This window comes from Platalea leucorodia, assembly GCF_965183815.1.
Source record: "Platalea leucorodia genome assembly, contig: HAP1_HAP1_SCAFFOLD_24, whole genome shotgun sequence".
NCBI classification, from domain to species: domain Eukaryota; kingdom Metazoa; phylum Chordata; class Aves; order Pelecaniformes; family Threskiornithidae; genus Platalea; species Platalea leucorodia.
The window spans coordinates 1,062,481-1,132,595 of NW_028121458.1; the positions used below are offsets into that span (position 1 = coordinate 1,062,481).

Genomic DNA, 70,115 nt, shown 5'->3' on the forward strand with positions numbered 1-70,115 from the left:
TGCCCAAACCCCACAGGGCGCCCAGCGCTGCCCCGCACCCTGGCACCCACGTGGCACCGCAGCTGCAGTGGGGCCTCAGCAGCCTCCTCTCTTCACAGGCGCCTCTCCGCAGCTTCGTGAGCCCGGCCTGACACCAGCAGCCGCCCCACGCGCCCAGACAGCTGTCCTGCATGTCCCAGAACCCCTGAGAGCCGGACCCGATGCCAGCAGCCACCACCTGTGCCTGGAAATCCAGCCCACCTGCCACGGAGCACCAAGGATCCAGCCCCTGCCAGCCCCCACCAGTGTGTGTCCTAAAAAAGGCTATTGTTAATAAAAGACAGGTTTGGACCCTGTAAATCAGGCTTGGGACCTTCATAATCAGAACTGGGGACTTAAAAATGATGCCCTGCACCCTGTAAATGCATTCTTGAACCTTAAAAGTATGGCTTGGAAATAGTGCAAATGAGGGTGTGGACCCTGAAAATGAGGGTTTGGACCATCAAAAAGAGCGTTTCAATCCTAGAATCAAAGCTTTGTACTCTAAAAATGAAGCTTTGGGCCCTAAAAATGAGGCTGTGAGCCCTAAAAGAGGGGTTTGGACTCTAAAAATGAGGGTTTGGACACTCCAGATGTGGCTTGGGCCCTCAAAACGACTGGCTGGATCCTCAAAATGCCACCTTGGAGCCTGAAATTGAGGCTCTCGAAAGCCAAAATGAAGCTTTGAAGTCTATAAAGAAGACTACGCAAACTACAATGGAGCCTTTGGACCACTAACACGAAGCTTTGAAGTCAAAATGACGCTCTGGGAGCAAAACTAAGAGTTTAGAAAGTAAAAACGAGCCGTTGGACCCTCTAAATGTAGCTTTGGACCCTGAAAAGAGGCTTGCTGCCCTAAAAGTGAGGGTGTAAACCGTAAAAAGGAAACTGTGGGCCCCCCCAAAAGGCTATGGATAATAAAAGACAGGTTTGGAACAAAAAAAATGAGGATTTTGGCCCTCAGAGGGACTCTTTGGGCAGTAAAAAGAATGGGCCGGATGCTACAAATGACACTCGGGACCCTGCAAACGAGGGGAACACGTTATGTTCCTCTCTGGCCCCAAGAGCTGAAGCTTTGATCCTGAATATAGGGCTTTGGGCACCCCAGTGAAGGCTTTGAGCTGTCAAAGGGGGCTTTGGAGCCTCTAAAGGAGAGTTTGGACCCTCCAAAGGAGGATTTGGGCCTTCAAAAGGGGGCTTGGGAAAGGAAATGGAGGTTTTGAACCCTGAAATGAGGCTTGGTGCCCTAAAATGATGCTTTGGTACCAAAACCTAAGGCTTTTCACCCTAAAAATGGGGTTTTGGAGGCTCAAAATGAGGCTTTGGACATGAAACAAATGAGGCTTTGTAGCGTAAATGAGGAGTTTGGACCCTCAAATGAGGCTTTGGGCCCACCAAATGAGTATTTGGGCTGTCAAAATGAGGCTTTGGTCCATCCAAATTGCAGACTGGATCCTAAAAATGAGGCTATGGTTCCTGAAAGCGAGGCTTCGGTCCCTGAAAAGGAGGCTTTAGAAGCTAAAACTGAGGGTTTGAGCCCCAAAACTGAGCCTTTGGACCCTCTAAATAAGGGTTTGGACTCTAAGAATCAGGCTTTGGACCTTCAAAATCAGAACTGGGGACTTAAAAATGACACTGTGGGCCCTTGAAAGGAGTCCTTGAATCTTAAAAGCGGGGCTTGGAAATTGTAAGTGAGGGTTTAGACCCTGAAAATGAGGGCTTGGACCATCAAAAGGAGGCTTTCAAGCCTAGAATCAAAGCTTTGGACTCTAAAAATGAAGCTTTGACCTGAAGAGAGGGGTTTGAACCCTAAAAACGAGGGTTTGGGCACTCAAGATGTGACTTGGGCCCTCAAAACAGCTGGCGGCATCCTGAAACTGAGCCTTTGGAGCCTGAAATGGAGGCTTTGGAAAGTCAAAATGAGGCTTTGGTATCTAAAAAGGGGACTTTGCAAACTGAAAGGGAGCCTTTGGATCATAAAAATGTGGCTTTGAAACCTAAAAAGAGACTTCAGAGACTAAAATGAGCCTTTGATCCCTAATAGTGAGGCTTTGGGCCATAGAAATGAGGCTTTGGATTCTAAGGTGAAAATTGGAACCTTAAAAATGAGGCTTTGGGGTTTAAAATGAGCATTTGGACCATAAAAGGAGTAGTAGGATCCTGAAAAGGAGGCTTTGGGCCCTGAAAAGGAGACTTTGGGCTCTGTAATCAGTTGTGGACCTTAAAACTGTCCCTGCTCATGAAGTTCAGGGCAGTTTATGGAGTTATTCATCTGAATGATTCGAGACATGTGCCATAGGGAGAACTCCGTCTCTCTCTTCTCCTTCTGCTGTGTTTACGAGATCTCCACTGACGTGGAGATATTGGCCGTTGCCTCATGTTCAGCCCCACGTTGCCTTACAGCATTCAGGGAACCTGCTCACTTTCATGTTCAAATCCAGGCCCACGGAGCTCCATGAGGTGCCAGGGCTACACGAGGTGCCAGGAAACAACGTTCTTTATCCTTTGTGCAGTCCAACAGAAACAACGTTCCCATGAGAACTTGTTGCTGCGCTGTTAGGGGCAGGCAAAGCCAGGCAGGTGGCCTGATGGCCAGTGGAGAGTGGGAGCTGGCTGCAGGCTCCTCGGTGGCAATGAGCTGCTGAGGTTGTCCTGCGGCGCAGGGACCTGTGCAGCACAGCACAGGCGTGAAGACCACACTGTCCATGCAGCCCAGCCCAGCCCAGCAGGAGCTGCTCAGGTTCCCGTGAGAAGGCTGTCCTCCAGCCTGGTGCCCCAGCTGAGGTGCTGCGGCCCATGTGTGCACTGCCAGGAAGAGCTGTAGGCCCATGGCTTGTCACACAACTGCCACCCTTTTTGATTAAATGAGTAGAATAGCATAGCATAAACCAGAGCAGAGCAGGATAGTTTAGTTTTAGGGGACCTACAATGATCATCTAACCTGACTGCCTGACCAATTCAGGCCTGACCAAAAGTTAAAGCAAGTTATTAAGGGCATTGTCCAAATGCCTCTTAAGCACTGACAGGCTTGGGGCATCGACCACCTCTCTAGGAAGCAGGGTTTGACCACCCTCTCGGTAAAGACATGTTTCCTGATATCCAGTTTACACCTCCTCTGGTGCAGCTTTAAGCCATTCCCATTCATCCTATCACTGGATGCCAGGGAGAAGAGATCAGCACCTCCCTCTCCACGTCCCCTCCTCAGGCAGCTGGAGAGAGCCATGAGGTCGCCCCTCAGCCTCCTTCTCTCCAAACTAGACAAGCCCAAAGCCCTTAGCTGCTCCTCAGAGGACATGCCTTCCCGCCCTGTCACCAGCTTTGGTGCCCTCCTCTGGATGCATTCCAGGACCTGAACACCCTTCTCCAATGGCGGGGCCCAGCACCGCACACAGTATTCCAGATGAGGCCGCACTAACGCTGAATACAGCGGGATAATCCCCTCTCCTGACCGGCTGGTTTTGCTGTGTTTGATGCACCCCAGAACACGGTTTGCCCTCCTGGCTGCCAGGGCACACTGCTGACTGCTGTTGAGCCTGCTGTCCACCAGCACCCCCAGATCCCTTTCTGCAGGGCTGCTCTCCAGCCACTCCTCTCCCAATTTATACTCGTGCCCGCTGTTACTCCATCCTGGGTGCAGAATCTGGCATTTTGACTTGTCGAATTTCATCCCATTAATCATAGCCCAATGCTCCAATCTATCTAGATCCCTCTGCAAGGCCTCTTGTCCCTTGAGAGAGTCGACAGTACCTCCCAGTTTGGTATCATCAGCAAACTTGCTAATGGTGCATTCGACTCCTGCATGCAGATCATCGATAAGCATATTGAACAGAACTGGCACTAAGATTGAGCCCTGAGGAACACCGCTGGGGACCGGTCGCCAGCCAGATGCAGCCCCATTCACTGCGACCCTTTGAGCTCTGCCCTTCAGCCAGTTCTTCACCCAGCGCCCTGTGAACCCGCTCATCCCCCAGTGGACAACTTGTCCAGAAGAATGCTGTGAGGGACAGTACCAAAAGCCTTACTAAAATGCAGGAAAACTACACCCACCACCTTCCCTTCATCCACTGGGATGGTGACCTTATCCCAGAAGAATATCAAATTAGTTAAACAGGACTTTTATTTAACATGGGTTCACAAAGGGGAAGGGAAAGTCCAGAGGTCCCTTCCAACCTCAGCATTTCTGTGATTCTGTGAGTAGAAAGGAGAAAGGAGAAAACTCCTGTGCGTTTGTGGCAGGCATGGGAGGGAGCTGAGGTCCCTTCCAGCCCCAGGACTACAAACCCAGCATGAGATGCCTCCACTGACTCAGCTGATTGCCTTCCCTCAGCATGGCTAAAGGAGATGCCTCCCTGGCAGTGTCCGGGTGTCCTGTCTCATGATGGGCCAAGGAAGGGGGATTCTCAGACCTAACTGTGTCTCGGAGAGGAGAAAGGCCACTGCTGCAAAGAAACGTCTCTGCAGAGGTGAGACAGGCAACAGCGGTGATTCCTTCAGTCTCTTCCCAAGCAGGTTCCTGGAGAGCCCCAGGGACCCCTGGAGGGAGCGCCGAGTGGGGTGGGGGCAGAGACAGTGACGTCTTGGGCAGGTCCCCTCCTCCGGGGCTGAGACAGGCTCCTGGGGTGGAGGGAGCTCCTGGTAAGCAGGCAGCAGTGCAGAGACAGCTCTGCCGAGGAGCAACTCCTCTGCCAAGCGCAGCAGGGCTCTGGGCAAGGGAGTAGGGCAGAGCGCGATTAAAGGCAGGCTGGAGTGGGAGGAGAGAGGGGAGCTGCAAGGGAAGAAACCTTTGCAGCCCTTGCCACGGTAAGTCTCTTGGTGCAGGGCAATGCAGCTGCCGTTGCGGGAAGGGTCTCCGAAAGCGTTCATAGGCTCCAGCCTGCAGGGTCTGTCAGGAGGCCTCCCAGCCCAGGGGCTCATGTTAGACCAGGGGGAAGGGGTGAAGGCAGGGGGTGCAGCCAGAGCTGCCCAGGGCATTTCAGAGGGGACTTTTGCAGAGGAAGAGCAAGGCAGGGGATACCTTACAGCTAAAGAGCTTTCCTGAGGCTGTGCTTTCAGTTTCCTGCTGTTTCAGGACAAAGGGGAAAAGGCGCTGCTGCGTTTGGCGAGGGAGCCTGAGAGTCCTGAGCTGCCACCCTGAGAGATCAGGAGGTCTGGTAGGAGGCAAGGCAACTGCTTGCATCCACTCCTCTCCCTCCAGAGAGCACCAGCATCACCTTTGCTGGCCTCAGCAGGGTTTCTCTGACCTGCTCCTTCCTGCCTGCAAGCGGGGAGTACCTCTAGAGAGTGCCTGGAGCTGGGAGGTTTCTTGAGGTCAGAGCTGAGCAGACAGGAGTGGGTGATGGGGTCTGTGATCCCTGACAGGGAAAAACTGGAGGGCAGAGCAACAGTTCCCGGCAGGGGTAGCTCCAGGCAGCAGAGACATGGGCAGAGAGCTCTAGGAACCTCCAACCCCAAATGGCATGGGAGGGAGAAGTTGGGAAGCTCCCTGTCATCCCTCCAATGCAGACACCTGCCTCTGCACAAGACCCCTGCTCTCGTCTCCCACCCAGCACAGCCTCTGCCCTCAAGGCTGTGTGGTCCCGGGCAGGAGTTGCCTCCTGTGCAGCCAGAGCTCTGGCACAGCAGAGGGGCATCTCTCCTGACACGTGGCCGCTTCCCTCTGCAGGGCAAAGGGGCTGCGAGCGACTGCCCGGGGCTTTTGCTAACTGGCAGGTGCTGTGCTCTGCTGGGTAAGGAGAAGGCTTTCCTGAGTGCCCAGCTGCCTCTCCTCTCCTTGCTTCCCTTAGGAGGAGAGTCACAGAGTTCTGCTTTGGTCCTCCACCTGCTTGTGCTGCTCTTCTTCCTGCTCGTGGGGTCCCTGGCAGGAACGGTGGTGGTGTGGGGCAAGGGGTGGGGGTGTGGAGTGCCTGCTCTGGGCCTGGCCTGGAGGGTGCTGCCCTGGAGGTGTTTCCATGGGACCAAGGTGCCCAAGCCCTCTCTTCATTTGCCAGGCTCGAGACACTGCACTCAGTGCTTGGGCAATGAGACACTGCTTCCCCTAGCAGACAGCACCTTAAGACACCGGATTCTGCTGGACAGGGAGTCCTGCGGGGCTGTCAGCATCCCTCCAGAAGGGCACAGCTCTCCTGCAGGACCCTGGAGATGTCTGAGAGCCCCTGATCTGCCCATGCCAATCAGCATCCTTGCCCTGTCCTCTTCCTCATACTCTGCAGAGCTGTGCTGGAAAGGAGAGGTGTTTTGAACTCTGCACCTGGCACAGCACCCCTCTGCTCCCAGGACAGGCCAGTTTCTTTTGCAGAGCAACCTCTGGGTGCAGCCCTCCTGCAGCTGAGAGCAGTGCAAGGCCAGAGCAGCTGGGCACCAGGCTGATGGACAGAGCAGCCCTCCTGCGTGGGAGCACTGCCGGAGGTTTGCACTGAGAGCAATGGGGCAACAGGAGAATGTGACCCCTCCTAAGAACATTTCCCAAGTGGGATGGGGGGTGTCTGAACACTAAAACACAGTGTAACGGGACACATTTGCTGCACCTCATCTCCCACCTTCCTCTGGGGAAGAAAGCGTCCTTCTGGGCTTTTTGCCCTCCGCTCTAGTGCAGCACAGGGAACTCCTCCCCAGGAAGCCTCCCTCCAAACACCCTGGGCTGTTGCTGCCTCCATGGGTCATTGCTGGAAAGCAGGGCTGACCCTTCAGGAGCCCCTGGGGAGAGGGCACGGCTCTGCACAGCACACTCAGCCAGCACAAACCACAGCTGAAGCCTTTGAGCTGTGTTAGAGTCTCCCAGGAAGGAAAAGCACCCTTAGGTATTTCACAATGAATGAATGAAATTTGGCTCAGAGAAGCTTCTCTGAATTTTTCTCTTTTCTCTCCCTTGGCAGTTTCCATGCCCAGAAGCAGCAAATGTCCAATGGCAGCTCCACAAACGGGTTCCTCCTCCTGGCATTCGCAGACACACGGGAGCTGCAGCTCTTGCACTTCTGGCTCTTCCTGGCCATCTACCTGGCTGCCCTCCTGGGCAACGGCCTCATCATCACCGCCATAGCCTGTGACCACCACCTCCACACCCCCATGTACTTCTTCCTCCTCAACCTCTCCCTCCTTGACCTGGGCTCCATCTCCACCACTCTCCCCAAAGCCATGGCCAATTCCCTGTGGGACACCAGGGCCATCTCCTACTCGGGATGTGCTGCACAGGTCTTTTTCTTTCTCTTCTTCATTGGAGGAGAATATTGTCTTCTCACTGTCATGGCCTACGACCGCTATGTGGCCATCTGCAAACCCCTGCACTACGGGACCCTGCTGGGCAGCAGAGCTTGTGTCCACATGGCAGCAGCTGCCTGGGGCAGTGCTTTTCTCAATGCTCTCTTGCACACGGCCAATACATTTTCACTACCCCTCTGCCAAGGCAATGTCCTGGAGCAGTTCTTCTGTGAAATCCCCCAGATCCTCAAGCTCTCCTGCTCAGATGCCTACCTCAAGGAAGTGGGCCTTATTGTAGTTAGTGCCTGTTTATTTTTGGGGTGTTTTGTTTTCCTTGTGGTGTCCTATGTGCAGATCTTCAGGGCTGTGCTGAGGATCCCCTCTGAGCAGGGACGCCACAAAGCCTTTTCCACATGCTTCCCTCACCTGGCCACGGTCTCCCTGTTTGTTAGCACTGTAATGTTTGCCTACTTGAAGCCCCCCTCAGTGTCCTCCGTATTTCTAGATCTCGTGGTTTCTGTTTTGTACTCGGTGGTGCCTGCAGCAGTGAACCCCCTCATCTACAGCATGAGGAACCAGGAGCTCAAGGATGCCGTATGGAAACGGAGCCAATGGCCACTGTTTCATTGACAATAACCTGCCTTCCCTTCTCTGCACATTTCCCATTTCTCACGTTTTTCTTAGGCTGCATTTCTGCTTTTTTCTCTTGTGGTAATCCTGCTTATAGATAATTTTCTAGGCTTATACTACTTGTCTTAGGCTTGATCCCCTCGTATATGACTCTTGCACAACGCTGTGCCAGATGTGGCATGGCCAATAGCAGCTCTTCAATAAAACAGAATCTCCCAGGTCCAGTGCCTGAAGGATGGGCTCTTCCTCCAAAGCTGCTGCAAAGAAAATGTCCAAGGAATTGGTGTTTTAAAGAGTCTGTTCTCCTTTTGTTCTCAGTATTTTGGGAGTTAAGTTCAGGGTGGCACTGAGTTCCACTGGACCAAATGCTCTGGTTTTAAAGGCTCTCTCCTTAATATCCAGTGGCAGGGCAGATGGTCTCCATGAGCTCCCATTCTCTCCTCAGGTTTCTTCATGTATGACAGGAGTGATGGCATATACCAGACTGCCTGGAAATGAATTTGGAGGGGTGAGGAGAGGAGAGGATGGGGACTCACCACATGCCCTGGGGTTGGAATGAATGGAGGCTCAGAAGGTGAAACACCCTCAAAGATGAAAGCCCCCAAAAGTACAGCACTAAATTCAGATATGCACAAACAAGGACTGTGCAATGGGAGTCAGTGGGAACCTAGGAGGCAGAGGGAAGGGAGAGTGGAGAGATGCAGGAGCCGCCTGAGAAGCCCCAGGACTCTCATGCTGTCCTGGGCAGTGGGGCTGCTGGGAGCACAGGGGGGAAAATTCAGTCAGGATTGGGCATCACCTACAATATAAATTCAGGAGAGCCAGAGAGTGCCTGGCCTCTGTTTCCTCATGCCCTTGGGGCCAGCACCAGCCCTGGGGCTGATGCAGAGCCTGAACCTTGCCCCTCTCTGCCGCCAGGAGCTGCTGTGCCCTTCAGAGGGGCACAAACAAAGACTGTGCAATGGGAGTCAGTGGGGACCCAGCAGGCAGAGGGAAGCGAGACTGGAGAGATTCGGGAGCTGCCTGAGGAGGCCCAGGGCCACGACTGTCATGTTGTCCTGGGGAGTGGGGCTGGTGGGAGCAGAGGAGGGGGCAAATTCAGTCAGGATTGGGCATCACCCACAATATGGATTCAGGAGAGCCAGAGAGTGCCTGGCCTCTGTTTCCTCATGCCCTTGGGGCCAGCACCAGCCTTGGGGCTGATGCAGAGCCTGAACCCCCCTCTCTGCCCCCCAGGAGCTGCTGTGCCCTTCAGAGGGGCTGGGGCTGTGGGGTGAGTGCCCAGAGCTCTGCAGCACCCTGCGGTGGGCACTGCCGTGGGGCCAGCCCAGGCTGGGCTGCTCTGCTGGGCTGGGCTGGGGAGAGGGCAGGGGAGGTGCAGAGAGATGGCGAGGCCATCTCATCTCTCAGCATTTCCTCCTATGACAGATGCTGCAGTCCCTTAAAACAGCTTTATGGCCCTTTGCTGGACTTGCCTTCGTAGGTCAACAACTTTATTGTAGTGAGGAGCCCAGCACCGGACACAGCACTCCAGATGGGGCCTCGCCAGTGCTGAGTGGAGGGGAAGGGTCACCTCCCTCCATCTGCCAGCAAGGCTTTTCCTAATGCAGCCCAGGACGCTGTTGGCCTTTGCCGTGGGGATGCATTGCTGGCTCATCCTCAGCTGCTTCTCCCTTGGGATGCCAAGATCCTTCTCTGCAGAGCTGCTATCATCTGGCCAGTCAGCCCCCAACATGATGTCCACAGTGTGGCTGGATCACAGGCTGTCCTCCCCCAGGGACTTTCTCAGCAGCACCTTGTCCTTCTTGCAGATCAGCTCCACCTCTGGCACAGGCCCCACGGTGCTGCAGAGTCACCTGGCACAGCAAAGCCCTCTCCTGCCAGGGCTGCACGGCCCAGGCCTCTTGCTCTCTGCCCTTGGGGACTGCAGCTTTTGCTCTCCGTGGGGGAACCTCATCCATCATTATGGCACCACCTGCCACCCACTCCAGCATGCCTCTGCTGGGAAGCCAAGCCTTGCCACACACGGGCTCCCACCTCTGGGGACCAGGTTTCCATGTGACAAGTCTGCCCTTGGCCCTGGTGCCACATCTGAGGTGCTGCAGCCCAAATGGGCACCAAAGCCCACAGCCTGGGGCACAGAGAGCAGGAGCCCCGTGTGCCATCACGGAGCTGTGACATCAGTGGAATAAGAGCTGAGGTGGGGAACGACAGCTCCCATGGCTTTTGTGGTTGCTGGAGATACAGTGTCTTGAGGAGAGACTGAGAGGGGAGATGAGAAGTGGGGGATGCCTTGTGTGATGTGAGGGCAGCTCAGATATATGGAGGGTCTCTATGGGACATGTTACAGGTTAGATGGTGCCTTGTGTGTGGGTCAGCTTCTGAATGGGCCACCCACTCTTCTGCTCACCTGGGTCTAGTACTCCCAAAAGCGGAAGGGCTCGTCAAGGGTGTGAAGACCTGAAGGCTGCAGTGGCCATGAAATTGTGGTCTCCAGATCCCCAAGGACATGGGGAAGGAGAGGAGCAGAGAGCAGACCCTGCGCATCAGGGAATGAGAATTTGGCCTCCTGTGGGCACTGGCAGGTGGGATCCCATGGGGGCGTTGTCAGGGCCCTGAGAGCATCCATAGACCTTCACAGCCCTGACCAGCATTACCTGCGGCTTCCACCCCCACCTCTATCCATGGGCCCTGGACACCATTTATGCCCACTTTCACCCAGCTGGATCTATGCTGGAGGTGTATGGGTCTCCAGACACAGCGACAGACACAGCCTTGCCTGTCCATGGACCTTGTTGAGTCAGACTTGCAGACTCACTTCCCAGCTTGATTCTTTATGGGGCGTACAAGGGAATGACACCATGGCCCTCCAAGTGCCAGACCCCAGCTGATTCACAGAGGCCTACACTCTTTTTGCTGCCTTTCCTCCCATCCCTTGGTCAGGCTTTGGGAGGAGAGGAAGGCAAAGCAGGTGAGGTTTCTGGGTGCCAGTGACTGAAATGGGGGAGCAGATCCCTCACATGTGAAATGATCTAAAGGCTATGCTAGTTGAAAACTGTTATCTTCAGCTCCTTTCTTGGAGGCTTGAAATCTTCTACAGGAACCTGGAAGCTCTGAGATCCCTCCATCTCCCTCTCTTTTAGCAATGAAGTTGATGATAGTAGCCAAGTCTCCTGTTTTCAGCTGGATTAGAGTTAATTTTCTTCATAGTAGCTGGCAGAGTGCTGTGTTTTGGATTTACGATGAGAATAATGCTGAGAACACACTGACGTTTTAGCTGTGGCTAAGTAGTCCTTACGTTAGTCAAGGAGTTTTCAGCTTCCCATGCTCTGCCAGGTGCACAAGAAGCTGGGAGGGAGCACAGCCAGGACAGCTGAGCCAACCTGGCCAAAAGCCTGTTCCATACCATATGACGTCATGCTCAGTAAAGAAACTGGAGGGAGTCTGCTGGGGGGCAAAGATCGTTGCTGAGGGATGGGCTGGGCATCAGTCAGCGGGTGGTGAGCAATTGCATTGTGCATCACTTGTTTTGTATATTCTTTTATTTCTGTATTATTATTATCATCATCATCTTCATTATTATATTTTTATCTTCCTCTGCTGTCCTATTAAACTGTCTTTGTCTCAACCCACGGTTTTGGTATTTTTTTTTCCAATTCTCTCCCCTATCCCACTGCGGGGAGGGGAGTGAGCAAACAGCTGCGTGGTGTTTAGCTGCCTGCCCAGTTAAACCACAACAGCCCTTCTTCTCAACTGCTTTAGATATGTACTTCTGGATTGGGCATCATGCCCTATATTGCAAATACTGATTTAATTGACATTGCCCAAAGTGGCTACCATGGATGCAGACTGCTCCACTGCAGGTATTGCTATTCAGGCAGATCAGTGCTTTTGCTGTTGTTACTGTTGTTGTTGTTGCAGATACTGGTATTGTTGGGGAAATCACACAAACACTTGAAGGGTAATGGAAGGATTGCCATCTTAGTGGCCCTCCAGTGAAGTGGCTCCTCTTTGCCCATGTCTCACTGTCATTGCACAGGCTCTAAACCTGGGCAAGGATTCTGGATGCGGTGTAAAAAGTGCCGAGCAGAGGGGGAGAATCACTTCTTCTGGCTGTGGCCCTGCTCACACAGCCCAGGATCCTCTGCTGGCTCATGTTTTGCCTAAGGAAACTCAAGGACCACCAGAGCCTTCTCCACAGAGCTGCTGCCCAGCCACGCAGCCCCTGGCCTCTGTCGCTGCAGCCTGTAACTCCCCTGCTCAGCCCTTGGGCCTTTTTAGAAGATGTATGCAAGATTTGCCTTTGGCTTTCTCCAGTCATGATGACCTTCCAAAATGTAGCAGAGCAGCCCTGCTGTGACATCGGCCTGGTGTCTCAGCAGCCTTGGATTCATCCCATCTGGTCCAAGGGACTATGAAGGGCTGACCTTGCCTAAGTAACCCCTGACTTGATCTCCATCCACTGCTGCATTTCACCTGGGGTTCTGCCTCTTAGGCACACGGAACTGGGAGACCTTGCTGGTGAAGACAAAGGCCAAGAGTGCCTCACACCTATCTACGCCTACCTAACTCAATTCAGCAGTGGCCAGACGTTATCTTCATTTCTTCTTTAACTGTTCCTGAAGTGGTAACATTGTGCCCTTGAACTCCCTTGCAAGTGTCAACTCTACAGGAGCTCTGGCTTTCCTAAAACCAACCATATTTCTGAATTCCTCCTTTGTTTCAATCCTTGCATCCACCTCTCGTATGCTGCCTTTTTCCTATGCAGCTTCCCCCATGAGTCTGCTGGTTCCCCACGCTTCTGTCTTGAGATCTCTGCTTGTTCTTCTGACTCTTGGTCTGCACACTCTCGGAACTGAAAGACACTGTCCTTGCAGACCAGCTGTACTGAGCTCTGCTGCTCTTCTGAGCCGCTCCTAGGGGATCCCGCACTGAAAGTCACAAGACCAGGCCAAAGTCTGCTGCTCTGAGGGCTAGCATCTGCACTCTTCTGTTCTCCTTCCCCCTGGGAGGTGACACCCCACTCTTGCATGGTCACGACAGCCAAGGCTGACACTGGTTTTCACATCCATGGCCAGCTCTGCCTTCTTTGAGAGTAACAGATGCAGGTGAGTATCAGCATTTTTGGCCAATCTGGCAGTTGCGCTATGAAGACCTGTGTCCCAAGCTGTGTCCCAAGCCCCTCCAGAAACCTCCGGGACTGTTTGCATGCTGTTGTGGTCTCCTTCCAGTGAATGCCAGGGTAATGAAAGTCCACAGGGGAACTTCCATGGGTTCTTTGTCTCCCACCACATTGTCAGCCTTATCAGCCTCTCCTCTGACCCACACCCACAAGGGCTCACCCAGTTTGTTCATCCCATAGAGGAGCTTCACACATCTAAGCAGCTCCTTCACACTGGGGACACCTCCCTCCTCATCCTTCTGGCCTGTCTCTCCTGATGATCCTCTACCCACCCATCACAGCACCCCAATCATGTCAGCTGTCCCAACACACCTCAGCTGTTATTCCCTCCAAGTGGGATGAAGAGATTGCATGCAGAGCTCCAGCTCCTCCTGCCTGTGCCCCAGGCTGAGGGCATGGGTGCATGGCTAGCCGGGCTGCAGCACCTCAGCTGTGGCACCTTTGGGCTGAGAGCAGACTTGCAAGAGGGAAACCTGCTACCAAGTGCCCAAGACCTCAAGTGTGCAAAGGCTTTGCTTCAGAGCAGAGACATGCTGGAGTGGAGAGTAGATGGCAATGTGAAGAAGAAATGAGGGGCCCACAAAGGCGGCAAACCCTGCTCACTGCAAGGCCAAAGAGAAACAGAGCTGGGCTGTGCAGTCCGAGCAGGAGAGGAGTTTGCTGTCTGTGGTGTCTCTGCAGCCTCTGTGGTGGAGGTGAATCACAGGAAGGAAGAGATGATGTTGAGAGTGCCCTTGGCTGTGGACATGCTGTGATAGAGGCAGAATGAAAATCACCAGCCTGATGCATGTCTGTGACATCAAGGGCATGGTTAAACGATGGGGGAGAGAAGGGACAGCAGAGCTTGAGAGGGAATGCACACGAGTGGGGCCCCTGGTGTGATGTCCTTGGTATTCATGCACTGCCCAGCATCTGCTGGAGAGAGAAGGGACAGACCTCACGTCAGTGCAGTGGTGGGATTCAGACATTGGCCCAAAGGCACCGAATCTGTCTGAGATGCCCTGGGTGGTGCCTGTCGCACAATGAGTCTGAATGGGGAGGGGGTTCCTGTACAGGCCCTGTGCTGTCCATGTCAGCTGCATGCAGTTGGGCTGGAGCATCCTGGCATCTCACAGAGCTCTACAGGCCTGTATTTGGCTATTAAATTAAGATTCAGCTGGCCTGAATTAGGTCAGAAAATTAGAGTGCAAGGGATGCACTTGACAAAACTGCCCCTATACTTGAAGGACATGTAGAAAATACAGCTGATGGAGAAGAGAAAGAGAGAGACTTAGCTCTCCCTATGGCACATGGCTGCATTTGGTCAGCTGAAGACCTCTATAGGCTGCCCAGGACGTAAGGAATATCTACAGGTTCAGTTGTCCTACATGTGGGCATCTGCTGTCATTTCATGTGGCCAATGGAATTTCCCGTCAGCATCCAAGGTGATGCCCCCAGATGCTCCATTAGAGCTCACAGTGACCAGCATGCATCTTGGTCACCTCTGGCACCTCATATGTCACCAGGTGTTTGTGTCTGAGCAGCTCACTCATGGCCTTCATCTTCACTAATTAGCATGGGAGCTGAGACAAGAAACTCACATGCAGGTGCCTGTTTTGTGCACACCTGAACTATGCAAGAGGAATCCCAGTTCCTGGGGGTTGTGGTCTGCATGGGAGGGAGCTGAGACCCCTTCTAGCCCCAGGACCACAGACCCAGGATGAGATGCCTCAGTTGACTCTGCTGAATCCCTTAGAATCATAGAATCATAGAATCATAGAATCGTCAAGGTTGGAAAAGACCCTTAAGATCATCGAGTCCAACCATTAACCTAGCACTGCCAAGTCCATCTATACCATGTCCTTGAGCACCACATCTATCTGTTCTTTAAATACGTCCAGGTATGGAGACTCAACCACTTCCCTGGGCAGCCTGTTCCAATGCTTGACCAGCCTCTCGGTGAAGAAAGTTTTCCTAATGTCTAACCTAAGCTTCCCCTGGTGCAGCTTGAGGCCATTTCCTCTCGTCCTATCACTTGTTACTAGGGAGAAGAGGCCGACCCCCACCTCGCTACAACCTCCTTTCAGGTAGCTGTAGACAGCAATAAGGTCTCCCCTCGGCCTCCTCTTCTCCAAAGTAAACAACCCCAGCTCCCTCAGCCGCTCCTCATAAGACTTGTGCTCCAGACCCTTCACCATCTTCGTTGCCCTTCTTTGGACACGCTCCAGCACCTCGATGTCCTTCTTGTAGTGAGGGGCCCAAAACCGTACACAGTACTCGAGGTGCGGCCTCACCAATGCCGAGTACAGGGGTACTGTCACCTCCCTGGTCCTGCTGGCCACACTATTCCTGATACAGGCCAGGATGCCATTGGCCCTCTTGGCCACCTGAGCACACTGCTGGCTCATGTTCAGGTGGCTGTCAACCAAGACCCCCAGGTCCTTTTCTGCCAGAGGGCTCTTCAGCCACTCCTCCCCCAGCCTGTAGCATTGCCTGGGGTTGTTGTGACCGAAGTGCAGGACTTGGCACTTAGCCTTGTTGAACCTCATGCAGTTGGCCCCGGCCCAATGATCCAGCCTGCCCACGTCCCTCTGCAGGGCCTTCCTACCCTCCAGCAGATCGACACTTCCACCCAGCTTGGTGTCATCTGCAAACTTACTGAAGGTGCACTCGATCCCCTCGTCCAGATCATCAATGAAGATATTGAACAGGACTGGTCCCAACGCTGAGCCCTGGGGAACACCACTCGTGACCGGCCGCCAACTGGATTTGACTCCATTCACCACCCCTCTCTGGGCTCGGCCGTCCAGCCAGTTTTTAACCCAGCGCAGAGTGCACCCATCCAAGCCGTGAGCAGCCAGCTTCTCCAGGAGAATGCTGTGGGAGACTGTGTCAAAGGTCTTACTTAAGTCCAAGTAGACAACATCCACAGCCTTCCCCTCATCCACTAAGCAGGTCGCCTTCTCATAGAAGGAGACCAGGTTAGTGAAACAGGATCTCCCTTTCATAAACCCATGCTGGCTGGGCCTGATCCCTCGGTTGTCCCGCACTTGCTGCATAATGGCACTCAAGATGACCTGCTCCATGACCTTCCCCGGCACCAAGGTCAGGCTAACAGGCCTGTAGTTCCCGGGATCCTCCTTCCGACCCTTCTTGTAGAGGGGTGTCACGTTTGCTAGCTTCCAGTCATCTGGGACCTCACCGGTTGACCAGGACTGCTGATAAATAATGGAGAGTGGCTTGGCCAGCTCCACTGCCAGCTCCCTCAGTATCCTTGGGTGGATCCCATCTGGCCCCATGGACTTGTGCACATCCAGGTGGAGGAGCAGGTCAGTGACTGCCACCTCTTCAACAACTGGGACTTCACTTTGTGTCCTATCTCCGTCTCCCAGCTCAGGGGCCTGAAAAACCCGAGGATGACTAGCTTGACTCTTAAAGACTGAGGCAAAGAAGGCATTAAGTACGTCTGCCTTCTCCTCATCCTTTGTGGCAAGGTTACCTTCTGTATCCAACAAAGGAGGGAGATTCTCCCTGGCCCTCCTTTTGTCGCTAACATATTTATAAGAACTGGTTTTTTTGTCTTTAACGGCGGTGGCCAGTTTAAGTTCCAGCTGGGCCTTCGCCTTTCTGATCTTCTCCCTGCATATCCTCACAACACCCTTGTAGTCCCCCTGAGTCGCCTGCCCCTTCTTCCAAAGGCGGTAGGCTCTCCTTTTTTTTCTAAGTTCTAGCCAAAGCTCTCTGTCCAGCCAGGCCGGTCTTCTCCCCCACCTGCTCGACTTGCGGCACATGGGGACGGCCTGCTCCTGCATCTTTAAGATTTCCTCTTTGAGTAATGTCCAGCCTTCCTGGACTCCTTTGCCCTTCAGGACTGCTTCCCAAGGGACTCTGTTAACCAGACTCCCGAACAGCCCAAAGTCCGCCCTTCTAAAGTTCAGGGTAGCGGTCTTGCTGACCCCCTTCCTTACCTCTCCTAGAACTGAAAACACTATCATTTCATGGTCGCTGAGCCCAAGACAGCCTCCGACCACCACATCACCCACCAGGCCCTCTCTGTTCATAAACAGCAGGTCCAGCGGGGCACCTCCTCTGGTTGGCTCACTTACCAGCTGCGTCAGGAAGTTATCTATCTCCCACACACTCCAGGAACCTCCTAGACTGCTTCTTCTCTGCTGTGCTGTATTTCCAGCAGGTATCTGGTAAGTTGAAGTCTCCCATGAGAACAATGGCTAGCGATTGCGAGACTTCAGCCAACCGCTTGTAGAATACTTCATCTGTTTCCTCGTCCTGGTTGGGTGGTCTGTAACAGACTCCCACCACGATATCTGCCTTGTTAGCCTTCCCCCTGATCTTTACCCATAAGCACTCAACCTTATCATTACTGTCGGTAAGCTCTAGACAGTCAAAACACTCCCTAACATACAGGGCTACCCCTCCCCCTCTCTTTCCTAGCCTGTCCCTTCTAAAGAGCTTGTAACCATCCTTTGCAGCACTCCAGTTGTGTGAGTCATCCCACCACGTTTCCGTGATGGCGACCACATCATAGTTTTCCTGCTGCACAGTGGCTTCCAGCTCCTCCTGTTTATTGCCCATGATGCGTGCATTGGTGTACATGAACTTCAGTTGGGCTATAGATCTCCTCACCAACACAGGCATGCTACCCCTAGGATCATCCCAAGCAAGACTGGCTTTATCCCCTTCCCCCTTCGCATCTAGTTTAAAGCTCTCTCAACTAGGCCAGCTAACTCCTGAGCCAGGATCCTTTTCCCCCTTTGCGACAGGTGAACCCCGTCTGTCTCCAGCAGACCTGGTGCCATGTAAACTGCCCCATGGTCGAAAAACCCAAAATTCCGTCGCTGGCACCAGCCCCCAAGCCACGTGTTGATGAGGTGGGTCTTCCTGTTCCTTTCCATATGCCTCCCGGCTACTGATGGGAGGGAGGAAAACACCACCTGTGCTCCTGATCCTTCAAGCAATCGCCCTAGCTCTCTAAAGTCCCTTTTGATTGTCTTGATGCCACTATCAGCTACCTCATCACTGCCGACTTGAACAACCACTAGTGGATAATAATCGGAAGCTATCACCAGCCTGGGGAGCTTCCTGGTAACGTTTCTTATCCTTGCCCCAGGGAGGCAGCAGACTTCCCTATGGGATGGGTCCGGTCGGCAGATCGGGCCCTCTGTTCCCCTCAGAAGGGAGTCACCTACGACAATTACCCTTCTTTTTTTCTTGCCGATGGCCGTTGTAATGCGCGGGGCTGACTGCTTCCCCCCAGTCAACCCTTTGGATGGATCCCTGTCTGTATCTTCATCCTCCTGGCCCTCAGGTTCCAGAGCCTCATACCTGTTGTGTAAGGGCACCTGGAGGGGTGAGGTGGGCCGGGAGAGGATTTGCCTGCTGCGCCGAGCTGGGATCCGCATCCATCCTTCTCCTTCTCTTGGGTCCCCTCCCTCTGCCTGACTGTACAAGGCAGGGGCAGGGGAGCCTCTCCCTCACTTGATGCTTCCGACTGGCATGGTCGTCTCAGGGATGGTAGGGACTGGCTCCACCAGTCTATCTCCCTCTCGCACTCCCTGAAACTTCTCAGTCTTGCAACTTCTTCTTTCAGCTCTGCCACCATGCTGAGCTGGTCCTCCGCCTGCTCGCACCTCACGCAGGTGTTTTCTCGGCAGTGCCCTGTCACCAGAGCAAGGCTCTGGCACTCCCTGCAGCCAGAGACCTGGGTGGCTGCATGTTTGAGTGGGAGCTCCGTCTGCGTCGCGACATCCCTTCTGGCGATGGCTCTTGTCCGAGCGGAAGCCTTAGCTAGGTCTCTTCCGGGAGGGCGTAGACCACAAGGAGAGCTCGCCAGCTGCCTGCTCGCTCTGCCTGCACGAACTGCCGTGCAAACTGCCGCGCCACGCCCTTTCTGACGCGCCACGCCCTGTTCGCCCGTCCTGTTCGTCATGCTCCCGGTCGCTCGCACTCCCTAGGGCCTGTTTAAATCTCCCGCTGTTACCCCAGCAATGCCCAAGCCCTGCCTGCCTCGCTCGCGAGAGCAGCCAGTTCCCTTTGGGGCGAGGGCCCCACCAGGCTCTTTATCGGGTTCCCCAGCAGAGGAAACCCCCTTTTCCACCCCAATCTAGCGCCCAGTCGCAGGACTTACCGTTGCTGCTGCCGCATGCCTCGCCGACTGAATGAAAAGGCTCTAAAGAGGAGCCAGGCATCTAAGCCACGGTTAGAGAATCAGCGACAAGGCATTTGACCAGCTCCCTGGAGACCGGTATTGGGAACACCTCACCTTTTGGTCCTCTGCTGGTTTTGGTTGGGATAGAGTTGATTTCAATCATAGTAGCTCGTATGGTTGTATGTTTTGGATCTGTGACGAAAACAGCCATGATAACACAACGATGTATTAGCGATTGCTGAACTGTGCTGACACAGGGTCAAGGCCTTTTCTGTTTCCCAGGCTGCCCTGCCAGTGAGTAGGCTGGGAGTGGGCAAGAAGTTGGGAGGGGACACAGCCAAGACAGCTGGGGGAATCTCCACTTAATTGCTGAAAGGAAGGTTCTCTGCTGCAGATTTCAGGCTTCAGAGATAGGATCTGAAGAGAAGAGCTTTGAACTAGCAAAACTTTTCCATCATTTTGCGTGTGTTGCCTCACTTCCCCGCTTTCACTCATTGGCACCCAGAAGCATCACCATCTTCAATTTGCTCTCCTCTGAAATACAGCCAAGTGATGGGAAGAAAGGAAGAAGAAGGAGAGAGGAGGTCACTACCGCTTTTTCAGTCCGTATACAGCTGATTTTCACAGGTATAATTCAGGTTAATTTTGCTACAAACCTTGAGAGTTTGAAAGCGTTCAAGGGACTCCCCTCCAGCCGCCCACCTTTGGCCCTGGCCTGGTGAGCACCTCCAGGGCCTGGTTCTACAAGCGCTGCAGTGCCATGGCTGTGCTGGGCCTTTGTGTATCGGCCGGAGCCTGGCACTTGGAGGGACAGGGTGTTGTGCCATTGGGCATCCATAACAGCTCAAGCTGGGAAGTGAGTCTGCGAGTCAGACCCAACGAGGTCCATGGCCAGCCATGGCTGTGCCCATGGCTGTGGCTGGCGAGCAGTATGCCCACAGCGTAGCTCTGGTCAGACTGACACTGGATTTCACATCCCTGATCCACTTTTCCCTGTTTGCAAGTACCAGATCCAGGAGAGCATCACCTCTGTTGGCACATCTGGCAGCTGGGCTAAGAAGCTGGCCCCAGGAACCAGAAGAAACCTGCGGGGCTGTTTGCACCCTGCGGTTTCCCCTTCTCGTGAGCATCAGGGTGATGAGAGTCCCCAGGGGTGATGTGGGGTCAATGGACTTCCTCCCATTGCTTAAATAAGACTGTGTCCTCTTCCTCACCTGATACCAGGTATTTAGCTCCTACCACAATGTCTCCCTAACTGGTCTCTCCTGTGACCCCCCACCCATAAGAGCTCACCCAACCTGCTGCCCATCCCATAGAGGACCTCCATACATCCAGGCAGCTCCCTCCCCCTAAGGGCATCCCCCTCCTGATGTTCCCCACCTCTCTCCTCTGAACATCTTGTATCCATGCATCACAGAACCTTAAGGTTTCTGACCTGTCCCACACACCTCAGCAGGTATTTACATCAATGTCACAGCTCTGTGACAGCACACAGGGCTCCATCCCCTCCTGTCTGTGCCCCAGGCTGAGGCCATTGGTGCCCATTTGGGCTGCAGCCCCTCAGCTTGGTGCCACCAGGGCCAACCTCAGACTTGTCACAGTTCTTGCACCCAAGATCCTGTGCAAGCCAAGGCTTTGCTTCAGAGCAGAGACATGCTGGCGTGGATGGCAGATGGCAATGTGAGGCTGAAATGAGGGGCCCACAAGGTGAGCAAACCCTGTGCTCCCCAAGGCAAGAGACAAAGAGGTTTGGACTGTGCGGCCCTGGCAGGAGAGGGCTTTGCTGTCTGTGGTGTCTCTGCAGTCCCTGAGAGCCTGTGATGGAGGCCAAGCTGATCTCCAGGAAGGCCAAGGTGTTGCTGAGAAAGTCCTTGACTTTGGACATTGTGTGATTCAGGTACACTGTGAAAATCATTCACCTGTGTCTTGATTGTATCATCAAGGAGGTGAATAAAGGATGGGGGTAAGAAGAATCAGCAGCATTTAACAATGTTGGCATATGAGTGTTGTGATGTGCCTCGTATTCATGCACTGCCTGCCTCTCCTGGATAGACATGGGACAGACCTTGTCTCCCTGCAGCGGTGCCATTCAGTCGCGTGCTCATGCACCCCAAATCTATCTGAGATGCCCTGGGGTGTCTGTTACGTACCAGCCTGGGATGGGGACAGCTGTCCTGTGGGTCCTGCACTGCCCAGCCAGCTGGACGCTCCGGTTGTGCTGGGCAGCTTTGGCATCTGAGGTAGGACTACAGGCCTGCATTTGGCCATTAAGCTGAGCGGCTGCCCTGGACTAGCTTAGGCAATGTAGGGAAGTCCATGGGAAACCTTTGGTTACACTTAGTGGAGATGTAGGAATTTCACCTGATGGAGAAGAGTCAGACAGACTGAGCTCCCCTGTGGCATGTGACTCCATTTGGTGAGATGAACACCTCTGTCGGCTGCCCTAAGCATACTGAGGAGGGACAGCTTGGGTTGTCCTAACTGTCATCGTTTTCTACCAGTTCAGTTGGCCAAAGGGATTCCCCACCAGCCGCCAAGGCAATGCCCCCAGATGCTGCCCTGTCTCTCACAATTGCTCCATTAGAGCTTGGAGTTTCCTGCACGTGTCCTGAACCACCTCTGGCAGCTCCAGTGTCACCAGGCGTTTGCATCGGAAAAGCTCACTCCTGGCCTCTATCCCCATCATTAACACAGCAGCTTAGAGAAGGAGCTCCCAGCTCTTTTGTGCAGCCGAGTTGAGGCAAGAGGCATCCCACCTCCTGTGGGTCTGTGGGGTGCGCTGGAGAAGCTGAATGCCCCTCCGGCCTCAGGAATACTGATGAGAGCTGAGATGCTGACATTGACTTGGCTCAATCCCTGCCCTGCCCAGGTGGCAATGATCCCCTGCCTGTCCCTGCCCACATGCCCTGCCTGACCATGGGAGAGGAACGGGGGTTTCCAGAGGGGAACGTTGACACCTCCCGTAGCTCCGCACACCCTGGCAGAGCAATTCCCACTGCAGGAATGAGTCTGTGCAGTGCTTAGGGAGGGAGAGTTGGTGGTGACTTCAGTCTGCTTCAAGTTCTGTTCCCCAGGAGAGACCCTGCTGCCTTTCAGGAGCTGTCAGCCCTGGAGGCCCAGGGACACCTGGAGGGCTCTGGGGGCAGGGGCTGGGGGTAGGAGGCAGAGAAAGTGCTGCCTTGGGCTGGGCCTCTGCTGCTGAGCTGGGCTGGGCTCCTGGGATGGAGGGAGCTCCTGGCAAGTGGGCAGCCCTGCAGAGAGACAGCTCTGCCCAGGAGCAGCTCCTCTGCAAAGCGCAGCAGGGCTGAGGGCACTGCCTGCACGCACCGAGGGGAGCGGAGCGAGGCAGAGAGAGGGTAAAGGCAGCTGGCAGTGGGAGGATGCTGAGAGTTAACAGGGGGAAAAATCTTCACAGCCCTTGACACGGCAAGTCTCTGGCAGCATGGTAAAGAAGCTGCAGTTCCTGGAGAGCTCTCCAAAAGCTGGCACATCCCACAGCCTATGGGATCCTTGAGGAGGACTCTCACAACTTCTCTGGTGTGGAGGAGGAGGACATGCTCCAAAGCAGGGCTCCCCTGCTGCACCGTCAGAGGCACAGGGCATGATGGCTGCCTTCTTCCAGGAACGGCCAAAGGGGTGTGAAGTTGGGCGTGCAGCCAGGGTCCCTGCACCCCAGGGGCTGTGTGCTGGGGCAGGGACTCTGTCACCTGCCAGGGTCAGCACTCAACCTGCCCAGGGAGCTCCCCATGGCGCTGTGGGGAGAAGCTGTGGGTAGAAGGAGCGATCCTCGGCAGGGCAGGGTCCTTCTGCTGTTGAGAGGGTGCTGTGTGGGTCAGGTTTGCTCTCAGCTCCAGCTCACCCCCACGCGTTTCTGAGGGAACTTTTCAAGGTGGAGTTCCTGTAAGGGCAGGTGTCTGTCTTTTGAGGTTTCTCCTCTTGGTTGGCTGGGTGGGCTACACATCGCACCAGCATCACCTTTCCAGTCTCATCAGGATTTGTGGGACCTGCTCTTTAGCCCCTGCACACACGGAGAGGCTGCAGGGCAGAGCTGGGCACAGAGGGGCTGAGATGGGGTCTGTGAGCACTGGCAGGGAAGAGACGTGGGGCCAGAGCAACAGCTCGTGGCAGGGACAGCTGCAGGCAGTAGAGATGGGCAGGAAAGGAAGGACCTGCTAAGGGAAGCCCTGTTGCAGGGGAGATCTGGGCACCTCCCGGCCACCCCTGCAGTGCAGATGCCTTCCCTGAGCAACCCCTTCATCTCTCCTCTCCCACCCAGCACAGCCCTCGGCCCTCATGGGCATGGGGTCTGGGGTGGGAGTCACCTCTCTGTCCAGCAGAGCAGCAGAAGAGGCGAAGGGCATCCCTAGTGCCATGTCCCCTTTTCCCACTGACCAGCAATCAGGCTGAGGGCAGCTGTCCTGCATTATCACTGTCTGGGAGGTGGCGTGCACAGCTGGGTAAGGGTAACACTGTCCTGAGGGTCCGTCTGCCTCCCCCCTTGCCTCTCTCAGCCAGACCCTCACTGTATTTTTCCTCATTTCTCCACCTGCCCATTTTAAAGTCATCTTTTTAGTGCTGTCAGACTCCCGGGGAATGGGAATTTCAGCTGCAGAGTCACACACTGATGTTGTTCATCCATTCATGCAGGCATGTCGATGGGAACAAGTGTGCCAGCTTTCCTCTAATCTGTGGGGCTGTGGGCAAGGCAGCCTGTGGGGCTGGGGAAGGAGTCAATTTTCTCTTCATGAGATGCCAACATTAAGACAATTGGCTATCATCTCCTTAGGGTGTCCTTCCAAGCTGTCAGCTGCCTTCCAGCATGCAAACCTGTCCCATAGCACCTTTGTGTTCTCTGGAAGCCCCACAGAGAAATGCAGAGACTCTGTGGCTGAGGAAATGCTGTTGGGTTGGTGAAAGGAGGCATGAGTGTCCGGGGCTAGAAGTGGGGTGCTGAGACCGTGAGAAAGGCTGACATATTTAGTAGTCTGCACTGGATCCCTCTGCTCTCAGCAGTGTCTGGTTGCGTAACATAAGAGTGTGCTTGCCCTCCATCTCAGGAAGGTGCAAGCCCAAGGCAGCTGGGAACAAGACGGAGGGAGTGACAGGATCCCATCACTGCACTGAGCCACAGGCAATCATCTTGCCTCGCAGAGCTCACTCTGTTCTCCGTGAGAGCAGCAGAAATGCTGAGGGTTTCTGACATGCTAGGACAATCCCTGGAGAGATGAGGGCAACGGCAAGAAACCCCAAACCTCTCAAACTGCCTTCTGCTATGCCAGTTCCTTGGCACTGGCAGTGCAGATGCTGACAGGCCCTTCTGTGTTAGGTGTGGTTTCATCTGACAAAGTTGGACACCTGCACTTGCCCCTGCCCCCACCATTCCCATGACCCCACTGCTGCAGAGCAGGGCTGACTCCTCAGCAACCAGCGGGCAAGGGCCCTGCTCCTCATGGAACATTCTGCCAGCACCAACCAGAGCTCCAGCCACGGACCTGAGGAAAATCTCCTGGAAAATGAAAAGGGGGTGTGTGCAGCATGAGCAGAGTCTATGGGAAATAGCTTTGATTTTGCTCAGAGAAGTCCCTGCCTAACTTACTGTGTTTTCCTCCTTGAACAGGTCCACATGCCTAGAGAGGGAAAATGTCCAACGGCAGCTCCGTCACCCAGTTCCTCCTCCTGCCATTCACAGACATGCGGGAGCTGCAGCTCTTGCACTTCTGCCTCTTCCTGGGCATCTACCTGGCTGCCCTCCTGGGCAACGGCCTCATCATCACTGCCGTAGCCTGCGACCACCGCCTCCACACCCCCATGTACTTCTTCCTCCTCAACCTCTCCCTCCTCGACCTGGCCTCCATCTCCACCACTCTCCCCAAGGCCATGGCCAATTCCCTGTGGGACACCAGGGCCATTTCCTACCAAGGGTGTGCTGCACAGCTCTTTTTCTTTATCCTCTTGGTTACAGCAGAGTATTCTCTTCTCACTGTCATGGCTTATGACCGCTACATGGCCATCTGCAAACCCCTGCACTACAGGACCTTCCTGGGCAGCAGAGCTTGTGTCCACATGGCAGCAGCTGCCTGGGGCACTGGGTTTCTCAATGCTCTCTTGCACACTGCCAATACATTTTCCCTACCCCTCTGCCAAGGCAATGTCCTGGAGCAGTTCTTCTGTGAAATCCCCCAGATCCTCAAGCTCTCCTGCTCACATGCCTACCTCAGAGAGGCATGGCATATTGTGGTTAGTGTCTGTTTATTCTTTGGGTGTTTTGTTTTCATTGTGTTTTCCTACGTGCAGATCTTCAGGGCCGTGCTGAGGATCCCCTCTGAGCAGGGACAGCACAAAGCTTTTTCCACGTGCCTCCCTCACCTGGTCGTGGTCTCCCTTTTCCTCAGCACTGCCATGTTTGCCCACCTGAAGCCCCCCTCCATCTCCTCCCCATCCCTGGACTTAGTGGTGGCAGTGCTGTACACTGTGGTGCCTCCAGCAGTGAACCCCCTCATCTACAGCCTGAGGAACCAGGAGCTCAAGGAAGCCCTATGGAAAGTGGCCAAGTGGACGCTGTTTCACCAACAATAACCTGCCTCCCCTTCTTTGCACATTTCCCAGAGTTCACCTTCGGCCAGGATTCTGCTTTTTTCTCGTGTCATAATCCTGATTGTAGATAATTTTCTGGGCTTATACTACTTGTCTTGAGGCTTGATCTTATTGTGTCTGACTCTTGCACAACACTTGTGTCAGATGTGGCATGCCCAATAGCATCTCTTCAATAAAATGGAATCTCCCAGGTGCAGTGCCTGAAGGCTGGGCTCTTCCTCCAAAGTTGTTTCCAAAAAATTTTCTGAGGAATTGGTGTTTTAAAGAGTCTGTTCTTCTTCTGTTCTCAATGTTTTTGGGTTTAAGCTCATGGTACTATTGGATTCCACGGGACCAAATGTTCTGAATCTGAAAGCTTTTGTCTCGGTTTCCAATAGCGGGGGTGATGGTCCATGTGCTCCCCATTATCTCCTCGGGTTACTTCATTTATGACAGGACTGATGGCAAATACCAGATTCCCTGGAAAAGAATTTAGGGGCAGGAGAGGAGATGGAGAGGAGAGGAGAGGAGAGGAGAGGAGAGGAGAGGAGAGGAGAGGAGAGGAGAGGAGAGGAGAGGAGAGGAGAGGAGAGGAGAGGAGAGGAGAGGAGAGGAGAGGAGAGGAGAGGAGAGGAGAGGAGAGGGGGACTCCCCACGTGCCCTGGGTTTGCAATGAATGGAGGCTCAGAAGGTGAAACACCCTCAGTGGTAGAGTTCCTGAAAAGCAAAGCACTAAATCATCTTATCCATCAACAAGGACTCTGCAGTGTCATGGGAGTCAGTGGGGACCCAGCAGGCAGAGGGAAGCGAGACTGGAGAGATTCGGGAGCTGCCTGAGGAGGCCCAGGGCCACGACTGTCATGTTGTCCTGGGGAGTGGGGCTGGTGGGAGCAGAGGAGGGGGCAAATTCAGTCAGGATTGGGCATCACCCACAATATGGATTCAGGAGAGCCAGAGAGTGCCTGGCCTCTGTTTCCTCATGCCCTTGGGGCCAGCACCAGCCCTGGGGCTGATGCAGAGCCTGAACCCCCCTCTCTGCCCCCCAGGAGCTGCTGTGCCCTTCAGAGGGGCTGGGGCTGTGGGGTGAGTGCCCAGAGCTCTGCAGCACCCTGCGGTGGGCACTGCCCTGGGGCCAGCCCAGGCTGGGCTGCTCTGCTGGGCTGGGGAGGGGACGGGGCAGGGCAGGTGGGGAGAGCTGGGGAGGGGCTGGGCTGGGCTGGGAAGCACCCGGGAGAGGAAAGCCCCAGTGTAGAGCTAAGCTGTGTGAGTGTGCAGGGTGGGGGCCCCCAGCAGGGTGCTGACAGTGCAGAGTCAGGCATCATGGTGAAGGAAGCAAGGCAACGAAGGTGCAGAAGAGAGGGGCCAGGTCTGTGCCATGTTCCCTGGAGATGCTGGGAAAGCTTCCCTGGGAGAACTCTCCCAGATCAGTCCCACACACCGTCCATTTCCACCTCTGGCCGTACACCCCAGCCCTGAGCAGGGACCTTTGCTGCATGATCACCCCCATCCTCCTCCAGGACTCTGTGATAAGACCCTCTGTCAGGGTCATTCTTGTGCTGGGAAGCCCCATGCTGGATGCAGCAGTCCTGATGTGGACCTGTGGTGTGTTAACCTTGGCCAGAAGCCAGACACCCACGCAGCTGCTCACTCACTCCCTCCTCTGACTCAACAGGAGAAAGAGAAAAAATAAGCCAGCAATCTTATGGGTCAAGATAAAGAAAAGATCAGTTACCAAGTAGTGTAACAGGAAAAGACCTGTTCTGTTCGTGAGGTTCAATTCATTTGTTGCCAATTAAAAAAGGTTTGGATTGTGAAAAGCAATAACAAAAATATTAAAGACCATTCCCCTCACACTTTCCCCCAGGCTCAAACTACTCCATTGTTCCCAATTCATCTACCCACCCCAACTCCAAGAGGAGCAGAGGGGATGGTGAAGAGGGGGTTAACAGTCAGTAGAGAACGTCTGCTGCTCCAGCCTCCTCACACTTCTCCCCTGCTCCAGCTTCCGTCCTCTCCATGGGATCCCACTGTATTTGTTGTCAAGGCTATGTGTTGTTCCTTTCTTTCTCTCTTACTTGTCTCCTGCATACTCACAGAATCATGGAAATGTTGAGTTTGGTAGGGACCTCAAGAGATTCTGTAGTTCAACCCCCCAGCTGAGGCAGGGTCAGCTAGAGCAGGTTGCTGAGCACCTTGTCTAGCTGGGTTGGGAACATCTCCATGGATGGAGACTCCACAACCTCTCTGGGAAACCTATTACAGTGTTGGACCACCCTCACAGTCAAAATGTGCTTTCTTGGGTTCAGATTTCGCATTTCATGTGTTTTTAGATGTGTCCATCGCCCCTTGTCTTGTCACTGGGAACTACTGAGAAGAGCTTGGCTCCCTGGTCTTCATGCCCTCCCATCAGGTATTTATATGCATTAACAAGATCCCTCTGAGCCTTTTCTTCTCCAGACTGAACAGTCCCACATCTCTCAGCATTTCCTCCTATGAAAAATGCTGCAGTCCCTTAAACCAGCTTTATGCCCCTTTGCTGGACTTGCTTTTGTAGGTCAAGAACTTTATTGTAGTGAGGAGCCCAGCACTGGACACAGCACTCCAGATGGGGCCTCCCCAGTGCTGAGTGGAAGGGAAGGGTCACCTCCCTCCATCTGCCAGCAAGGCTTTTCCTAATGCAGCCCAGGAGGCTGTTGGCCTTTGCTGCAAGTGTGTATTGCTGGCTTATATTCAGCTGCTTCTCCTCTGGGATGCCAAGGTCCTTCTCTGCAGAGCTGCTATCTGTCCAGTCAGCCCCCAGCATGATGTCCACAGTGTGGCTGGATCACAGGCTGTCCTCCCCCAGGGACTTTCTCAGCAGCACCTTGTCCTTCTTGCAGATCAGCTCCACCTCTGGCACAGGCCCCACGGTGCTGCAGAGTCACCTGGCACAGCAAAGCCCTCTCCTGCCAGGGCTGCACAGCCCAGACCTCTTGCTCTCTGCCCTTGGGGACTGCAGCTTTTGCTCTCCGTGGGGGAACCTCATCCATCATTATGGCACCACCTGCCACCCACTCCAGCATGCCTCTGCTGGGAAGCCAAGCCTTGCCACACACGGGCTCCCATCTCTGGGGACCAGGTTTCCATGTGACAAGTCTGCCCTTGGCCCTGGTGCCACATCTGAGGTGCTGCAGCCCAAATGGGCACCAAAGCCCAGAGCCTGGGGCACAGAGAGCAGGAGCCCTGTGCGGCATGACAGAATTGTGACATCAGTGGAATAAGAGGTGAGGTGGGGAAGGACAGCTCCCATGGCTTTTGTGCTGGATGGAGATTCAGTGTCTTGAGGAGAGACCAACAGGGAAGATGAGAAGTTGGGCATGATCCCAATGGATGTGATCAACAAAATAATGACTATGTCTCCAACAACCAGCAAAAAGGAAACACAAGCTTTCTTGGGTGTTGTGGGTTTTTGGAGAATTCATATTCCAAATTACAGTCTCATCATAAGCCCTCCCTATCAAGTGACCCAGAAGAAGAACAACCTCAAATGGGGTCCTGAGCAACGACAAGCCTTTGAACAAATTAAATGGGAGAGAGTTCATGCAGTCGCCCTTGGGTGAGCCCAGGCAGGACAAGATGTAAAAAATGTGCTCTACATCGCAGCCAGGGAGAACCTGGAGCCTCAGGCAGAAAGCACCGGGGGAGACTCGAGGTTGACCCCTGGGCTTTTGGAGTCGGGGATACAGAGCATCTGAGGCCCACCACACTCCAACTGAAAAAGAGATATTGGCAGCATATGAAGGGGTTCGAGCTGCTTCAGACGTGGTTGGTACTGAAGCACAGTTCCTCCTGGCACCCCGACGGCCAGTGTTGGGCTGGATGTTCAAAGAGAGAGTCCCTTCTAGACATCATGCAACTGATGCTACATGGAGTAAGTGGGTCGCGCTGATCACACAACGGGCTCAAATAGGAAACCCCAGTCGCCCAGGAATCTTGGAAGTGATCATGGACTGGCCAGAAGGCAAAGATTTTGGAATATCACCAGAGAAGGAGGTGATGTGTGCTGAAGAGGCCCCACTGTACAATAAACTGCCAGAAAATGAGAAGCAATATGCCCTGTTCACTGATGGGTCCTGTCGTCTTGTGGGGAAGCATCAGAGGTGGAAAGCTGCTGTATGGAGTCCTATACAAGAAGTCGCAGAAACTGCTGAAAGAGAAGCGGAATCGAGCCAGTTTGCAGAGGTGAAAGCCATCCAGCTGGCTTTAGATATTGCTGACCAAGAAAAGTGACCAATGCTCCATCTCTATACTGACTCATGGATGGTGGCAAATGCCCTGTGTGGGTGGTTGCAGCGATGGAAGCAGAGCAACTGGCAGCACAGAGGCAAACCCATCTGGGCTGCCGCATTGTGGCAAGATATTGCCGCCCGGGTAGAGGACCTGGCTGTAAAAGTACATCACGTAGATGCTCACGTACCCAAGAGTCGGGCCACTGAAGAACCTCAAAACAACCAGCAGGTGGATCAGGCTGCTAAGATTGAAGTGGCTCAGGTGGATCTGGACGGGCAACATAAGGGTGAATTATTTCTAGCTGGGTGGGCCCATGACACCTCAGGCCACCAAGGAAGAGATGCAACACATAGATGTGCTCGCGATCGCGGGGTGGACTTAACCATGGACACCATTGCACTGGTTACCCATGAATGCGAAACATGCGCTGCAATCAAGCGAGCCAAGCGGTTCAAGCCTCTCTGGTTTGGAGGACGATGGCTGAAAGATAAATATGGGGAGGCCTGGCAGATTGATGATATCACACTCCCACAAACCCACCAAGGCACGCGTCATGTGCTTACAACGGTGGAAGGAACCACCAGATGGCTGGAAACATATCCTGTGCCCCATGCCACTGCCCAAACACTATCCTGGGTCTTGAAAAGCAAATCCTATGGCAACATGGCACCCCAGAAAGAGTTGAGACAGACAATGGGGCTCATTTCTGAAAGAACCTCATAGACCCCTGGGCCAAAGGCATGGCACTGAGTGGGTATATCGCATCCCCTATCACGCACCAGCCTCTGAGAAAATCGAACGATACAATGGACTGTTAAAGACTACACTGAGAGCAACGGGTGACGGGACATTCAGACACTGGGATACACATTTAGCAAAGGCCACCTGGTTAGTCAACACTAGGTGATCTGCCAATCGAGCTGGCCCTGCCCAATCAAAACTTTTACGTACTGTAGAAGGGAATAAAGTCCATGTGGTGCACATAAAAAATATGCTGGGGCAGACAGTCTGGGTTACTCCCGCCTCAGGCAAAGGCAAACCCATTGGTGGGATTGCTTTTGCTCAAGGACGTGGGTGCACTTGGTGGGTGATGTGGAAGGATGGGGAATTCTGATGTGTACCTCAGGGGGATTTGATTTGGGGTGAAAATAGCCAATGAACTGAATCGTATGATGTTAATTGCTAAATGATAGTGCATGTCATCACTTCTATGGTGGCTATATGCCATATCAATGGTATTACAGTAAGAATCACCCAGATTAATGAAGAATGAACTTTGATGAAACCAAGCAAAGTGCAGCAGTGATGGAACCAGAACTGACTTCAGCATGCAACAATCCAAGACCACACACCAGCTCTCCTGCCCTGAAAGACTGTTATGACAGATGGAGCCCAAAGTCATGGACTCAAGGAACCCAACGGACATTTTAGAGGCATGACCCGTAGACCAAGGGAATGATATCTGTGTGTATATATTAAAAGACAGGAAAAGTGGTGGCAATTAATTGAAATGTATTGGAAAGTATGGGACCTGGGCACGACGTAGATGGTATAGAATAAGGGGTGGATACTGTCCTGGTTTCAGCTGGGACAGAGTTCATTTTCTTCCTAGTAGCTGGTAGAGTGCTGTGTTTTGGATTTAGCCTGAGAATAACGTGACAGCACACTGGTGTTTTAGTTGTTGCTAAGTAGTGTTGGACTCGATGATCCGTGTGGGTCCCTTCCAAGTCAGGACATTCTATGATTCTGTGATTCTAGTGCTTATATTAAGACAAGGACTTTTCAGCTTCCCATACTCTGCCAGCCAGGAGGTGCACAAGTAGCTGGGAGGGAGCACAGCCAGGACAGCTGACCCCAACTGGCCAAAGGGCTATTCCATACCACATGATGTCATGGTCAGGATATAAACTGGAGGGAGTTGGCCAGAGGGCAGTGATCACTGCTCGGAGACTGGCGGGGCATTGGTCGGTGACTGGTAGGCGGTTGCATCACTTGATTTTCCTGGGTTTTGTTCCCCTCTCTCTCTCTTATTGTTTTCCTTTTCATTACAATTTTTTTTTTTTAATTTAATTTTATTTTATTTCCATGATTAAACCATTCTTATCCCAACTCATGAGTTTTCTTACTTTTGCTCTTCAGATTCTCTCCCTCATCCCACCGGCTGGGGGGAGGCTGAGCGAGCGGCTGTGTGGTGCTTGGTTGCCAGCTGGGGTTAAACCACAACAATGCTGCTGTGTTCCTCTTCCATTAAATGCCAGGGACATTGCAGTCTCCAGTGAGACCCAGGCTTCTACATCCAGGGACTTCATTTGGATGCTTAGAAAAGACTAGGCCAACTGTGGGTTTCTCATCTCCCACCACGGTGTCACCTTTACTGGCCCCTCCTCTGGCCCTCGCTCACAAGGGCTCACCCAACTTGTCACTTGCCCCACAGAGGAGCTCCATACATGCAGTTAATTTCTTCACTCTGAGGGAGCCCCACTCCTGATCCTTCCAGCCTGTCTCTCCTGAAAAGCCTGTACCCATCCATTGCAGCACCCCAAGCCGTGTGACTTGTCCCATCATGCCTTGGCAGTCACTCCACTGATGTCAAAAAGCACAGGCTCCAGCTCATCCTGGCTGTGCCCCTGGCTGAGGGCATGAGTGCACATTTGGGCTGTAGCTCCTCAGCTGTGGCTCCAGGCAAAACTCTGACTTGTCTTACGGAAACCCGGTACCCAGCGTCCGAGAAGCCCTGTTTGCAAAGGCTTTGCTTCAGAGCAGAGACGTTCCAGAGTGGACATCAGATGGAAACATAAAGCTGCAATTGGATGCCACAATAATGAGCAAACCCTGCTGTCCCCAAGGCCAGAGGAAAATGGGGCTGGGAAGTGCAGCCCTGGAAAGAAAGAGGTTTATTTCAGTGGTGTCTCTGCTGCCTCTTAGGGCCTTTGGTGGACGTGAAGGTGATCTCCGTCAATGACAAGGTGCTGCTGTCAGGCCAGTGTGAAAACTGTTGGTCCGTTCCTTGATTGTATCATCAAGGGGGTGAGTAAAGGCTGGTGGAGAGATAAAACAGCAGTCTGAGAACATAGGCACACAAGTGGAGACCCCAGTGTGATGTGCCTTGTGCTCCTGGCCTGCCTTACATCTACTGGGTAGAGAAGGGACGGACCTTGCCACACTGCAGTGGTGGCAAAGAGTTTCTTGCACAAAGGCACCGAACCTGTCTGCAAGGCTGTCTGGGGTGTCCGACACACACTCGTTCTGAATGGGGATGGCTTTCCCGTGCTGTACCTGCCAGCCACATGTAGGTACGGGTGAGAGCCTTGGCATCTCACAGAACACTACAGACATCTATTTGGACATGAAATCGAGTAACAGTCTGGAATTTGATTAGGCAATGTGGGGATGAAAACCATCATTACAGGCAATGGAGATCTAGTCAACCCAGCTGATGGAAAAGACAGAGCAAAGCTTAGTTCTCCCTGTGCTACATGACATCATTTGGTCAGATGGCAGCATAGGCTGCCAAGAAAGTAGTAAACAGGGACAAGAGCAGTTGCCTTGCACGTGCCTTGGACAACCCCTGGCACCTCAGATGTCAGCAGGTATTTCATCTGAACAGCCAAGTCCCGACCTACATCTTCACCAGTGACCACAGGAGCTGAGACAAGGAGCTCACATGCAGGTGCCTATTTAATGCCCACCTGAACTGAAGCAAGAGGAATCCCACCTCCTGTGGGATTGTGGCAGGCATGGGAGGGAGCTGAGTCCCCTTCCAGTGCTTAGCAATAGAAACACAGGATGAGATGCCTCCACTGAGTCTCAGCCTCCAGCTGAATCCCGTCCCTCATCAGGATTAAAGAAGATCCCTGCCTGTCATTGTCTGGGTGTCCTACTTAATGGTAAGACAAAGGGGCGATTTTTAGACCTAAGCCCATCTCTGATAGGAGAAAGGACACTGCTGGAAAGAAATCTCTCTCCCCAGCTGAGGGAGGGAACATGAGTGATTCCTTCAGCCTGTTTCACAGCAGGTTCCCCTGGAGCCCCAGGGACACCTGGAGGGAGCTCAAAAAAGAGAGAAAGTGCTGCCTTGGGCTGGGCCTCTGTTGGTCAGGTGGGCCGGGCTTCTGGGACACAGGGAGCTCCTGGCAAGTGGGCAGCCCTGCAGAGAGACAGCTCTGCCCAGGAGCAGCTCCTCTGCGAAGCGCAGCAGGGCTGTGGGCACTGCCTGCAGGCACTGAGGGGAGAGGAGTGAGGCAGAGAGAGGGTAAAGGCAGTGTGGGGTGGAAGGAGAGAGCTGAGCTTGTTCGGAGAGAAATCTTCACAGCATTTGGCACAGTAAGTCTCTGGCAGCAGTGAGATTCAGATGAGTATCCTGGAGGGCTCTTCCAGAGCTGGCACATCCCATGACTGATAGGACCTATCAGGATGTCTTTCTTGGCTTCTCTAGCATAGAGGAGGAGGATGTGCTCCAGAGCAGGGCTTCCCTGCCGCACCATCTGAAGGAAAGGTCATGATGGCTGCCTTCTCCTGGGGATGGCTGCAAGGGCGTGAAGCCGGGTGTGCAGCCAGGGGTGCCCAGGGCCGTCCTTCAGAGCAGGGTCCCTGCACCCCAGGGCGCTGTGTGCCAGGGCAACAGACGCTGCCGCCTGCCAGGGTCAGCACTCAGCCTGCCCGGGGAGCTGCCCACAACGCTGCAGGGAGAAGCTGTGTGTGCAAGCAGTGACCCTGGCAGGGTAAGACCGGGTCCCTCTGTTGAGAGGGTGCTGCATGGGTCAGGGCTGCCTACAGCTCCAGATTACCCCCAGGGAATTTCCAAGGGGACTTTTCAAGAGGAAGGTCAAGATGAGGATTACCTAAAAGGGAAGGAATCTCTGCTTTCTCTTTGCCACTCTTGGTTGGCTGGGTGGGCAGTGGGAGATGGGAATTTATTTCTCTGCTCTGGAGAAGGCACTGAGACCCTGCTTCTCACTGGGACTTGTCTGAGCTTCTCCTGAGCCCCTGCACATACAGAGATGCCCCTGGGCAGTGCCCTGCTGCCAGGAGATGTCTGCAGGGCAGAGCTGAGCACAGAGCGGGTGGGATGGGGTCTGTGAGCACTGGCAGGGAGCAGACTTGGGGACAGAGAAACAGCTCCTGGCAGGGACAGCTCCAGGCAGCAGAGACATGGGCAGGGAGGGAGAGGGAGCTGCTCCCATGAACACCATGGCAGTGGGGATTCAGGCACCTCCCTGCCATCCCCTGCAGCACAGACACCTTCAGGGAGCACCCTCCTGCTCTCCTCTCCCACCCAGCACAGCCTTTGCCCCCAGGGTCATGGGGTTTCAGGCTGTCTTCTTCTTGGCAGCCCAACCCACAGTGAGGAGAAACGCCTGAGTGCCTGTGGGTCTGTCCCTGTCCTTCCTCCCATGGCCGGAGCATTGGGACATTTCTCTGTGTTTCCCCTCCTGTCCTTGCTGCCTTTGTCCCCACCTTACCTGGGGGCTCCGGGCACTGCAGTGTGTGGGGCTGGCAATGAGCTGACCCTCACCTAAGGACTCCCTGTCTTCAGGACTTTTGACTCTCTCCCTGGGGCTCCTGCTGGGATGCAGGCTGTCCTCCAGATGGGCACAGCTCTCCCATGGGCTCTCTGTGTCCCCTGGAGAAGACAACTCAGTGCTAAGGCCATGGCAATGTGGCTCATCGTCTGTGTGGGCAGCTGCAATGAGCCCTGTGTGTCCATGGCTGGGAGGGGAGAGCTGAGATCCTGCTCACGTACAATGAGATGGTGGGGAGGGGTTTGGAGATCTGCACTTGGGAACTGGATTCCTCTGCTCTCAGAAGTTTCCAGTTTCTTCTCAGGTGAACATCTGGGTGTGATCCTCCTCCAGCTCAAAGAGCCGCAAGGAAAAGGCAGCTGAGACCAGGGCTGATGGACGGAGCAGCTCTCCACACCCTGCACTAAGGGACAGTCCCTTTGCCTGTCAGCACCCACACCATTTCACTTGGAGTACAGCAGAAGTGCCAAGGATTTCTGCTTTACAAGCACTTCTCAGTTGTGCTGTGGCAACTAGAACAAGATAAACAAAACAAAATCCCTTCGGCTCTGCTCTGCAGTTGGGTGAAATGGGAGCAACAATGCTGAAAAGCTCATTGATATCAAAAGTGGATTTAATCTGAGATCACCCCATGTTGCTATTACCTATTGCTGTAGGACAGGGCTGACCCCTCCAGAGCGCACAGCAGAGCTCCCTGCTCCACATGGCACCCTCAGCCAGCACCAACCAGAGCTCATGAAAGTCACCTGCCAAAGGTCTCCCTGAAAGGTGCAAGGCAGTCTGGGGTGTTTCCATGAGAACTGGAATAGGCTTTGCTCAGAGAACTCTACCCTAACTTCTCACTGCCTTTACCTCCTTGGGCAGGTCCCCATGCACAGAGGCAGCAAATGTCCAACAGCAGCTCCATCATCGAGTTCCTTCTCCTGGCATTTGCGGACACGCAGGAGCTGCAGCTCTTGCACTTCTGCCTCTTCCTGGCCATCTACCTGGCTGCCCTCCTGGGCAACGGCCTCATCATCACCGCCGTAGCCTGTGACCACCACCTCCACACCCCCATGTACTTCTTCCTCCTCAACCTCTCCCTCCTTGACCTGACCTCCATCTCCACCACTCTCCCCAAAGCCATGGCCAATTCCCTGTGGGACACCAGGTCTATTTCCTATGCAGGATGTGCTGCCCAGCTCTTTCTATTTGTCTTTTTCATTTCAGCAGAGTATTTTCTTCTTACTGTCATGGCCTATGACCGCTACGTGGCCATCTGCAAACCCCTGCACTACGGGACCCTCCTGGGCAGCAGAGCTTGTGTCCACATGGCAGCAGCTGCCTGGGGCAGTGGTTTCTTCTATGCTCTTCTGCACACAGCCAATACATTTTCCCTACCCCTCTGCCAAGGCAGTGTCCTGGACCAGTTCTTCTGTGAAATCCCCCAGATCCTCAAGCTCTCCTGCTCAGATGCCTACCTCAGGGAATTTAAGCTTCTTATGTTTAGTACTTTTGTCTTTTTGGGGTGTTTTGTTTTCCTTGTGGTGTCCTATGTGCAGATCTTCAGGGCCGTGCTGAGGATCCCCTCTGAGCAGGGACAGCACAAAGCCTTTTCCACGTGCCTCCCTCACCTGGCCGTGGTCTCTCTGTTTCTCAGCACCGCCACATTTGCCTACCTGAAGCCCCCCTCCATCTCCTCCCCATCCCTGAATCAAGTGGTATCTTCTCTGTACTCGGTGGTGCCTCCAGCAGTGAACCCCCTCATCTACAGCATGAGGAACCAGGAGCTCAAGGATGCAGTGTGGAAACTGATGACTGGATGTTCTCCAGGAGCTATAGAATGTCCATCATCTTCAACATATGACTCATAATGTAACTCATAACAGGCCCAGCCTTTCTTGATTAATTTTTGTTGTTATCATTGTTGTTGGGTAAGTTTTTTCTTTTCTTGCTTTTTTAACTTGTGATAATGTTGTCCACAAAGAAATGTGGACACCCCACTTCTACTTCATTCTCTTCCTCACTAGTCTGACCCACCGACTGTGTCAATAAGGAGCTATACTCCTTCTCTAATGAAACAAAAGAAATGTACTTGCATTGACTTGTCTGTCTGTGACCCAAGCAACTAAAACTGAACCAAATATTCTTCCTCATAGGTGGAGAAAGGGCAATGGGGCCATGATGGAGTCCCCCATACCTACGGAATGGGGAACATTCCCAGCCCTTAGGCAAATCTCTTCCCTCTCTCTCATGACCTGCATAGTGTTTGTGCTTGAGAAAACCCTCATCATTATGCACGTGGTGGCAAACCAGCATCCGCACACCCCCATGGGCTTCTTCTTGGGCCATTTGTCTTCCCTGGAGATCTTCCACAGACCCACCACCCTGCCCCAGCTGATGGCCAGCTGCGTGACTGGGGACAGCACCATCTCTGCTCATCACGGTGCTGGTATTGTTTCCTGCACCTTTTGTATGCACTGAGTGTTTACTACCCGTGACCACACCCTACGATCAGTACTGGGCTGTGTGCCACCCCCTGCTCTCTACAAGACTCATGAACCGGCAGGTCGGTCTCCAGAGGGCAGCTGCCCCTTCGCTAGGGGCATTTCTGTCATCTACAGTCATAATTTCAGTTGTGTCCCAGATACAGTTGTGTGGCCCCAGGGGAGCGGACCACTTCTTCTGTGATTTCACCCCATTGCTGGAGCTCTCACGCAGTGACACTGTGACACTCATGCTCTTTGCTCTCATAACCTGCTTTTTAGATCCCATCCTCCCCTTCCTGCTCACATGGTCATCCTGTGTGCATCAGAGATGCCTCCCCGGGGCAGTTCTCCCATCCAGCGTGGGCAGGCAGAAAGCCTTCTCCACCTGCTCCTCTCACCTCACTGGTGCCACTGTTTTCTATGACACCCTCATCCTTGGGGGTGTGATGCCGAGAACATCCCTCCTGAGACAGTTTGACAAAGCCCTTTTTCTCCACCATCCTCACATCCCTCTTCAATCCCTTCATCTAAGCCTGTGGACTAGAAAGGTTGGGGGGCACTGAGAAAAATGCTCAGGGAAGCCGTGAGCTGCGCAGAGAAACCATTGGAGCTGTGGGCCTGCAGGAAGAAATCACTTCTGGCTCTCTTCTGAGCCAGCCCAGAGGACCTGGACTGGCGTGTGCTGTGTCCTGGGCACTCCCCTGCAAGGGTGGGATATGAAGAAGGCTTTTGGTGTGGGAAGGAGCAGAGAGGTGCTGGTGGAGCTGGCTGGTGGAGCTGGCTGGTGTCATCATGAGACCTCTCTCAAACATCTTGGAAGGGGCAGAGAGATCAGGGAGGTTGCAAGGTCCTCAGAAAAGGCAAATATCAAAGCCATCCTCAAGGACAAGAAGGAGGACTGGGAGTGTTACAGGTTGGTCAGCTTCACCTCAGCCCCTGGGAAGGTGGCAGGGCAAATGCTCTTGCAGCTATCTCCATCACTTGAAGGAGAAGAAAAGGATTGCTGAACCCATGGGGGAGGGGAAAGAAGGGCATGCTGTGTACCTGGACTTTTGCAAGTCCTTGCGTGTGGTTTCCCATGGCCTCCCCAGAGCAGATTGTTGACATCTGGACTGAAGAAGTGGATGATGCGGTGGGTGGGAAGTTGGCTGGACGATCAGGAACAAATTCTGTCAGTGGTACAAAGTCCTCCGAGGAGCCAGATACTAGCAGCATCCCTCAGGGATCAGCAAAATTTCTTTAAAAAGTCACGAAAAGCTGGAAATTAAGACTTTTTCAGCTATTACATAGATTTCTTTTTCTGAACTCCTTCCAGTACAGGCTGGGACCAGTCCCAGTACAAACTGGATCCCTTTAACCTCTCTCAGTAGAGTGTGGGCCCTGTCCCAGTACAAACTGGTTCCCTTTAATGCCCTGCAGCAGAGACCGGGCCCTGTCCCATTATAAAATGCATGCCCTGATCCCCTCCCAGTACAGACTGGGCCCCCCCTCCCAGTACAAAGAGGATCCCCTGAACTCCTTCCAGTACAGACTGGGACCAGTCCCAGTACAAACTGGAACCCTTTAACCCCTCTCAGTACAGACTGACCCCCCTCCAAGCAGAAACTGCGTCCATTTAACCACTCCCAGTAAAGACTGGGCCCTGTCACATTATAAACTGGATCCTGTTAACCCCTCATAGTACAGAATGGACCCTGTCTGAGTCCAAACTGGTTCCCTTTAACCCCTCCCAGTACAGACTGGGCCCTGTCACATTATAAACTGCATCCCCTGACCCCCTCCCAGGACAGACTGGGCCCCCTCCCAGTACAAAGTGGATCCTTCAAACACCTCCCAGTAGAGAATGGGGCCTCTCCCAGTGCAAACTGGACACATTTAATACCTGCCAGTACAGACTGGGCCCTGTCCCAGTACAAACTGGTTCCTTTTAACCCCTGCCAGTACACACTGAGCCCCCTTCCAGTACAAGCTGGATCCATTTAACGCCTTCCATCACAGACTTTGCCCTGTCCCAGTAGAAACTGGATCTCTTGGTCCCCTTCCCAGCACAGACTGGGTCTCATCCCAGTACAAACTGGATCCGTTTAACACTGCCCAGGTCAGACTGGGCCCTGTCCCAGTACAAACTGCATCCTTTTATCCTTTTCCATTACAGACTGGGCACGTCCTAGTACAAAATGGATCCCATGATCTCTTCCCAGTACAGGCTCTGTCCCGTCACAGTCCAACCTGGATCCCTTTAACTCCTGCCAGTACAGACTGGGCCCCGTCCCTGTACAAACTGGATCTCTTTAACCTTATAGACTGGGTCTCATCCCTGTACAGACCCCTAACTGCCCCCAGACCCCTAAGGGCCCCCCTGGGCCCCTAAGTGCAACCTTGGCACCCCTAAGTGCGTCCATTGGCCATACCCCTGCCTCCCTTCCCTCCACTATGCCATGCCCCATGTGTCCTCTGGCCCCAGGTGCAGCGCCGCTTCTTGACCTTCACCTTGCTGTGGGCCAGCCCCACCTCCCCCGGCACCTTCAGCCCTTGGCTGAGACTCCCCCTCACCTCATCCAGCCTTCCTTGGAGGGAAGCCTCTGCCCAGGTCTTCACCTGAGCTTGGGTGGGCTCAAGGCTTGTCCTCCTCAGGTGGTGCCAGGTGGCCATTAGATCTTTAGAAGGCCTCAAGCTCAACCTTGGGTGTTGACTGAGAAGACAACCCCTCCAGTGGAGACATCAGAAATCCTGAGATAGCTTCAAGGTCAAATCCAAGAGGAAGAAGAGAGGTTGTAGGTGCTGGAGATCATCTAGTCAAAGCCCACCTTAGAGTGGAGACCACCCCTGGAGACAGATACCCAACGCACGAGTGGTGTCCCTCAGGGGTCCATACTGGGACCAGTACTGTTTAATGTCTTTATCAAGGACATGAATAGTGCGACTGAGTGCAAGTTTTGAGATGCCACCAAGCTGAGTGGTGCAGGTGACACCCCCGAGGGACAGGTTGCCATCCAGAGGGACCTGGACAAGCCTGAGAAGGGGGCCCGTGTGAACCTCATGAGGTTCAACAAGGCCAAGTGCAAGGTCCTGCACCTGGGTGGGGGCAACTCCCAGTATCAATACAGGCTGGGGGATGAAGGGATTGAGAGCAGCCCTGAGGAGAAGGACTTGGGGGGACTGGTAGACGAAAAGCTGGACATGAGCCGGCAATGTGCTCTCGCAGCCCAGAAAGCCAACTGTATCCTGGGCTGCATCAAAAGAAGCGTGGCCAGCAGGTCGAGGGAGGGGATTCTGCCCCTCTACTCTGCTCTGCTGAAACCCTACATGGAGCCCTGTGTCCAGCTCTAGAGTCCTCACAGAGGAAGGACATGGACCTGTTGGAGCGGGTCCAGAAGAGGGCCACACAAATGATCCGAGGGATGGAACACCTCTGCTATGAGGAAAGGCTGAAAGAGCTGGGGGTGTTCAGCCTGGAGAAGAGAAGGCTGCTGTAGGAGGGTAAATTTAGACTGAACACAAGGAAAAAAATTTTCATGATGAGGGGAGTGAAACACTCGAACGGGTTCCCAGAGAGGTGGTAGATGCTCCATGCTTGGAAACATTCAAGGACAGGCTAGATGGGGCTCTGAGCAACCTGATCTGGTTGTAGAAGTCCCTGCCCATTGCAGGGGGGTTTAATTAGATGACCTTTAAAGGTCCCTTCGCACCCAAACCATTCTATGATTCTATGATTCTATGATTCTATGAATGCTATGACCAGGATTAGAGGGGGCCCTGCCTCCAGCCAGGTGGAGGAAAGGGACAACCGGGTTTACGGGACTGTGTGGATTCGATGGCCTGGAATATGAGACCCGCGGGATTATAAGGCTCTAATGGACACGGGTACACAGTGCACCCTATTGCCATCAAGCTATAAAGGGGCAGAACCCATCTGTGTTTTGGGAGTGACAGGGGCATGACCATGGGACTGTAGGAAAGGAGTGCAGGTGCCTATTTGTAACAGACGCCATGACAGAAGCAAGAGGAATCCCACCTCCTGGGGGTTTGTGGCAGGCATGGGAGGCAGCTGAGGTCCCTTCCAGCCCCACCACTACAAATCCAGCATGAGATGCCTCCACTGACTCAGCTCATTGCCTTCCCTCAGCATGGCTAAAGCAGATGCCTCCCTGGCAGTGTCCGGGTGTCCTGTCTCATGATGGGCCAAGGAAGGGGGATTCGCAGACCTAACTGTGTCTCGGAGAGCAGCAAGGCCACTGCTGCAAAGGAACGTCTCTGCAGAGGTGAGAGAGGCAACAGCGGTGATTCCTTGAGTCTCTTCCCAAGCAGGTTCCTGGAGAGCCCCAGGGACACCTGGAGGGAGCGCCGAGTGGGGTGGGGGGCAGAGAAAGTGGCGTCTTGGGCAGGTCCCCTCCTCCGGGGCTGAGACAGGCTCCTGGGGTGGAGGGAGCTCCTGGTAAGCAGGCAGCAGTGCAGAGAGACAGCTCTGCCGAGGAGCAACTCCTCTGCCAAGCGCAGCAGGGCTCTGGGCAAAGGAGTAGGGCAGAGCGCGATTAAAGGCAAGCTGGAGTGGGAGGAGAGAGGGGAGCTGCAAGGGAAGAAACCTTTGCAGCCCTTGCCACGGTAAGTCTCTTGGTGCAGGGCAATGCAGCTGCCATTGTGGGAAGGGTCTCCGAAAGCGTTCATAGGCTCCAGCCTGCAGGGTCTGTCAGGAGGCCTCCCAGCCCAGGGGCTCATGTTAGACCAGGGGGAAGGGGTGAAGGCAGGCTGTGCAGCCAGAGCTGCCCAGGGCATTTCAGAGGGGGCTTTTGCAGAGGAAGAGCAAGGCAGGGGATCCCTTACAGCTAAAGAGCTTTCCTGAGGCTGTGCTTTCAGTTTCCTGCTGTTTCAGGAAAAGGGAAAAGGCGCTGCTGCGTTTGGCGAGGGAGCCTGAGAGTCCTGAGGTGCCACCCTGAGAGATCAGGAGGTCTGGTAGGAGGCAAGGCAACTGCTTGCATCCACTCCTCTACCTCCAGAGAGCACCAGCACCACCTTTGCTGTCCTCAGCAGGGTTTCTCTGACCTGCTCCTTCCTGCCTGCAAGCGGGGAGTACCTCTAGAGAGTGCCTGGAACAGGGAGGTTTCTTGAGGTCAGAGCTGAGCAGACAGGAGTGGGTGATGGGGTCTGTGATCCCTGACAGGGAAAAACTGGAGGGCAGAGCAACAGTTCCCGGCAGGGATAGCTCCAGGCAGCAGAGACATGGGCCGAGAGCTCTCGGAACCTCCAACCCCAAATGCCATGGGAGGGAGAAGTTGGGAAGCTCCCTGTCATCCCCTCCAATGCAGACACCTGCCTCTGCGCAAGACCCCTGCTCCCGTCTCCCACCCAGCACAGCCTCTGCCCTCAAGGCTGTGTGGTCCAGGGCAGGAGCTGCCTCCTGTGCAGCCAGAGCTCTGGCACAGCAGAGGGGCATCTCTCCTGACACGTGGCCGCTTCCCTCTGCAGGGCAAAGGGGCTGCAAGCGACTGCCCGGGGCTTTTGTTAACTGGTAGGTGCTGTGCTCTGCTGGGTAAGGAGAAGGCTTTCCTGAGTGCCCGGCCGCCTCTCCTCTCCTTGCTTCCCTTAGGAGGAGAGTCACAGAGTTCTGCTTTGGTCCTCCACCTGCTTGTGCTGCTCTTCTTCCCGCTCGTGGGGTCCCTGGCAGGAACGGTGGTGGTGTGGGGCAAGGGGTGGGGGTGTGGAGTGCCTGCTCTGGCCCTGACCTGGAGGGCGCTGCCCTGGAGGTGTTTCCAGGGGACCAAGGTGCCCAAGCCCTCTCTTCATTTGCCAGGCTCGAGACACTGCACTCAGTGCTTGGGCAATGAGACACTGCTTCCCTTAGCAGACAGCACCTTAAGACACCGGATTCTGCTGGACAGGGAGTCCTGCGGGGCTGTCATCATCCCTCCAGAAGGGCACAGCTCTCCTGCAGGACCCTGGAGATGTCTGAGAGCACCCGATCTGCCCATGCCAATCAGCATCCTTGTCCTGTCCTCTTCCTCACACTCTGCAGAGCTGTGCTGGAAAGGAGAGGTGTTTTGAACTCTGCACCTGGCACAGGGCACTTATGCTCCCAGGACAGGCCAGTGTCTTTTCCAGAGCAACCTCTGTGACGAGACACATTACCTCACCTCATCTCCCACCTTCCTCTGGGGAAGAAAGCGTCCTTCTGGGCTTTTCACCCTCCGCTCTAGTGCAGCACAGGGAACTCCTCCCCAGGAAGCCTCCCTCCAAACACCCTGGGCTGTTGCTGCCTCCATGGGTCATTGCTGGAAAGCAGGGCTGACCCTTCAGGAGCCCCTGGGGAGAGGGCACGGCTCTGCACAGCACACTCAGCCAGCACAAACCACAGCTGAAGCCTCCCAGCTGCATAACAGTCCTGCACAAGAAGGAAAGGCACCCTTAGGTATTGCACAATGAATGAATGAAATTTGGCTCAGAGAAGCTTCTCTAAATTTTTCTCTTTTCTCTCCTTTGGCAGTTTCCATGCCCAGAAGCAGCAGATGTCCAATGGCAGCTCCACGAATGAGTTTCTTCTCCTGGCATTCGCAGACAAATGGGAGCTGCAGCTCTTGCACTTCTGCCTCTTCCTGGCCATCTACCTGGCTGCCCTCCTGGGCAACGGACTCATCATCACCGCCGTAGCCTGTGACCACCGCCTCCACACCCCCATGTACTTCTTCCTTCTCAACCTCTCCCTCATAGACCTGGGCTCCATCTCCACCATTCTCCCCAAAGCCATGGCCAATTCCCTGTGGGACACCAGGGCCATCTCCTACTTGGGATGTGCTGCACAGGTCTTTTTCTTTCTCTTCTTCATTGGAGGAGAATATTGTCTTCTCACTGTCATGGCCTACGACCGCTATGTGGCCATCTGCAAACCCCTGCACTATGGGACCCTCCTGGGCAGCAGAGCTTGTGTCCACATGGCAGCAGCTGCCTGGGGCAGTGCGTTTCTCAACTCTGTCCTGCACACTGCCAATACATTTTCCCTACCCCTCTGCCAAGGCAATGTCCTGGACCAGTTCTTCTGTGAAATCCCCCAGATCCTCAAGCTCTCGTGCTCAGATGCCTACCTCAGGGAGGTTGGGTTAATTGTGGTTAGTGCCTGTTTAGCATTTGGTTGTTTTGTTTTCCTTGTGGTGTCCTATGTGCAGATCTTCAGGGCTGTGCTGAGGATCCCCTCTGAGCAGGGACGGCACAAAGCCTTTTCCACGTGCCTCCCTCACCTGGTCGTGGTCTCCCTGTTTATCAGCACCTCATTTTTTGCCTACCTGAAGCCCCCCTCCATCTCCTCCCCATCCCTGGACCTATTGGTGGCAGTGTTATACACTGTGGTGCCTCCATTAGTGAACCCTCTCATCTACAGCATGAGGAACCAGGAGCTCAAGGATGCCCTATCTAAAGTGGCCCAATGGATGCTGTTTCACAGACAATAACCTGCCTCCCATTCTCTGCACATTTCCCAGAGTCCTTCTTAGGCCAGGAGTCTGTTTTCTTCTCTTGCAGTAATCCTGCTTATAGATTATTTCTGGGTTCATACTACTTGTCTTGAGGCTTGATCTTATTGTCTCTGAGTTGCACAACACTGTGTCAGATGTGGCATGCCCAATAGCAGCTCTTCAATAAAACAGAATCTCCCAGGTCCAGTGCCTGAAGGCTGCGCTCTTCCTCCAAAGGTATTTCCAAGAAAATGTCCAAGGAATTGTGTTTTTGAAGAGTCTGATCTTTTGTTCTCAGTGTTTTGGGAGTTCAGATCATGGTACTATTGGGTTCCACTGGACCTAGTATTCTGGATTTAAAAGCTGTCCAGCTTTAAAAGTGACACTTTAAAAGCTTTAAAAAAGACACTTTAAAAGTGTCCAGGCGCAGGGGAGATGGCCCATGAGCTTCCTTTCTCTCCTCAGGTTTCTTCATGTATGACAGGAGTGATGGCATATACCAGACTCTCTGGAAATGAATTTGGAGGGGTGAGGAGAGGAGAGGATGGGGACTTCCCACATGCCCTGGGGTTGCAATGAATGGAGGCTCAGAAGGTGAAAGGCTCTCAGATGTGAACTCCCCCAAAAGCAAAACATGAAGCTATTGAAGCTGTTGAAGTGTCTAGAGGAGAAGTCTTACGAGGAGCAGCTGAGGGAGCTGGGGTGGTTTAGTCTGGAGAAGAGGAGGCTGAGGGGAGACCGTATTGCTCTCTACAACTACCCGAAAGGAGGTTGTAGCGAGGTGGGGGTCGGTCTCTTCTCCCAGGTAACAAGTGATAGGACGAGAGGAAATGGGCTCAAGTTGTGCCAGGGGAGATTTAGATTAGATATTAGGAAAAATTTCTTCCCAGAGAGAGTGGGTAGGCATTGGAACACATTGCCCAGGGAAGTGGTACAACCATGGTCCCTGGAAGTATTCAAAAATCCTGTGGATGTGGTGCTTGGGGACATGGCTTAGAGGTGGACCAGGCAGTTGGGTTAACAGGTTGGACTCGGTGATCTCTGAGGTCCTTTCCCACCTTAATGATTCTATGATTCTATGATTAAATTGAGGTATGCAAAACAAGGACTCTGCCATGGGAGTCAGTAGGAGCGCAGCAGGCAGAAGGAAGGGAGAGTGGAGAGGTGCAGGAGCTGCCTGAGAAGCCCCAGGACTCTCATGCCGTCCTGGGGAGTGGGGCTGGTGGGAGCAGAGGACGGGGAAATTCAGTCAGGACTGAGCATCACCTACAATATGAATTCAGGAGAGCCAGAGAGTGCCTGGCCTCTGTTTCCTCATGCTCTTGGGGCCAGCACCAGCCCTGGGGCTCATGGGGAGCCTGAACCCCCTCCGCTCTGCCCCCCAGGAGCTGCTGTGCCCTTCAGAGGGGCTGGGGCTGTGGGGTGAGTGCCCAGAGCTCTGCAGCACCCTGTGGTGGGCACTGCGATGGGGCCAGCCCAGGCTGGGCTGTTCTGCTGGGCTGGGGAGGGGGCAGGGGAGGTGTGGAGAGCTGGGGAGGGGCTGGGCTGGGAAGTGCCCGGGAGAGGAAAGCCCCAGTGTAGAGCTAAGCTGTGTGAGTGTGCAGAGTGGGGGCACCCATCAGGGTGCTGACAGTGCAGAGTCAGGCATCATGGTGAAGGAAGCACAGCTCCAAAGGTGCAGAAGAGAGCGGCCAGGTCTGTGCCATGTTCCCTGGACATCCTGGGGAAGCTGCCCTGGGAAAACTGTCCCAGATCAGTCCTGCACACCAGCCATTGCCACCTCTGTTCATACACCCCAGCCCTGAGAAGGGACGTTTCCTGCATGGTCACTCCAATCCTCCTCCGGGGCTCAGTGATACCCAACTCCACCACCAGTATTAAGAAAAAGGGAGCCAGTTTCCTACTGACATTTATTGCGCACAAGCCCCATAGCTCTTGCCACAGCTGCTCTCTCAGCCAAGCCGGTTCTTAGACAGCTCCAGTTTGAACAGGTGCTCATGGCCTTGTCTCAACAAAGACTGAATATCAGCATTGATTGAGATCCCACCAACTGGCCTGGGTTCTTGCTCCTGTGTTTTCTTCTGAACGATTTCTAAAGAACCCATCTCTCTCAGCCTCTCCTTGTGCATAATGTGCTCCAGGTCCCAGCCACCCTTCTGGCCTCTGCAGGACTTGCTCCAATCTGTCAGGGTCTTTCTTGTGCTGGGAAGCCCCATGTTGGACGCAGCAGTCCTGATGTGGTGGTTCTGTAGTGGGTTAGCCTTGGCCAGCAGCCAGGCACCCACCCAGCTGCCCACTCACTCCCCTGACTCAACAGCACATAGGGAGAAAATAAGATGGAATAACTCATGGGTCAAGATAAAGTAAAGGAGATCAGTTACCGAATACCATCATGGGCAAAGACCCGTTGACTTGGGGAAGATCAAATTCATTTGTTGCCAATTATAAAAAGATTTGGATTGTGAGAAACAATGAGAAAAATATTAAAGACCATTCCCCTCACACTTTCCCCCAGGCTCAAATTACTCCATTGTTCCCACTTCTTCTACCTACCCCAACACCACGAGGAGCAGGGGGGATGGTGAGGAGGGGGCTAACAGTCACTGCAGAACATCTCTGCTGCTCCTTCCTTCTCACACTTCTCCCATGCTCCAGCGTGGGTCCTCTCCATGGGATCCCACCGTATTTGTGGTCAAGGCTAGGTGTTGTTCCTTTCTTTCTCTCTTACTTTTCTCCTGCATACTCACAGAATCATGGAAATGTTGAGATTGGAAGGGACCTCTGGAGATCATCTAGTTCAACCCCCCAGCCGAGGCAGGGTCAGCTAGGGCAGGTTGCTGAGCACCTTGTCTGGCTGGGTTTGGAATATCTCCATGGATGGAGACTCCACAACCTCTCTTGGCAACCTATTACAGTGTTGGACCACCCTCACAGTCCAAAAGTGCTTTCTTGGGTTCAGATGGCATGTCATGTGTTTTTAGCTGTGTCCATTGCCCCTTGTCTTGTCACTGGGAACTACTGAGAAGAGTTTGGCTCCCTGATCTTCATGCTCTCTCATCAGGTATTTATACACATTAACAAGATCCCTCTGCGCCTTTTCTTCTCCAGACTGAACAGTCCCACATCTCTCAGCATTTCCTCCTATGACAGATGCTGCAGTCTCTTAAAACAGCTTTGTCACCCTTTGCTGGACTTGCTTTTGTAGGTCAACAACTTTATTGTAGTGAGGAGCCCAGCACTGGACACAGCACTCCAGATGGGGCCTCCCCAGTGCTGAGTGAAGGGCAAGGGTCACCTCCCTCCATCTGCCAGCAAGGCTTTTCCTAATGCAGCCCAGGACGCTGTTGGCCTTTGCCGCAAGGGTTCAGTTCAGATCCTGCTCAGCTGCTTCTCCTCCGGGATGCCAAGGTCCTTCTCTGCAGAGCTGCTATCTGTCCAGTCAGCCCCCAACATGATGTCCACAGTGTGGCTGGATCACAGGCTGTCCTCCCCCAGGGACTTTCTCAGCAGCACCTTGTCCTTCCTGCAGATCAGCTCCACCTCTGGCACAGGCCCCACGGTGCTGCAGAGTCACCTGGCACAGCAAAGCCCTCTCCTGCCAGGGCTGCACAGCCCAGGCCTCTTGCTCTCTGCCCTTGGGGACTGCAGCTTTTGCTCTCCGTGGGGGAACCTCATCCATCATTATGGCACCACCTGCCACCCACTCCAGCATGCCTCTGCTGGGAAGCCAAGCCTTGCCACACACGGGCTCCCACCTCTGGGGACCAGGTTTCCATGTGACAAGTCTGCCCTTGGCCCTGGTGCCACATCTGAGGTGCTGCAGCCCAAATGGGCACCAAAGCCCACAGCCTGGGGCACAGAGAGCAGGAGCCCCGTGTGCCATCACGGAGCTGTGACATCAGTGGAATAAGAGCTGAGGTGGGGAAGGACAGCTCCCATGGCTTTTGTGGTTGCTGGCGATACAGCGTCTTGAGGAGAGACTGAGAGGGGAGATGAGAAGTGGGGGATGCCTTGTGTGATGTGAGGGCAGCTCAGATATATGGAGGGTCTCTATGGGACATGTTACAGGTTAGATGGTGCCTTGTGTGTGGGTCAGCTTCTGAATGGGCCACCCAGTCTTCTGCTCACCTGGGTCTGGTACTCCCAAAAGCGGAAGGGCTCGTCAAGGGTGTGAAGACCTGAAGGCTGCAGTGGCCATGAAATTGTGGTCTCCAGATCCCCAGGGACATGGGGAAGGAGAGGAGCAGAGAGCAGACCCTGCGCATCAGGGAATGAGAATTTGGCCTCCTGTGGGCACTGGCAGGTGGGATCCCATGGGGGCATTGTCAGGGCCCTGAGAGCATCCATAGACCTTCACAGCCCTGACCAGCATTACCTGCGGCTTCCACCCCCACCTCTGTCCATGGGCCCTGGACACCATTTATGCCCAGTTTCACCCAGCTGGATCTATGCTGGAGGTGTACGGGTCTCCAGACACAGCCATAGACACAGCCTTGCCTGTCCATGGACCTTGTTGAGTCAGACTTGCAGACTCACTTCCCAGCTTGATTCTTTATGGGGCGTACAAGGGGATGACACCATGGCCCTCCAAGTGCTAGACCCCAGCTGATTCACAGAGGCCTACACTCTTTTTGCTGCCTTTCCTCCCATCCCTTGCTCAGGCTTTGGGAGGAGAGGAAGGCAAAGCAGGTGAGGTTTCTGGGTGCCAGTGACTGAAATGGGGGAGAAGATCCCTCACACGTGAAATGATCTAAAGACTATGCTGGTTTAAAACTGTTATCTTCAGCTCCTTTCTTGGAGGCCTGAAATCTTCTACAGGAACCTGGAAGCTCTGAGATCCCTCCATCTCCCTCTCTTTTAGCAATGAAGTTGATGATAGTAGCCAAGTCTCCTGTTTTCAGCTGGATTAGAGTTAATTTTCTTCCTAGTAGCTGGCAGAGTGCTGTGTTTTGGATTTACGATGAGAATAATGCTGAGAACACACTGAGGGTTTACTTAAGTAGTATTTCTATTAGTCAAGGAGTTTTCAGCTTCCCATGCTCTGCCAGGTGCACAAGAAGCTGGGAGGGAGCACAGCCAGGACAGCTGAGCCAACCTGGCCAAAAGCCTGTTCCATACCATATGACGTCATGCTCAGTATATAAACTGGAGGGAGTCTGCTGGGGGGCAAAGATCGTTGCTGAGGGATGGGATGGGCATCGGTCAGCGGGTGGTGAGCAATTGCATTGTCCATCACTTGTTTTGTATATTCTTTTATTGTTGTTATTGTTGTTGTTATTATTATTATCACCATTATTTTATCTTCCTCTGCTGTCCTATTAAACTGTCTTTGTCTCAACCCACGGTTTTGGTATTTTTTTTCCAAGTTTCTCCTCTGTCCCACTGCAGGGAGGAAAGTGAGCAAACAACTGCATGGTGTTTAGCTGCCTGCCCAGTTAAACCACAACAGCCTTTATTCTCAACTGCTTTAGATATGTACTTTTGGATTGGGCATCATGCCCTATATTGCAAATACTGATTTAACTGACATTGCCCAAAGTGGCTACCATGGATGCAGACTGCTCCACTGCAGGTATTGCTATTCAGGCAGATCAGTGCTTTTGTTGTTGTTATTGTTGTTATTGTTGTTGTTGTTGTTGCACATACTGGTATTGTTGGGGAAATCACACAAACACTTGAAGGGTAATGGAAGGATTGCCATCTTAGTGGCCCTCCAGTGAAGTGGCTCCTCTTTGCCCATGTCTCACTGTCATTGCACAGGCTCTAAACCTGGGCAAGGATTCTGGATGCGGTGTAAAAAGTGCCAAGCGGAGGGGGAGAATCACTTCTCCTGGCTGTAGCCCTGCTCATACAGCCCAGCATCCTCTGCTGGCTCATGTTTTGCCTAAGGAAACTCAAGGACCACCAGCGCCTTCTCCACAGAGCTGCTGCCCAGCCACGCAGCCCCTGGCCTCTGTCACTGCAGCCTGTAACTCCCCTGCTCAGCCCTTGGGCCTTTTTAGAAGATGTATGCAAGATTTGCCTTTGGCTTTCTCCGGTCATGATGACCTTCCAAAATGTAGCAGAGCAGCCCTGCTGTGACATCGGCCTGGTCTCTCAACAGCCACAGCCTTGGATTCATCCCATCTGGTCCAAGGGACTATGAAGGGCTGACCTTCCTAAGTAACCCCTGACTTGATCTCCATCCACTGCTGGATTTTGCCTGTGGTTCTGCCTCTTAGGCACACGGAACTGGGAGACCTTGCTGGTGAAGACAAAGGCCAAGAGTGCCTCACACCTATCTAACCTACCTAACTCAATTCAGCAGTGGCCACATGTTGACTTCATTTCTTCTTTAACTGTTCCTGAAGTGGTAACATTGTGCCCTTGAACTCCCTTGCAAGTGTCAACTCTACGGGAGCTCTGGCTTTCCTAAAACCAACCATATTTCTGAATTCCCCCTTTGTTTCAATCCTTGCATCCACCTCTCGTATGCTGCCTTTTTCCTACGCAGCTTCCCCCATGAGTCTGCTGGTTCCCCACGTTTCTCTCTTGAGATCTCTGCTTGTTTTCCTGACTCTTGGTCTGCACACTCTCAGACTTGAAAGACACTGTCCTTGCAGACCAGCTGTACTGAGCTCTGCTGCTCTTCTGTGCTGCTCATAGGGGATCCCCCACTTAAAGTCACAAGACCAGGCCAAAGTCTGCTGCTCTGAGGGCTAGCATCTGCACTCTTCTGTTCTCCTTCCCCCTGGGAGGTGACACCCCACTCTTGCATGGTCACGACAGCCAAGGCTGACACTGGTTTTCACATCCATGGCCAGCTCTGCCTTCTGTGAGACTAACAGATGCAGGTGAGTGTCACCATTTTTGGCCAATCTGGCAGCTGTGCTACAAAGTCCTGTGTCCCAAGCTGTGTCCCAAGCCCCCCCAGAAACCTCCGGGACTGTTTGCATGCTGTTGTGGTCTCCTTCCAGTGAATGCCAGGGTAATGAAAGTCCACAGGGGAACTTCCATGGGTTCTTTGTCTCCCACCACAATGTCACCCTTACCACTCTCTCCTCTGACCCTCACCCACAAGGGCTCACCCAGTTTGTTCATCCCATAGAGGAGCTTCACACATCTAAGCAGCTCCTTCACACTGGGGACACCTCCCTCCTCATCCTTCTGGCCTGTCTCTCCTGATGATCCTCTACCCACCCATCACAGCACCCCAATCATGTCAGCTGTCCCAACACACCTCAGCTGTTATTCCCTCCAAGTGGGATGAAGAGATTGCATGCAGAGCTCCAGCTCCTCCTGCCTGTGCCCCAGGCTGAGGGCATGGGTGCATGGCTAGCCGGGCTGCAGCACCTCAGCTGTGGCACCTTTGGGCTGAGAGCAGACTTGCAAGAGGGAAACCTGCTACCAAGTGCCCAAGACCTCAAGTGTGCAAAGGCTTTGCTTCAGAGCAGAGACATGCTGGAGTGGAGAGTAGATGGCAATGTGAAGAAGAAATGAGGGGCCCACAAAGGCGGCAAACCCTGCTCACTGCAAGGCCAAAGAGAAACAGAGCTGGGCTGTGCAGTCCGAGCAGGAGAGGAGTTTGCTGTCTGTGGTGTCTCTGCAGCCTCTGTGGTGGAGGTGAATCACAGGAAGGAAGAGATGATGTTGAGAGTGCCCTTGGCTGTGGACATGCTGTGATAGAGGCAGAATGAAAATCACCAGCCTGATGCATGTCTGTGACATCAAGGGCATGGTTAAACGATGGGGGAGAGAAGGGACAGCAGAGCTTGAGAGGGAATGCACACGAGTGGGGCCCCTGGTGTGATGTCCTTGGTATTCATGCACTGCCCAGCATCTGCTGGAGAGAGAAGGGACAGACCTCACGTCAGTGCAGTGGTGGGATTCAGACATTGGCCCAAAGGCACCGAATCTGTCTGAGATGCCCTGGGTGGTGCCTGTCGCACAATGAGTCTGAATGGGGAGGGGGTTCCTGTACAGGCCCTGTGCTGTCCATGTCAGCTGCATGCAGTTGGGCTGGAGCATCCTGGCATCTCACAGAGCTCTACAGGCCTGTATTTGGCTATTAAATTAAGATTCAGCTGGCCTGAATTAGGTCAGAAAATTAGAGTGCAAGGGATGCACTTGACAAAACTGCCCCTATACTTGAAGGACATGTAGAAAATACAGCTGATGGAGAAGAGAAAGAGAGAGACTTAGCTCTCCCTATGGCACATGGCTGCATTTGGTCAGCTGAAGACCTCTATAGGCTGCCCAGGACGTAAGGAATATCTACAGGTTCAGTTGTCCTACATGTGGGCATCTGCTGTCATTTCATCTGGCCAATGGAATTTCCCGTCAGCCTCCAAGGTGCTGCCCCCAGATGCTCCATTAGAGCTCACAGTGACGAGCATGCATCTTGGTCACCTCTGGCACCTCAGATGTCACCAGGTGTGTCTGAGCAGCTCACTCATGGCCTTCATCTTCACTAATTAGCATGGGAGCTGAGAGAGGCAGCTCACAGGCAGGTGCCTGTTTTGTGCACACCTGAACCGAGGCAAGAGGAATCCCCATCCTGGGGGGTTGTGGCAGGGAGCTGAGTCCCCTTCCAGCCCCAGGTCTACAGAGCCAGGATGAGATGCCTCCATTGACTCAGATGAATGCCTTCCCTCAGGAGGGGTAAAGGAGATCCCTCCTGGTCACTGTCTTGGTTTCCTGTCTAATGACGGGACCTGAAAACTCAGTCTCTGTTGGGAGAAATGACACTACTGGAAAGAAGTGTCTCTCCCCAGCTGAGGGAGGGAACATGAGTGATGACTTCAGCCTGTTTCACAGCAGGTTCCCCTGGAGCCCCAGGAGCACCTCAAGGGAGCCCAGAGGGGCAGAGAAAGTGCTGCCTTGAGCTGGTCCTGGTGTGGGAAGGAGTAAAGAGGTGTTGGTGGAGCTGGCCAGTGTCAACACGAGAACACTCTCAAACATCTCAGAAATGCCAGAGCCATCAGGGAGGTTCCGAGGTCCTCAGAAAAGGCAAATATCAAACCCATCTTCAAGAAGGGCAAGAAGGAGGTCTGGGAGAATTACAGGCTGGTCAGCTTCACCTCAGTCCCTTGGAAGGTGATGGGGCAAGTCCTCCTGCAGCCATCTCCAGGTACTTGAAGGCAAAGAAAAACATTGCTGAACCTATATGGGAGGGGAAATTAGGCAATGATGTTGTGTCCCTGGACTTTGAGAAGGCCTTAGACATGGTCTCCCATGATCTCCTTATAGCCAGACTGGTCATACCTGGACTGAAGAAGTAGATGATGATGTGAGTGGGAGTTATGCTGGACGATTAGGCCCCAATGTCATCAGTGGTACGGAGTCCTCCTGGCAGCCCATCACTTTTGGCATTGCTCTGTGACCAGCACTTGGGCCAACACTGCTGAGTTATCTTTGTTATCTCCCTGTATGGTGGGATGGAGCTCACCTTCAGCTCCTTTGTAGATGAGGACAAGCTGAGGGGAGCCTTTGAGATATCTCATCTAGGTCACCCCGTCTTGAGCAGAAGAGTCAGACAAGACAATGTTCAGGTCTCTTCCAACATGAGTTATTCGGTCATTCAACGAGTCTTTCCCTTGAAGAGCCCATTGAAGACAGAATAGGCAGAGGAAGGAGAAAAGACAGAGGGGCAGAATTAGAGAGAGAAAATGTGCCAGTATAAACACAGTAGTTCCTCTGAGCAATGTTTCTCCATTTGAACCATCGGGAAGAACATTTATTTTGATAAGTGGCTGCAGAAAACTATTCACATAGTGAAAGAGAGCATAATCAGCTTGCTAGTACATACCCTTGGTGCTGTTTAAAAAGAAAACCTTTGAAACAAATAATGAAAATTCATTAAAAAACCTAGCAATGCTGGAAAGGAAGACGTTTTCAGCTCTTCCAAAGAGTTCTTTTCTGTGGAGGTTTCAAGTTTGTCCTAAAATCTATGTTCAGCCCTTGCTTCAGTTATCCACACAGAGGTGGTCACTGCCTCCAGGATGCCCTGGTGTAGCTGAAGCACCCGTGTGGGAAATGCGTCCCAGGAGATATGGGAGCCCTTCTGGAGCATGAGCTGGGATGCAGGCAGAGTACCTCGGGGGTGGGGGAGGGCATCACCTGCCGCCAGCACTGCTGGGGTGGCTGAGCAGGGACCTCTCCAGCACAGCAGCACATTGTGTCCCCTTGGCTGCTGGCTCTGAGGGCACTTCGGACTGGCCAGCAGTGGGCAGACAGATACTTGGAGGTCTTGAAAGCCCTTACATTACTGTCCCCATACAAGATGAAAGCTTTGGGGAGGTCAAGGTAGCTGGGACTGGAAGATGGTAGATTTGGGGGAGGGAAGAGGGGCTTGGCCAAAAGAAATGAAAGATTTTGGAGAGCTAAGATCCATCCAGGTAATTTTGATGCCACTGTGACAGTGACCGCGAAAACATTAATGCTAGGCCTTTACCCTATTTCTAACCAGCAACCTTAAGTCCTAAGCCTGCCCCTAAATGCTACCCCTCACCCTGCAAGGAATCCACTACTCTAATCCCTCATTTCAAAGTTTACCTCGAAACCAAAGTCCAAACACAGAACCCCTTACCCGTACTCTTACCCTATTGATCACCCTAATCCCTTGCCCACACCTCTAGCATTAAAATGTTGGCCTTAACCCTAGCCCTCACCCCAGCCCTAAAGAAAACCTAAACAGGGTAGCCCCTACTCAAAACACTAACCAGACACCCTCAGCAGAACACCAAACCTACCCTATAAACCTTTGCCTAATCCCTAACCATGAAAGGCGAGCTGTAGTCCCTAAACCCTAACCTCAACACCTAAGCTCCAAAGCCGTTCTTTCCCATGCTCTAATCCCCTCACCTTCAAGCCTTTCCTAACCCTAACTTAAGCTGTTTGGTCCCTTGGGGCAGGAGGGGGATCGTGAGGTCCCAGAACAGTCGCATGGCACTGGAAGAGGAATGTGAGGTGACCTGTGTCTGATCAGCTCATAGGCCACAAGGAGGAGATGGGTGGGAATGCTATGGTGAGGTCAGCTGTGCCTCAGGATCTCCTCAGACACGAGGAGGCACAAAGCCGTGAAGGTGGCTGTGAGGTCACTTCTGTCTCTGGAGTTGGTAGGGCAGCAGCAGGAACATGGCTGGGAACGGGACTGTGAGGTCACTTCTTTCTGAAGCAGCTGATAGCTCAGCCCTTGACTCGTGGCTGGGATACGTGCTTTGAGGCTCACATCTGCCAGTGTCTCTGCCAGACCAGCAGAAGGCACGTGGTTGGCAAGCTGATTGTGGGAATCCCTAAGTACCTGGTAGGCCCATGCAGGAAGAGGGCTTGGACAGGGTCTGTCATGTCCTTTCCACCTGAGTACCCGATGGGACAGCAGTGCCCACATGATTTGGTTGTGTCTACTGGAGAAGCTGAAAGGCCAGCAGCAGGCACGTGGCTTGGAAGATCCCGGTGAGGTTCCTTCTGTCCAGTCAGCTGGTGCAGCAAGTCTTGCAGACCCCATCTGTAGAAGGGTTATCCCATTTTGCTCCTGTGATCTCTTTCAGTGTTTTCTTATAAAGGAAAAATTCAAGTCATCATTTCTAATGCCCCCAAAAGAGGGGCTTCACATGTGAATTTGTTGTTGCAGTTTCAGATAAAAGGAAGGACAAGCAGTTGGCCTAATCACCGGCACCAGGTGGGAGCTTCCTGCAGACTTCTCATTACAATCAAGTTTATCCTGCAACCCAGCAATATGCTCAGCACAACATGGCCTGAAGGCCAAGCTGTACGTGGAGCACAGCACAGGCCTGGGTCTCCTCAGATTTACCATTACATGGATTGCTAACTCCTTGATGTACAGTGGTCTTCTGGTCAGGATCCCTGAACTGCCTGAGGAAGGCTGGGAAGAGGATGAGGTGTCCTCTAGGCAGCTGGGGGAAGGGACACAATTTTAGGCACTAGTAATCACTGGGGACTTTGAAGACCATGGACCTCTGCTGGAAGGCCTTGCTTAGAAGGAAGGTGGAAGGTGATCCCTGACCCAACATGGGGGGATGCTCTCCTGGACTTGTTTTTCACAAGAAGACGAGGCAGGACTGGTGGAAGATGTGGAGGGCAGCTTTGGCTGCAGTGTGAGTGAGTGGTAGGGTAGAAAACCCTAAAACTCCTAATGCAGCCCAGGATGCCTTTGCTGCAAAGGTGCAAAGCCAGTAGGGGAGGGGAGGGGAGGGGAGGGGAGGGGAGGGGAGGGGAGGGGAGAGGAGAGGAAGCTTTGGGGAGACCTAATAACAGCCTTCCCACATTTTCTTGGGTACCAGCAAGAAAATGGAGCCAGGCTCTTCGCTGTTGTGCATGATGGGAGGATGAGGGCCACTGGGCATCAGCTGAAACAAGGGAGGAAAATCCTTCTCCCCATCAGGACACTCAAGCACTGAAGCAGATTTCCCAGAGAGCTTGTGTCATCTCCATCTTTGGATCTTTTCAAGCCCAAAATGAATAAGTTCCTGAGCAACCTGCTCTGAGCCCATCGCTGACCCTGCTGAGAGCAGGAGGTTGGCCTAGAGATCTCTTGAGGTCCCTTCCAGCAGGAATGATTCTGTGCTTCCATTCACAACAGCTCTTTCCTTTATGATGGGAGGGAAAGCACTCAGGTTCCCAGTGACCACTGAAGTCAGCCAGAAAGAGGCTTGGTCAGATGATCTGTGGCTTTCTTGTCCCACTCCAGGCACTATTGCTCAGATGCAGGGCTGCTTGGCAGGTACCCCTCAAAGACCCTGATTATTTCCTTTACTTCAACTTTTCTTTCCTTTTCCCCTCTTTTCCCACTCACAATTTCTTCCCCTTGACCACCCCAGTACCCTCCCATGCAAGCAGCACATCTCTGTTTTCCCTTTCCTCCCTGGCCCTACTTTGGCTTCCTGTGTACCCTCATTTGGTGATTCTGAGCTTGTCATCATGGGAACTCCTGCCTTGGTCAGCAATTCCATTAAACCAGTACCTCCTTCTATTAGCTGTAGTGTCCTGCAATTCCTCATGCTGTTATCTTGTCAGAGGCACCACTAAGCTGGTGGGCCATCTGTCCGTACACAGTAACAGCTGTGCCAACAGAGCTTCACTCCAGAGGCACCTTGAGAAACTCTGGGATTTGGCAACAGAAACCTCAGGAAGTTTTACAAGGAGAAGTTGCAAGTGCTCTTTTTTGGGGCAGAATAAGCCCCAACATGAGGGCAGGCTGGGACCTGAGCAGCTGTGGAGTGCCCCTGAGAAGAAGGGCCTGGGCACTAAGAGGAATGCCATAGGAGGCAGTGGTACCTGCTCACCATGAAGAAAGCCAGCTGTGTAGAGGGCTGCATTGGTTGGAGCATGGGCACCCAGAGAAGGGAGTTATCATCATCCCCCTTGTCTCAGCACTGGTGTGGCCACATCTGGAGTAGTGTGTCTGGGTGTGGGGCTCCCTGGTCTGGAGGAATGGGGAGGACCTGGAGGGGTTCTAGAGGAGATCTGGCAGGATGGGGTTTGGGGCCTGTGTGGAGAGGCTGAGGGACCTGGGCTTCTTTCGCCTGGTGAAGTGGAGGCTCAGGGCACTACAGTAGTAGCCTGTAACTGCTTGAGGGGTGTTTTCAGAGATGATGGAGCTTTTGCTTGGTAGTGGCAAGAGAAGGAAACCTCCACAAAGAGCAGCTTGGAAGGTTCAGACTGGATGTGAGGAAAAAGAAATGTCACTCAAAGTGTAGCCTTGTGGTACAAGAGGATACCCAGAGGGAGTCTGGATCAGCCCATGGCTTTGTGTTTCAAGGAAATGCCAGGGATAGGTGGAGAGGTATCAGCAAAGGTATAGAAATGCCAGGGTGAGAGGTAGGTGGGAAAGCAAGAAGGATGTCAAGGGCCTGAAGGGAAAGAGGTGCAGGCATGGGACAGTGTAGGACAGCCTGCAGCAGAGATGGCCAAGGGCTCTAGCTGAAAGGCCCAACAGGACTGAGGTCTTTGTCGTCTTGCCTATAGCAGTTGCCTCTGCCAGCAAGGCTGGTGAGATGGAACTTTAATTGGAGGGTCTCGGGATCTGTCTTCCCAGGGCCTGGGGGTCAGGGTTTGCCCTTTCTGCTTCATAAAACAAACCAAAGGGTTTGCTCAGCGTTACAGGCACCTGCACAGTGCCTTTGCCTACCTGCACTCATGGCCTCCAATTACCTGCTCTAACGAGTCCATGGGGAGGCTTTGTCAGTAATGGTCCTCAGTGGGGCCCATTAATACTTCAAGGTACTTTGGGTTTAGCTTCTGACTTTGACTTCTTGAGCAGTTTGTTCAGTCTTCTCCCAGTATCTGAGGTTCATGGAATGAGCCCCAAATGCCCTAACGAGCTCTTTATCTTTCTGTAATTTTCTTCAAGTCTTCAAGACTTGTATCACTAATTGGAGCTGTTTCATAGTGTAGTTAAGGAGGAAGATTTCAAATTGCACCTAATAAGAATTATTTTTTCTTTTAAAGGGAATACTTTATTACCTTTTAATTTAGAGAAGAGGTTATAGCAGCATTCTCCAGGAGATAATGATCCAGAGTGTCTCCTCAGGAGGTTTGGACAGGTAGGAGAATCAGTTCCTTGAGGTCTGACACCGTATGGACAACCTTGCTCCTTCCCTCCCAAAGCTCCCCATTTCTGACATTGGCCCCCTGGGACTTGCATCACTGTTCCTTACATCAGACTTCTGCCCTGAAGTCTGCAGCTGGATGCTACAGGTCCTTTGCACCATCTCCCACCTGCTCTCCTTCGAGAACTGGCTGCACACCGGCACAGAAGAATTTTTCCTATTTGCAATTAAAGAAAAGCAAAGCATGATAACGTTTCATAAGATGATTTTTAGAAATGGCCATTGTATCAGGACAGGTGCAAATATATGAAAGATTAGAGAAACTGAACAGACTGTGTCACAGGCAAAATGGCGGTAATGAAGTTGCAGGGGAAGATCGATATTTCTTTTGAATCTCCCTTTTGACTTGGGATGGGCAGAGGTCTCTTGTGAGTGAGCACAAGGCAATGTTGCACCCATCTTTGAAAGGGGCCCAAGGTGCGACCCTGGGAACCCCAGGCTGTACACGCTCACTGTGGTGAGGAGTCTGCCATCAATTAGAGTCCTCTTGGGTGACTTCTCTGGGCACCTAAAAGAGATGAGGGTGCCCAAAAGCAGTCAGCATGGACTTACCAAGGGTAAATCCTACTTCAGCAAGGCAGTGGTGACGGTAAGGAAAGCTCTCAGGTTTCCTGTGACCCTGGAAGAAAGTCACATGTCAGTACAGTCAGAGCAGCTGCCGCTTGCTTGTCCTGCTCCAGGCTGTGTGGCTCAGATGCAGGGCTACTTGACAGGTATCCCCACACAGCCCTGGTCACTTCCTTTGCTTCACCATTCATTTCCTTTTCATTAATTTCCCACCTCTCAAGTGCTACTCTTGAACCAGCCTTAGCCCCTCCCCTGCAAAAAGCCAACCCCTTTTCACCATTTCCCCACTGGCGCTGCCTTTCCTCACTTTGTACCCACCTTTGCTGTTTCTGAGATGGTTATCACAGTGCTTTCTCCCTTGATTAGCAACTCCATTACACTAGTACTCTTTTCTTATCATCATTAGTGTCCTGCAGCTGCTTAAGTTATGGTCTTGTTAAAGGCACCGTGCCTCAGGATGGACATCAGCACATGTACTTTCAGTGCTTGACTGCTGGAGGTTCAGTCCAGAGGGACCTCAACACCTCTGGGGATTTGGCCAACAGAAACCTGAAGGTTTGGAAGGAAAAGCTGGAGAACAACTGCATGCAGCAGCACGGGCAGTGACCACACCAGCTAAGGAGTGCCCTGAGGAGAAGGGCCTGCGAGTCATGATGGCTGCCATAGGAGCCCGTGGGCTTTGCATTTCAAAAGGAAAGTGGAGAGACTGGAGAGGACCCAGAGGAGGTCTGCCAAGATAGAGTGAGGAGCCTGAAGCAGGAGGTGTGAGGAGAGTCTGAGGGAGCTGGGCCTCTCTAGCCTGCTGAAGTGGAAGCATGGGGCAACCTAATAAAAGCTTACACCCACCTGGAGAGGTGACAGATAGAAGCTCTCTTCTGCAGTGGCTGATGGTAGGAGAGAGGCAACAGCCACGAAGTGCCTCTTGGCAGCTTTAGGCTGAGCCTTAGGAAAGGTAAAATGGACTAGGAGGAGCATTGCTGTGATCTCCACCTTTGGAGATCTTCAGGTTTCAGCTCTGCAGTCACAGCCAGCCTGGAGGCTGGACTAGAGTCCCCCTGCAGTCTCTTTCCCACCAACTCTTCCAGGAGCCTGGGCCTTGACCACATGCCCTGTGAGAAAAGCTTAAGGTGGAGGTGAGGGTCTCTACATCATATACTCTTAGGACAATTCAGGTTGGAAGGGAGCTCAGGTGATCTGTAGTCCAATGCCCAGCTCCAAGCAGGGCCAGCTCTGAGGTCAGACCAGGTTCCTCAGTAAATGTCAGCATCCAGAGGGAGAGTTTAGACATGTCCCAGGCCACAATCTAGACCAGCGTTACAGAAATGGAGACGGAGCATTTGGCCATCTCCCTGAACACAGCTATGGGTATGCCATGCTTCCTGAGATTCCTGGGAACATCCACCTTCTTGTCCAGAGGAGAGGGATCCTTATGCAAGTGTCCTGGCATATCTCCAGACCTTGGGGTGCTTTAGGCTGGAAACAGAATTGAAAGCAAGCCTCTGACTTGGGTATTGTCAACTTCATTGCTAAAGGAGAAGGACATGGAGGGATCTCAGCATTTCCAGGTTACTGCTGATGATTTAAGGCCTCAGAGAAAGGAGCTGAAGAGAACAGCTGTGAACTAGCATAGCCTTTAGATCATTTCATATAGGAAGGCTCTGCTCCCCCATTTCAGTCATTGGCACCCAGAAATCTCATCTGCTTTGCCTTTCTCTCCTCCCAAAAACTGACTAAGCGACAGCAGGAAAGGCAGCAGAAAGGCCCTTAGGCCTCTGTGAATCAGCTGGGGTCTGGCACTTGGAGGGTACAGTGCCGTTCCATTGCACATCCCATAAAGAATCAAGCTGGGAAGTGAGTCTGCAAGTCTGACTCAACAAGGTCCATGGACAGGCAAGGCGGTGTCCATGGCCGTGTCTGGAGACCCGTACACCTACAGCATAGATCAAGCTGGGGCTGAAACTCAGGCCTGGATTCAATGGTCTCCTGGGCCCATGGACAGAGATGCAGGTAGAGGCCCCAGGTGAGGCTGGTCATGGCCATGAAGGCCTATGGATGCTCTCAGGGGTCTGACATGGAATCCCATCTGCCACTGCCCTCAATAGAAAACGTTCTCACTCCCTGATATATGGTGTTTGTGCTCTCTCCTTCCCCATTTCCCTGGGGATCTGGCAGACCACAATTTCTTCATCACTGCAGCCAAGGCTGACACTGGTCTTCACATCCCTGATGAGCCCTTCCTCTTTTGGGAGTACCAGACCCAGGTGAGCAGAAGAGTGGGTGGCCCAGCTAGAAGCTGACCAACACACAAGGCACCATCTAACCTGTAACATGTCCCATAGAGACCCTCCATATATCTGAGCTGCCCTCACATCACACAAGGCATCCCCCACTTCTCATCTCCCCTCTCAGTCTCTCCTCAAGACGCTGTATCTCCAGCAACCACAAAAGCCATGGGAGCTGTCCTTCCCCACCTCAGCTCTTATTCCACTGATGTCACAGCTCCGTGATGGCACACGGGGCTCCTGCTCTCTGTGCCCCAGGCTGTGGGCTTTGGTGCCCATTTGGGCTGCAGCACCTCAGATGTGGCACCAGGGCCAAGGGCAGACTTGTCACATGGAAACCTGGTCCCCAGAGATGGGAGCCCGTGTGTGGCAAGGCTTGGCTTCCCAGCAGAGGCATGCTGGAGTGGGTGGCAGGTGGTGCCATAATGATGGATGAGGTTCCCCCACGGAGAGCAAAAGCTGCAGTCCCCAAGGGCAGAGAGCAAGAGGCCTGGGCTGTGCAGCCCTGGCAGGAGAGGGCTTTGCTGTGCCAGGTGACTCTGCAGCACCGTGGGGCCTGTGCCAGAGGTGGAGCTGATCTGCAAGACGGACAAGGTGCTGCTGAGAAAGTCCCTGGGGGAGGACAGCCTGTGATCCAGCCACACTGTGGACATCATGCTGAGGGCTGACTAGAAAGAAAGCAGCTCTGCAGAGAAGGATCTTGGCGTCCCAGAGGAGAAGCAGCTGAGCAGGATCTGAATTGAACCCTTGCGGCAAAGTCCAACAGCCTCCTGGGCTGCATTAGGAAAAGCCTTGCTGGCAGATGGAGGGAGGTGACCCTTGCCCTCCACTCAGCACTGGGGAGGCCCCATCTGGAGTGCCGTGTCCAGTGCTGGGCTCCTCACTACAATAAAGTTGTTGACCTACTAAAGCAAGTCCAGCAAAGGGCCACAAAGCTGTTTTAAGGGACTGCAGCATCTTTCATAGGAGGAAATGCTGAGAGATGTGGGACTGTTCAGTCTGGAGAAGAAAAGGCTCAGAGGGATCTTGTTAATGCATATAAATACCTGATGGGAGGGCATGAAGACCAGGGAGCCAAACTCTTCTCAGTAGTTCCCAGTGACAAGACAAGGGGTGATGGACACAGCTAAAAACACATGAAATGCCATCTGACCCCAAGAAAGCACATTTTGACTGTGAGGGTGGTCAAACACAGTAATATGTTTCCCATTTGGGCTGCAGCACCTCAGATGTGGCACCAGGGCCAAGGGCAGACTTGTCACATGGAAACCTGGTGCCCAGAGATGGGAGCCCGTGTGTGGCAAGGCTTGGCTTCCCAGCAGAGGCATGCTGGAGTGGGTGGCAGGTGGTGCCATAATGATGGATGAGGTTCCCATGAGAGCTCCTCACCAGGCTTCAGGATGATTCCCCTACATCTTTCCCAGTCTCTCAGTACTGCTCCATTATCCTGGACTACATCTGGCACCTCAAATGTCACCAGGGGCTTGTGTGTGAACTCCTGGTCTCCATCTCCATCAATGACTTTGGGACCATAGAAAACGAGTACAGGTGCCTGTTTTTAACAGACGCCATGACTGGAGCAGGAGGAATCCCACCTCCTGGGGGTTTGTGGCAGGCATGGGAGGCAGCTGAGGTCCCTTCCAGCCCCAGCACTACAAATCCAGCATGAGATGCCTCCACTGACTCAGCTCATTGCCTTCCCTCAGCATGGCTAAAGGAGATGCCTCCCTGGCAGTCTCCAGGTGTCCTGTCTCATGATGGGCCAAGGAAGGGGGATTCTCAGACCTAACTGTGTCTCGGAGAGCAGCAAGGGCACTGCTGCAAAGAAACGTCTCTGCAGAGGTGAGACAGGCAACAGCGGTGATTCCTTGAGTCTCTTCCCAAGCAGGTTCCTGGAGAGCCCCAGGGACCCCTGGAGGGAGCGCCGAGTGGGGTGGGGAGCAGAGAAAGTGGCGTCTTGGGCAGGTCCCCTCCTCCGGGGCTGAGACAGGCTCCTGGGGTGGAGGGAGCTCCTGGTAAGCAGGCAGCAGGGCAGAGAGACAGCTCTGCCAAGGAGCAACTCCTCTGCCAAGCGCAGCAGGGCTCTGGGCAAAGGAGTAGGGCAGGGCGCGATTAAAGGCAGGCTGGAGTGGGAGGAGAGAGGAGAGCTGCAAGGGAAGAAACCTTTGCAGCCCTTGACACGGTAAGTCTCTTGGTGCAGGGCAATGCAGCTGCCGTTGCGGGAAGGGTCTCCGAAAGCGTTCATAGGCTCCAGCCTGCAGGGTCTGTCAGGAGGCCTCCCAGCCCAGGGGCTCATGTTAGACCAGGGGGAAGGGGTGAAGGCAGGGGGTGCAGCCAGAGCTGCCCAGGGCATTTCAGAGGGGACTTTTGCAGAGGAAGAGCAAGGCAGGGGATACCTTACAGCTAAAGAGCTTTCCTGAGGCTGTGCTTTCAGTTTCCTGCTGTTTCAGGACAAAGGGGAAAAGGCGCTGCTGCGTTTGGCGAGGGAGCCTGAGAGTCCTGAGCTGCCACCCTGAGAGATCAGGAGGTCTGGTAGGAGCCAAGGCAACTGCTTCCATCCACTCCTCTCCCTCCAGAGAGCACCAGCATCACCTTTGCTGTCCTCAGCAGGGTTTCTCTGACCTGCTCCTTCCTGCCTGCGAGCGGGGAGTACCTCTAGAGAGTGCCTGGAGCTGGGAGGTTTCTTGAGGTCAGAGCTGAGCAGACAGGAGTGGGTGATGGGGTCTGTGATCCCTGACAGGGAAAAACTGGAGGGCAGAGCAACAGTTCCCGGCAGGGGTAGCTCCAGGCAGCAGAGACATGGGCCGAGAGCTCTCGGAACCTCCAACCCCAAATGGCATGGGAGGGAGAAGTTGGGAAGCTCCCTGTCATCCCCTCCAATGCAGACACCTGCCTCTGCGCAAGACCCCTGCTCCCGTCTCCCACCCAGCACAGCCTCTGCCCTCAAGGCTGTGTGGTCCAGGGCAGGAGTTGCCTCCTCTGCAGCCAGAGCTCTGGCACAGCAGAGGGGCATCTCTCCTGACACGTGGCTGCTTCCCTCTGCAGGGCAAAGGGGCTGCGAGCGACTGCCCGGGGCTTTTGCTAACTGGGAGGTGCTGTGCTCTGCTGGGTAAGGAGAAGGCTTTCCTGAGTGCCCGGCTGCCTCTCCTCTCCTTGCTTCCCTTAGGAGGAGAGTGACAGAGTTCTGCTTTGTTCCTCCACCTGCTTGTGCTGCTCTTCTTCCTGCTCGTGGGGTCCCTGGCAGGAACGGTGGTGGTGTGGGGCAAGGGGTGGGGGTGTGGAGTGCCTGCTCTGGGCCTGGCCTGGAGGGTGCTGCCCTGGAGGTGTTTCCATGGGACCAAGGTGCCCACGCCCTCTCTTCATTTGCCAGGCTCCAGACACTGCACTCAGTGCTTGGGCAATGAGGCACTGCGTCCCTCAGCAGACATCACCTTAAGACACCGGATTCTGCTGGACAGGGAGTCCTGCGGGGCTGTGAGCATCCCTCCAGAAGGGCACAGCTCTCCTGTAGGACCCTGGAGATGTCTGAGAGCACCCGATCTGCCCATGCCAATCAGCATCCTTGCCCTGTCCTCTTCCTCATACTCTGCAGAACTGTACTGGAAAGGAGGGGTGTTTTGAACTCTGCACCTGGCACAGCACCCCTCTGCTCCCAGGACAGGCCAGTGTCTTTTGCAGAGCAACCTCTGGGTGCAGCCCTCCTGCAGCTGAGAGCGGTGCAAGCCCAGAGCAGCTGGGCACCAGGCTGATGGACAGAGCAGCCCTCCTGGATGGGAGCACTGACGGAGGTTTGTACTGAGGCAATGGGGCAATGGGGAATGTGACCCCTTCCAAGACCATTTCCCGAGTGGGATGGGGGTGTCTGAATACTAAAACACAGTGTAACGAGACACATTTGCTGCACCTCATCACCCACCTTCCTCTGGGGAAGAAAGCGTCCTTCTGGGCTTTTTGCCCTCCGCTCTAGTGCAGCACAGGGAACCCCTCCCCAGGAATCCTCCCTCCAAATACACTGGGCTGTTGCTGCCTCCATGGGTCATTGCTGGAAAGCAGGGCTGACCCTTCAGGAGCCCCTGGGGAGAGGGCACGGCTCTGCACAGCACACTCAGCCAGCACAAACCACAGCTGAAGCCTCCCAGCTGCATAACAGTCCTGCACAAGAAGGAAAGGCACCCTTAGGTATTGCACAATGAATGAATGAAATTTGGCTCAGAGAAGCTTCTCTAAATTTTTCTCTTTTCTCTCCTTTGGCAGTTTCCATGCCCAGAAGCAGCAGATGTCCAATGGCAGCTCCACGAATGAGTTTCTTCTCCTGGCATTCGCAGACAAATGGGAGCTGCAGCTCTTGCACTTCTGCCTCTTCCTGGCCATCTACCTGGCTGCCCTCCTGGGCAACGGACTCATCATCACCGCCGTAGCCTGTGACCACCGCCTCCACACCCCCATGTACTTCTTCCTTCTCAACCTCTCCCTCATAGACCTGGGCTCCATCTCCACCATTCTCCCCAAAGCCATGGCCAATTCCCTGTGGGACACCAGGGCCATCTCCTACTTGGGATGTGCTGCACAGGTCTTTTTCTTTCTCTTCTTCATTGGAGGAGAATATTGTCTTCTCACTGTCATGGCCTACGACCGCTATGTGGCCATCTGCAAACCCCTGCACTATGGGACCCTCCTGGGCAGCAGAGCTTGTGTCCACATGGCAGCAGCTGCCTGGGGCAGTGCGTTTCTCAACTCTGTCCTGCACACTGCCAATACATTTTCCCTACCCCTCTGCCAAGGCAATGTCCTGGACCAGTTCTTCTGTGAAATCCCCCAGATCCTCAAGCTCTCCTGCTCACATGCCTACCTCAGGGAAGTTGGGCTAATTGTGGTTAGCGCGTCTTTAGCATTTGGGTGTTTTGTATTCATTGTAGTGTGCTATGTGCAGATCACCTCTGCAGACAGGCAACAGCGGTGATTCCTTGAGTCTCTTCCCAAGCAGGTTCCTGGAGAGCCCCAGGGACCCCTGGAGGGAGCGCCGAGTGGGGTGGGGAGCAGAGAAAGTGGCGTCTTGGGCAGGTCCCCTCCTCCGGGGCTGAGACAGGCTCCTGGGGTGGAGGGAGCTCCTGGTAAGCAGGCAGCAGGGCAGAGAGACAGCTCTGCCAAGGAGCAACTCCTCTGCCAAGCGCAGCAGGGCTCTGGGCAAAGGAGTAGGGCAGGGCGCGATTAAAGGCAGGCTGGAGTGGGAGGAGAGAGGAGAGCTGCAAGGGAAGAAACCTTTGCAGCCCTTGCCACGGTAAGTCTCTTGGTGCAGGGCAATGCAGCTGCCGTTGCGGGAAGGGTCTCCGAAAGCGTTCATAGGCTCCAGCCTGCAGGGTCTGTCAGGAGGCCTCCCAGCCCAGGGGCTCATGTTAGACCAGGGGGAAGGGGTGAAGGCAGGGGGTGCAGCCAGAGCTGCCCAGGGCATTTCAGAGGGGACTTTTGCAGAGGAAGAGCAAGGCAGGGGATACCTTACAGCTAAAGAGCTTTCCTGAGGCTGTGCTTTCAGTTTCCTGCTGTTTCAGGACAAAGGGGAAAAGGCGCTGCTGCGTTTGGAGAGGGAGCCTGAGAGTCCTGAGCTGCCACCCTGAGAGATCAGGAGGTCTGGTAGGAGCCAAGGCAACTGCTTCCATCCACTCCTCTCCCTCCAGAGAGCACCAGCATCACCTTTGCTGTCCTCAGCAGGGTTTCTCTGACCTGCTCCTTCCTGCCTGCGAGCGGGGAGTACCTCTAGAGAGTGCCTGGAACGGGGAGGTTTCTTCAGGTCAGAGCTGAGCAGACAGGAGTGGGTGATGGGCTCTGTGATCCCTGACAGGGAAAAACTGGAGGGCAGAGCAACAGTTCCCGGCAGGGGTAGCTCCAGGCAGCAGAGACATGGGCCGAGAGCTCTCGGAACCTCCAACCCCAAATGGCATGGGAGGGAGAAGTTGGGAAGCTCCCTGTCATCCCCTCCAATGCAGACACCTGCCTCTGCGCAAGACCCCTGCTCCCGTCTCCCACCCAGCACAGCCTCTGCCCTCAAGGCTGTGTGGTCCAGGGCAGGAGTTGCCTCCTCTGCAGCCAGAGCTCTGGCACAGCAGAGGGGCATCTCTCCTGACACGTGGCTGCTTCCCTCTGCAGGGCAAAGGGGCTGCGAGCGACTGCCCGGGGCTTTTGCTAACTGGGAGGTGCTGTGCTCTGCTGGGTAAGGAGAAGGCTTTCCTGAGTGCCCGGCTGCCTCTCCTCTCCTTGCTTCCCTTAGGAGGAGAGTGACAGAGTTCTGCTTTATTCCTCCACCTGCTTGTGCTGCTCTTCTTCCTGCTCGTGGGGTCCCTGGCAGGAACGGTGGTGGTGTGGGGCAAGGGGTGGGGGTGTGGAGTGCCTGCTCTGGGCCTGGCCTGGAGGGTGCTGCCCTGGAGGTGTTTCCATGGGACCAAGGTGCCCACGCCCTCTCTTCATTTGCCAGGCTCCAGACACTGCACTCAGTGCTTGGGCAATGAGGCACTGCGTCCCTCAGCAGACATCACCTTAAGACACCGGATTCTGCTGGACAGGGAGTCCTGCGGGGCTGTGAGCATCCCTCCAGAAGGGCACAGCTCTCCTGTAGGACCCTGGAGATGTCTGAGAGCACCCGATCTGCCCATGCCAATCAGCATCCTTGCCCTGTCCTCTTCCTCATACTCTGCAGAGCTGCGCTGGAAAGGAGAGGTGTTTTGAACTCTGCACCTGGCACAGCACCCCTCTGCTCCCAGGACAGGCCAGTGTCTTTTGCAGAGCAACCTCTGGGTGCAGCCCTCCTGCAGCTGAGAGCGGTGCAAGCCCAGAGCAGCTGGGCACCAGGCTGATGGACAGAGCAGCCCTCCTGGATGGGAGCACTGATGGAGGTTTGCACTGAGGCAATGGGGCAATGGGGAATGTGACCCCTTCCAAGACCATTTCCCGAGTGGGATGGGGGTGTCTGAATACTAAAACACAGTGTAACGAGACACATTTGCTGCACCTCATCACCCACCTTCCTCTGGGGAAGAAAGCGTCCTTCTGGGCTTTTTGCCCTCCGCTCTAGTGCAGCACAGGGAACCCCTCCCCAGGAATCCTCCCTCCAAATACACTGGGCTGTTGCTGCCTCCATGGGTCATTGCTGGAAAGCAGGGCTGACCCTTCAGGAGCCCCTGGGGAGAGGGCACGGCTCTGCACAGCACACTCAGCCAGCACAAACC

The 70,115-nt window shown here is 53.8% G+C and overlaps 3 protein-coding genes across 3 annotated transcripts; all 3 read left to right on the plus strand.

Annotated features, from left to right (window-relative positions):
• Positions 1-6,912: 6,912 nt before the first annotated feature.
• Positions 6,913-7,842, plus strand: LOC309603190 (olfactory receptor 14J1-like; the record flags this gene model as incomplete). Its single annotated transcript, XM_082338098.1, has 1 exon — positions 6,913-7,842. One exon carries the CDS (start codon positions 6,913-6,915, stop codon positions 7,840-7,842), a length of 930 nt encoding a protein of 309 aa, XP_082194224.1.
• Positions 7,843-24,809: 16,967 nt separating this feature from the next.
• LOC309603191 (olfactory receptor 14J1-like) lies at positions 24,810-25,745 on the plus strand (the record flags this gene model as incomplete). Its single annotated transcript, XM_082338099.1, has 1 exon — positions 24,810-25,745. One exon carries the CDS (start codon positions 24,810-24,812, stop codon positions 25,743-25,745), a length of 936 nt encoding a protein of 311 aa, XP_082194225.1.
• A 10,675-nt stretch (positions 25,746-36,420) lies between these two features.
• On the plus strand, positions 36,421-45,437 carry LOC309603192 (olfactory receptor 14A16-like; the record flags this gene model as incomplete). The annotated part of the gene is made up of 2 exons (XM_082338100.1): positions 36,421-36,683; positions 44,765-45,437. The coding sequence occupies 2 exons, from the start codon at positions 36,421-36,423 to the stop codon at positions 45,435-45,437; spliced, it is 936 nt and encodes a 311-aa protein (XP_082194226.1).
• Positions 45,438-70,115: the final 24,678 nt, after the last annotated feature.